This window comes from Pituophis catenifer, unplaced genomic scaffold, assembly GCF_029215685.1.
Source record: "Pituophis catenifer annectens isolate HBS135680 unplaced genomic scaffold, rPitCat1.0.hap2 SCAF_2, whole genome shotgun sequence".
Taxonomy (NCBI): Eukaryota; Metazoa; Chordata; class Lepidosauria; order Squamata; family Colubridae; genus Pituophis; species Pituophis catenifer.
Genome location: NW_027256882.1, coordinates 125627719 through 125680652, shown reverse-complemented (window position 1 = coordinate 125680652; position 52934 = coordinate 125627719). Strand labels below are relative to the sequence as shown.

The 52934-nt window shown below is 37.9% G+C and overlaps 1 protein-coding gene across 1 annotated transcript; it reads right to left on the bottom strand.

The window, feature by feature from the left end:
- Nucleotides 1-4410: 4410 nt before the first annotated feature.
- Nucleotides 4411-31764, bottom strand: LOC139312565 (cytochrome P450 2C5-like). The gene is made up of 9 exons (XM_070937466.1): nt 31588-31764; nt 24176-24338; nt 20848-20994; nt 14943-15100; nt 13722-13898; nt 12013-12148; nt 8668-8855; nt 5973-6114; nt 4411-4629 (listed from the first exon to the last, which is right to left on the bottom strand). The coding sequence occupies exons 1-9, from the start codon at nt 31762-31764 to the stop codon at nt 4442-4444; spliced, it is 1476 nt and encodes a 491-aa protein (XP_070793567.1). The 3' UTR covers nt 4411-4441.
- Nucleotides 31765-52934: the final 21170 nt, after the last annotated feature.

Below are 52934 nucleotides of genomic sequence, written 5' to 3'. Positions count from 1 at the left end.
TAATCTCTTATCACGACATGTAGGTAAGGCAAAACAGTTTCATTGGACATGTATTAAGAAATTATTGAGATACCTAAAATACACTAAACACATGAAGTTATTGTTAGAACCAACACATACTGATTATGCAGAATTATGTTGTTATGCAGATTCTGATTGGGCAAGTGATAAGAAATCACGTAAAAGTACTTCAGGTTATATGATGTTCTTAAATGGATGTCCTGTTTATTGGCAAGTACGTAAACAGAATTTTGTTTCTTGTTCATCTACTGAAGCTGAATATGCTTGTGTTTCAGATGCATGTAATTCTCTAACTTGGTTTGATGCTTTAGTCACAGATATCTGGACACACCCGATCCGACCGATCACCGTGATGGAAGACAATGAATCGGTGGTTTATATTTCTGAATCTCATTTCACAGGTTCTAGGTCCAGACACATTGACATTCGTTATCAAAACATAAAACATTTGGTGAAAAAAGGTTTTGTCAAAATGCAATATGTATCTACACATGATCAAATTGCTGATATGCTCAACAAACCACTTCCAGCAGCTCAACATGAGTATCTGCGCAAGAAGATGTGCCTTATTTGATGATGTACTGATATTCGCTCAACTGGCAAAGAAGGGGAATGTCACTGCGTTATTTTATTTGCCAGCTGAACTCATTATTTCTGGACTATCTGACTTTCCGTACCTTGCCAAGAATTGTTATCAAAAGCTACTACGCATGTCCATCCACCCACATTCCTTCTCACACTTTTTCCTTTGTTCTTTTTCCAGCAAGGTCCGGCTCAGATAGCCGGCAAGAATTAATTTCAAAAATGTAGCAATTAACTTTTCTTAGTTAGTGAGGTGTTTTATTTTCTTTATAACAAATAAATGAGTTTTATTAGAAACTTTTCCTCGCGTTTCTTTTCAGATTATTGCAACTTGGAATAAGCCACGATCCATCTCCTCTAAACCAGGGTAATTAGTCCCAGAGCCAAACATGGGATTAATAAATGCCCTGACAATTGTGATGTGTGGTTTTGATCAGTGTAGGATCCAACCATATTTTCCTGTTTCAGGGCATTTCTATAAAGGGTTTCAGCACTGCTCCAGAATCAACTCCTCATCTTGCCCATCAATGTCACCACATGATGTAACAGGTATGTGGTAAAGACCTAGGGAGATTTGGGGGGGACTGTTCCTAAGGAATAGTGAGATAAGAGAGGCCATAGCCTGCAGCTGCATAATGGGCAGGGAAAGAGACTCAGAGAGGACCTTCCCTAAATTCTCAGACTGTAGAAGAGATAGCAAGAGATTTCTACTATCAGACTTGCAAGACTGATGTCCGCCTTGTGTGCCTAGAGACAGAATATGACCAGATGAGCTGCTACTACTTTCCAGGCTACTTAAACAAAATCTTCACTTAAATGTTGTTTCCTTTTGGAAACAGGTCATAAGTCTCTTCCTTCACTGCTATCATAATTTACAAAGGTTGCTGAATTAATGCTTCTAAGTCGAGGACTGCCTGTAGTTTTTAAAAATAAAAATGAATGAAGTAACAATTTTTTTAAGCAAGGGAAATATAACTCCACTGACTTTTGGAGTGCAATTCTCAGCTTGGTAAGTCAAGCCTAGTGTAGCCCTTTTATTTTGGAAATGGGTGATGTGACATAAGGGGAACATTATTCTTTCAGGTGACATTTTCTTCTTCTGATTCTTTTCCTCTCTCCTGCTGAAGCAAAGGAAACAGCACCAACAACACCAGGGCAGGGATGATGATGATGATGATGATGATGATGATGATGATGATGATGATGATGATGAATCCAAGCACCTCATGCTCAAGCTGGCCCTTCACTTGCTTTTCCTTTCTTCTCTAGAAATCTGCTTGATAGTTCTGCTTCTTCTCTAGGATTTGGCCTGACGTTTTAACCTTCAAGAAACCAAGGTAATGCCAATCTCCTCTTTGATGCTGCCTGCTTCTCTAGGAGTCTGCTCAGGAATGAGGAGAGTGTTCACACAAATGGGTATGTAAAAGAAAGGAAGAGTGATGGAGGAGGAAGGGAGGGGAAAGGGGAGGAAGGAGAGGAAACAGCTGGAGATCAAAGAAAAAAAGGACAAGAGAGGAAAAGGAAGGGGGAAGGAGATGCTCCGTTACTCTTTTCTTCTTTGTCCCCTCCTGTTCCACTGTTCATTGCCTACCATCCAGGCGGAAGGTACACATGCTGTTGGGTGGGGGGGGGGGCAGGGGATGGGGATTGGCACCATGCAGCAGTAGCAGATGGACTTCTGGAAAAAGCACCTCCCAGCTATTTCTTTGTTCCTTTGCAAACCTATTTCAGAATCACATGTGTTAGAGCAGACAGAGAGCAGTAATGTAAGGAGCATGGGTGAGGGAGGCCTTGGGAGGACCAGCAGAGGCTGCGTAGAAGTATTTCTCCACTCAGGCACTGAAAATCCTCCCTGTCAAAGTCAAATTGGATTCACTTTCCAGGGAGTGTCTGTGTGTGTACGTGTGTACATGTGTTTGTGTGTGTGTACATGATGTTTTATGACAATTGGAGGTACTTTACAGGCCATAAAGCATTCTTTCCAAGGCTGTCATAACTTTGAACTGTTGTTAAACGATTGGTTGTATGTCAAGGACTATCTCTATTTTAACATGGCAACTAAAACAAATATTTCTACTTTTCTGATTTCATGGATTTCCGATATGTTTATTTTTTAAAATAATTCTTATTGAAGTATACAAATACAAAGATGAAAAACTAATGCAAACTAAGAATATAAAAAAGAAAAAATAAGAATTGCAAAGAAAAACAAATGCAAACAACTTCAGTAACTTATCACTTTCTTCAGTGTTACAATGAAAGATCTCTTCTTTCTATTCTCAGCTCTTATCAATAAACAAATGATAAAATAGCACTAATCAGGAAAAGCCATTAAGATTTACGAGAAATAATAACATATATATTTAACACAGTAACATCAGTTTCTATAAAAATAAACCAAAAAGTTCCTTCTTATATCTTGTTTGTTTTCTATAAACAAATCTTTAGAGCCTCATCATTTGGCCCAAGTAAAAAATAGTCCATTAAGAGCTACCAGGAAAAAAACATATATTTTAATCTTGCCAAATAAGTCCTGTTTCTTTCCTTCCATTTATTTTTAAGAAGCCTGATCTTTAATCCCTTCAAATAGTTGGTTTCTTATAATTTTCTCTCTCTCAGAAACTATTTCACACATTTATGACATTTTTTTTTTGTTAATCAAAGATTTAAAAAACTGCTCAAGTCACTCTTCTGATTTATTATTTTTTATGTCTCCTTTAACTATTACATCAGGCAATTTCATTCAATTTCAGTGTAACATCATTTTCCATATCATTCTTGTAGCCTGACATTTTTAAATCCATTTGCAGATCCTCTTTCAAATTAGCCACAGTCTCTATTTTATTACTAAAATCTGTTCCTTTTCCACAATTTATTTTGAATTCCATTTTTATAGCAACTCTTCTTAAGAGTAATTTATGAGGGAATTTCCCCCAAATATTCTTGAATTCTTCCACAAATAAAACCACTTCATTCTGTATTAATCGGTCACTTATAAATATAATCTTCAAGTCTCTCTCGTTCCCTCTAGCCAACCTTCTTATCTCTTATCATGTAGGGTATTTTTTTCCCTAATCAACAACATTTTCTCACAGGAAGATTTCTTACAGTTTGTTTCAAAGTCTTCATATATCTTTAAACAACACACAGGAAATATTCTTGTAATTAATTTCAAAAAGTTATTTGAAGTTTGTCAGAAGAATAATTTGGGGTTCCAACTCCAGCTGGAGTTGCACAAGAACAAATCAAAATGAAATCAAGACAGCTGTGAGGAAAGGAGGTTTATTTATTCCCCAAAGCAAAGAGGTTTGTCTATGGGGATAACTGCAGAGAAAATGGAGTACAGAGTGGTTGTTTTATAAGGGACTAGTCCACGGGCTTGAGGGTGTATGTGTATATACTGCTGGTTCTATTGTGTGACATCCAGCAATGTAGATTGAGTCTCTTGGTTGAACTGCGAGTGTTAAAATTATATTTACATTATGTTAATTGAATTTTGTATGTGTTTACAATTTGAAATAAAATTAATTAATTAATTTGTACCTTTGCTGTGAGTTTAAACAATATTGTTATTATCGCTTGCCAGCTTTTCCATGCAACATTTGCCACTTTGTTTCATTAATCAAATGTTTTATTTGTTGAAGACCTGGGTACGTGAACATATGATTCCCTATACAGTATTTCTAACACTGTTATATAAATTTATAAATTCTTCCCACAAGTATTTCAGGTCCCTTAATGCAAATACTTTTAGATACTTTTAGAACCTTACATCTAGCTTTAGAAATATAGATTTGGGCTGGTGAAAGTTGAAAAAATATTTATTTCTGTTGCTCATTTAAATTTTACGTTTGATGGCCCGTATGTAGCGATACTTCCCATTCTTCCTACTTTCCTTAAACAAAGCCTCTAAGTCTATCTCTTCAGGGTCCATTGTCAATTCAAAAGTGAAATGCTGGAGCAGAACGACAAAGAACAGGAAGATTTCCATATCTGCCAATGCCTCTCCTGGACATGCTCTCTTCCCTGTGCACACACACATACACACACAAAATGAAGAAGATAATTAATCAAAGAGAGAAGCAACTTAGAACTAAGGAGAAATTTCCTGACAGTTAGAACAATTAATAAGTGGAACAACTTGCCTGCAGAAGTTGTGAATGCTCCAACACTGGAAATTTTTTTTAAGTTAATTGTCAATTAATCAGTGACTCATTGATAAGGGCAATTATAGCGATCAATCAATTAATCAAATTAATATCCAAATCATTTATGCTACAGAAATATGAGGTATTATCTCAGAAAGAAAAAGACATAGTGAGAAAGACATAAACTTTTGTTGAATGTTGCAAAACCTATTCTGTTTTTTATTTTTATTTTTTAATTCAAGGGAAGATATCCAACTGAAGACAGCTCCACAAAATAAGGAGCCACTTAGTAGGTTGCTTCCTACAGCCCTCTCAAGGCAAGTTCTTTCTCCTTTCAGTTGCTCCTCACATTAAAAAAAATTATGTGGGAGGGGGGAATTTGGGAGACAAGGAAATTCAATGTATTGCCTCCAGCTGCAAATGGAGTCTTTCACAAGATGTTAAGTTCGTACTTCCCTTGCTAACCATTTTGTCTATTGTCTATTTACTCTTTCATAGAAGTTAGACACCTTCAAAGAGACAAGACTGCAAACGCCATTAAATTAAGAAGGAAATAAAAATGAAAATCCCAGAGAACAATTGGTAAATTTTTTTGCTTGATTTATGAAAGAGACTGCATTGAAGCAATTTGTATAGGATTTATATAGCAACAAGAATGATTAGAGGATCGTCTGAATGGATTACAGAGAAAGATTGTTTTGTATACTTAAAAAAAGGAGTAGAGTTTATTAGACCAGGGAAAAGTGTGATATGTGGTTATTTTGAATGACTCTCTTTGGATCTACTGATATCTATTTTAACTTTTTCATATTTTAAAAATATTGCAACATATTTTGAAATATTTGAATTTTAATATTTTCTCATTTTATTCTTTATACTTTTACTTTTTACTCTAACTAGTCTGTTAGCTTTTAAAAAAAACTTTGTAATTCTAAACTTCAATAATTTTATTATCTTAAAAAAAGCAATCACCACATCTCTTCTGGTTCTAAAAGACTGAACACTCTCCTTCATGTTTCAATCAGATTCTCTCAGTGATTTTGCCATTTTACCTAAGTGTTCTGGGGATGCTTGTGTTAAATCTGGGAACAGGTACAACTAGCGGCGAGGGCAGGCAGAAAGAACAACTCAGTGCGGTAACAGCTCAGAAACTGTTATAGGTAATTTTGGACAAACCCTGAAGACCCCAGAACACTAAATCAGCCATAACCCCTCTATTACCTGCAGAGAAAGGCAAATAGGCATCCTTCTTTTGGAATTTACCCTTCTCATTCAAGAAACGACCTGGGTCAAACTTCGTAGGATCTTCCCAGCAGAGAGGATCAAAATGTACTGAAATTCCTAATGTAAGAACAGTTGTGCCCTTTATGAAGACAAGAAGATATGGAGAGCAAAGATAAGTTTTTCCCTATAACAAAACAGACTATTCTTAATTCTTTTAAAAATGAGACTCCTTGGAAGGTATAAAAAGTAACATTGATGCAATTTACACATTTCTCCATGACTGGTGTTTGACCAAGTCACGTGATTAAAGTCCTTACCAAAATTATGTTATTTGAAATGTAGAGCATTTTAAAGTTATTTATTCAACAGCTTACTCCTTTTCTCCAACCAAAGAAAAGCCTTATTTTGAATTATTTTAGAAATTCCGCCTAGTTGTGTTAATATTGTATTGCCTTGGTACATTAGCATCATTTTTCTTTAGAGGCTTTAACACATGTCTATATGGTGTTCTTTATCCAGAATGAGGATAATTCCCAAACCAACACAGAAGACTTGGACAGAGACAATGGATGCCTACTTAATTCATTACAAGTAGTCCTTGACTTACAACAGTTTGTTTAGTGAGTGTTCAAAGTTACATTAGCACTGAAAAAAGAGAGTTATAAATGTTTTTCACATAACTGTTGCAGCATCCCCATGGTCACGTGATCAACATTCAGAGGCAATTGATTCATATTTATGACTGTTTCAGTGTTCCGGGGACATGTCATCACCTTTTGCGACTTTTTGACAAGCAAAGTCAATGGGAAAACCAGATTCACTTAACAAGCATGCCATTAACTAAACAATTATTTAATAATACAACAAACAGCAATTCACTTAATTTAATGATTAAGTGAATGATGATTTAATAATACCACAATAAGCAGTGATTCATTTAACATCTGTGGCAAGAAAGACCATAAAATGGGGAAAAATTCACTTAAAAATGTCTCCCTTAGCAACATAAATTATTGGGTTCAATTGTGATCATAGATCAAGGACAACCTGTCCAGTTGCTCACTGATAATGTCATATGTGTCCTTCACAATTCTCTGACAGACCTTCCGTTCAGTTTGTTTGTTTTTCTTGCAGGCATTTCATTACCAGATTAATATTATCTGTGCTCTAAAATGGGAAATGAAGTTGGCTTGTTGTTTACAGCCTTGTGTCGATTTGGGGAGATGGTTTTTTTTTTCCTTGACTGTTCCTGCTTATTTGAGTGTTGGCTGGAGGGTGTGTGATGATTTATAAATTAGGTTTATTACTATATGTCTGCTGATGACTCATTTTTCAGAATGCCAAACTTCTAGGAATTCTGTTCCATTCTGCCTCTGTCTTGATGTAAGAAATCACAGTTCCCCAGCTGAAATTCTGGTTCAACTTGTCTGTGCATTGTAACTTTTTAAAAATTTCATCATGTCACAGACAACTGAGAGATCCATTTTGCTTCTGCTGAAGTGAGCTATTGCTATTTCCTTAAATGGCTAGATTATAACTATATTTATCTAACAATATGGCATTTTATATAATCACAGTAAAAATGATAGCACACAACAGTTACAAATCATTGTGAAGATTGAAATGTTTTTTTAAAAATGTATGGATACCCAAACACATTTAATTAGAAATCAAAAAGAATCAACAAATCCCTGCAGCTTTCTTGGCAAGGTTTTTCAGAAGTGACTTGCCATTGCCTCTTTACTAGGGCTGAGAAAGTGTCCAGCCCAATGTCACCCAGCTAGCTCCATGTCCAAATTGGGACTAAAACTCACTGTCTTCTAGTTTCTAGCCGGCTGCCTTAACCACTAAACCAAACTGGCTCTGTTTTATGACTGATGAAAAACAAATGTAAATAAAAAAACATATTTGATACTCCTACTTTTCCACTATCAGGAAGGCAGAATTCTAGAATCCAAAGGAGGCAGGCTAAATTCATTAATACATCACTTTTACTTTTTGCATTCAGGGGAAAGATTTCCAAATTTATTGTTGGAATACATATTCATGTATTTTATGTAACAAGCACAGCCAACCAATAGATGGCAGTGTTTATATGTTTGCATCTATGATTATTCTCTGTCCTTTTATTCTGAGTAGAGTTTCCTTTTTCCTGCCTCTGTTAAGCAGAAAGGCCAGTGGTGGGATTCGGACAGTTCACATCACTTCGGGAGAATTGATTGTTAACTTTCTGAGCAGTTTGGCAAACTAGTTGTTGGAAGAAATCATTAGGGCAAAGAACTGGTTGTTAAATTACTTGAATCCCACCACTCAGAAAGGCCCATATGGTCTGTACACTTTGTTTTTTTCTATAGGATTCTATAAACAGAGTTTTCAACAATTAGGAATAAAAGTTGAACAAAGTGCTCATTTTCTTACTAAACATCCTCAGGTCAGTGATGCAAATAAAAAAGAATTAACTTAGCTAAGAACCGTAATAGAAATCAATGAAACTCAGCAGGATGGGAGATATGTAAGATTGTTGATGACATTTGCAAATTAATAAAATATTCTATAAAATCCAATAGCCTAAAATTCAAATGATGTTCACAAAATAAAAGCAACAATTATTGGAGAAGGTTTATCGTACTGCAATTACAGATAGATATCTACATGGAAGGTGGATCATAGACACTGATCTGATTTTTCATACCTGAGGGATGAAGTGTCCTTTGAAATTCACATCCTGGGTTGTCATACGTGGGAAGTTCTCAATGCTTTCTTGCGGAAAACGTAGGACCTCATGAACCAACGCATTGATATAGGACAGCTTCATTCTATCCTCTATGGAAGGACTACGGTTTGCCCCCACAATATCATCTATTTCTTCCTGGGCTTTTGCTGCAATAAATCATATTTTTAAAGCAGAAATATTAATTTAAAAATGATCCCAGACTTAAAATGCACTGATCTTTAGATATGGATAATCAAAAATGCACATTAGTTTCTTATTTCCCAATTTCACAGCTGTTTGAGCTCCAAGATGTTTGCTATGCTTTGCTCCCATCCTGGAATTGAGGAAAAAAGCAGATCAACATAAAATACACTGCCCCACCATGTGCCCTTAAAGGATAGCTAAACATGCCATTCTGTACCACTGCCCATTTAGCTTGAGTAAATCCACCACCAATTCCATGCAGAATGTGGTCCAAGGTGGTGGATGCTTTGAAGATTCAGTCATACCATCCAATCATTTCCCCACCCTGCTATCTTCTCTGCCTCCCTAGAGGACAGTTAGCCTATTGATCACTAGATGACAGCAAATTCTCCAACTCTGTAACTGCAAGATAGCGGTCATCCAGATTTTTAATCAAGATGCAGCTGCTGCATAAACATTCTTGGACCCAGAGTTCAAGAAAAGGACTTTGATGCACGAGAGTGATTGTTCTCTGCTACACCCAGAGAGATTCTTCAAAATTATTACTGAACTGTTGATTGACTAAAGGGCAGGAGCAAAGGGATATAGTTTGTTATTCATTTTGCTGCCGTCTACCATCATGTTGACTTGGTAGCCACAATGCTACCAAGGGGTAAGTTACTGAGTAGAGTAACTCAACACTCAGGAACTCACTACTGGAGTTTGAGGAACTATTTTAATGATTCCATCAAATTACAGCATATACATTAAAGGATAGGAGAAGTAAAATGGGCCTGTATTTTGAAGCTGTATCTGTAGCATCACATTGTGATGCACCACTCTTCAAATGAAGTTGCATGAGGAGAGAAACTGAGGAATCGGAGCTTCTCCAAGAGCAGTGATGACCACTAGGAAGGGAAATTTCTTCTGCTCAAGCTATAGAAACGCAACACCATCACCTTTTGTTACATTTTCTATTAAGTAGATAGGCTAGTTCAGAGGTCTCCAAACTTAGCAATTTTAAAACGTGTGGACTTCAACTGGCCCGAATATTTTGAGAGTTGAAGTCCACAAGTCTTAAAGTTGCCAAGTTTGGAGACCCTTGGCTAGTTGATTTCAGGACTTCCACTTTTCTCCAAAAGGATTATTGACTTATCAATCATTAGTAGATAGCAGAGAAATAGAGTTTTCCCCTCTTTTGGCTGCCATGTAGTGGTCTTGTGGATTTTTACAGTTGGATGAAACCACTGGTTATATCTCTTTCAGTTTACATTCCAGGATAGAATGCACTTTCCTAAGATAACATTCCAAGAGTAGAACTAAATAGTTAGGGCTTCCCAATGTTCTTTGACTATTAGGAAGAAATTTCCATACTCCATAGGTTAAAGAAAGACAAGAGCCTTTCCAATTATATGCATTAAGCTAGGAATGGAACCATGGTTGCACAGTGGTTAAAAGGCAGCAATGCAGGCAAACTCTGCTTACAGCCTGGAGTTCGATCCTGACAGGGCTCAAGGTTGCCTGAGGAACCCAGATTGTTAAAGGCAATATGCAAATAACACTTACATTGTAAACTGCCCAGATAGTGTTGTAAATGCTACTCCTATTGCTAATGGACTATGCAATTTCATAATTATGAAGGTGATTATTGAATGTTACATGCCAATATGATGCTAGCTGAGTAGACCTTTATCCTCAATTGTGTCACTTTAAGTTTCCTTTATGTACCATGTATTGACTCAATGGAAAGACATTTGGTTTTCATCATTTTCCTACTAGAGCCTCTTGGATCAGCTTAAGTCTATTTTAGCAATTAAGCTGTCAACAGGACATAGGTTCATTGTGAGAATGCTTAGGAGCACAAACAATATATAATCCCTAGAGGCCAAAGCGGCACTTTGCAAGTACAGGGAGGCTGAGGGTGACTGCAGCCAGATGGGGAAAAAGTATGTGGGTTGCTGGCAAGATATGGCATAGCTGTGCAGCTGCTGTGTGGGAGGAGGTAGCTGGTGAGGTACAAGCATGATGGGGTCAGGAGTGGCTTGTGCCAGCAGGGGAGAGTGAAATTTACTGGAGTAAATCCAACCTTTCAACCTTCCCTTTTAGTTTCCCCATTGACTTTGCTTGTGGAAAGCCAGCAGGGAAGATTGCAAATAGTGATCACATGACCAACGGACACTGCACTCTTGGAACTGCGAGTTGGTTGCCAAGTGCTCAGAACATGATCATATGGTCGCAGAGTTGCTGGTGATAGCCAGAGCTTTTAAGACTACTTGTATTACCACTTGTTCAATGGTGTAGTAACTTTGAATGGTTGCTGAATGAATGGTTGTTAAATGAGGACCACCTGTATTTAAAAATGACATGCATTTTCAAAGATAGTTAAAATCAATCACCTATGACCCATGACTCCTGTGGAATTGAAATTTGGCAAATTTTATAAATCATAGTATGAATTAAACATTATCATTAAACTGCTTTCTGATGTACTACAGAATGCCATAAAACATTTCTTTTGTTGATGTTTAACTGTGCCACTCAGTTTAATATGGGCTATGTTCAAGGCAGATACATTGCTGAAAGCACTGAGGAATCTGATAAGGATATATCTCTGAAAGGATGATGGGATGAGAAGGGAAGGGAAGGGAAGGGAAGGGAAGGGAAGGGAAGGGAAGGGAAGGGAAGGGAAGGGAAGGGAAGGGAGATTTCCAATGTCAAGCTTCCCACAAGGAAATTCAAAGGGGAAGGTGAGAGAAAGTTGGAAGTCACTCCATCTCCTATTGATTTTTCACCTGCCTCTGTTCATTGTATTTTTCTGTTTAGGCAAGAAAATAACTCTGAAACACTGACCAAGTGTGGCATGGGTTATTTAGTGTTTTTTTTTAAAAACATGATCTAGGGGACATGCAAATCACTATAAACAATGCTTAGACTACAGTAACATTTTTATTAGCTTCTTATGATTTGAAATCTCTTTAAAAGACGAATTGGAAAGATGTCATTAATATATTGGATTGTCACTAGAAATATCTGAAAACATCATGAAAAATGGTAGGAAAATGCCAACCTATAATTTTTCTTTATATCTCGGAATCCATATCTGAGAAAGAAAATATAAACAAAGATTATCACTTCATATACCTTGGATATTTGGGAACTTGGCTAGAAGGTTAAGACCATATGAGATCACACTGCTTGTGCTATCTGTCCCAGCAGTGAAAAGCTCAAACACAGACATGACCAAGTCTTCAGCAGAGAGAACAGAAGAATCTTCTTCCTGTAAGATAAGGCAAAAATAAAATAAAGAGGCAGCAATTTGTAATACATAGCTTCATCATCATGTTATGAAAATTCTACCTACTTCTTCTCATTTTATTTTTCTTTCAGATCAATTTATAGGGTAGGCAGGGAATAATCCAAGGTAGAATTTTCCATGTTCTCTATATTAATTTGAATATGAAGCTAATGTGTGGTTGGGTCAGATGGATCAATGTTTATATAAAAGAGAAACAGCTGAGATCCAAATGAAGTAGGCAGCTTCTTTTTCTGTCCTGTATCATCAAGTCTTCCCTAGAATCTTACCAGTTTTGTAGCTATTGTAACACAGAAATTTCCTCTTATCTCCTCTTCATGGAATAGAACATCCATTTCCATCTCACAAACTGAGCTTTTGAAATCTTGTTCTGAAGTATTACATTTCATTTATAAACTTTTGTTTACTGATGTCCCCTTTCATATTTCTTTTAAGTTCTAGTAAGAGCCACAAGGCTTTGCTCTACTTAATGTTCAACGGGCATTTGCTATCTCATGACTCAGCAGCATCCATCTTACTCTTTCACTGAATGTTTTGCTAGCTGCAATCTAGCAACCCGGCACAGTGTTGCACTTTTTCTGATACTACCAAGTATCCTAAAACATAAATAACAGATGGGTAATTTCCCTGTGTTGGAACAATAGCCTCCTTTGCCGGTAGAAGGGACCCAGGGGGTTTTCCAGGGACTGTCCAACAAGGACAGGGATATTTGTAACCTTCTCCTCCATTTTTAAGAATAGAAAAATGAGTAGGAGTCCTTTGATAGAAACATTCTCCTATTTCCACATTTTAAAAAGAACTCAATGCAAAAAGTTCCAGAATCATACTACTGATTTCATGGGTGTTATTTGGTGTATTTTGAGGTGGATTGGAGGATTACAGGATTTAAATAGGAGACTGCAATTCTCTGAGCAGTTCCACTCTTATTCTAATTTTGGCACAAAAGTAAACTAAACAAAAACTTGTATCCAAAATTGGCATTCTGTCACCTTGTACCCCTTGTAACTTTTTCAAAAGTTGCCACTGAATTTTAGTTTAAGTGCAAAAGATTGAATGGATGGGTAATTCTTTAATTATTTTTAAGGCAATTAAATCACATTCAATTTTTGTCCTGGCCCAAATCATTTTAGGGAGCACATCCAAAGGTCGTTATCTTCAGGTCTTTCAGCTCCCAAAAAGATAACTTTTCTCTGTTCTGCAGCTTTACCTACTACTACCAAGCTGGCTTTACTAATGCCTGACAGGATGCAGATGTGATCTGTGGTAAAGCTGCCTCCTTCAGTGCTGAAATTACAGAGCAGATCCACGCAACCATTTCTTAAGGAGGGAATTTGTTTGTTTATAATGGCCACTACTCCTAGAAGGCTTCATATAGCATTTGTGGCAGAGTTGGGAGACATCAGTTCTTTTGCTTTCTGCTGTTTCAATAGTACAACTTGCTCACCATCATGGGCACCTCAAGAAAATGGGGCACAAATGCATATTTTGTACTTGTGTGTGAACTATCCTTGCAAATAAAATATCCTTGCTATGGTACCTTTTCTAATTTAAGAAGGAAGCAATCAATAAAGTCTCTAGGATTGTCTGGATCCAGGGTCTTCTTGTGAGTGTCCACTTCATTTCTAATGAAGTCACAGATCTTGTTACAGTCAGAGAAAACTTTCTTATGAGGTCCAGGAAAGAAATTCATTATATTTGGTAAAGCGCTGTACACCTGAAACATGGTAATAGTAAAAGTTAACCATTGCCAGTTCATCTCTTGTGCTCTGCTTTAAGAACTACACAGAAAAACCCATTTCTCTATTAAGTGCCCTTTTATTTCTATTTGTTAAAAATAAACATTATGCAAGACCAGTTATTGATTTTTTTTGCAGTGCCTGCTGACTAAATGAATATAAAATATCTATGCTATGGACATTCAGCTTATCTAGTTATGTTTTTCTCTCTCTTTGTTTATATATCCTCAGTTGCTACTATGAGAAATAGTAGAATGAAAGTGGAGTACTTTTGGAAGACGTAAAAAGCAATTATTTATGAATGTCACTCTGAAATGGGTAGTAGAATAGTTGGCTCAGAAAAAGCAAGGCTTCATCAATGAAGAAATTATTAAGAAAATGTTGGACTGTGCTGAAATGAGTAGATTGACATTTGAAATAAGAGAACAGGAAGTTAAACAATATTTGATATGGGAGATATTCTATCAATGATTTGACAATAAAGTATGGAGATAAGATAGTATATATGAAATGAAATTTCAATGAAATGTTTAAATATCTATCTTCTGTTCGAGTAAAGAATAATTGTCGTATGATGAGATTTGGAAAATTGCAGGCACGAAATGATTTTAACCCATCGAGATGCTGTCTGTAATTGTTTGTAAGGATGATATTTTTATGTTGTTTTTTATTTTTATTTAAAATAAAACTTTTTTCAAAAAAAAAAAAAGAAAAGAAAAGAAAAAGCAAGGCTGAAGCATTATGACAATAATGCTTAGACTTATATACCACTTCACAGTGCTTTACAGCCCTCTCAGCATATTTCTCCCAAAAATCTGTGTCCTTGTTTTACTGATCTTGAAAGGATGGAAGGCTGAGTCAACCTTGAGCTGGTGAGAATCAAACTCTTGAGAGTAAGCAAAATTAACCTGCAATACTGCATTCTAACAATTGCACCAGCATTCCTCAATGTATTCAATAACTGGCAAGAATCGCTTATAAGAAGAAATCTCTGCTTGCAGAAGCACATACAGTCAACATACCGTTCCTAAAGGACTCACAAAGAATCCTGTGAATGCCTGTAAGATTTCCAATAGTTCAAGGTTTTTGGTTTCATAAAAGAATCGATTCCCAAAGACAACAGAGCACATAACATTAGAAACAGCAGATGCGATGTGTGGGACTATGTCAAAGGATTGACCTGTAATATCAAAAGGAAAGAAGAGATTATATGACCACATTTTCATTTCCAAATCTTTTTCTGTAATGACTTTATAATATTTTTTTAATACAGGTAATAAGTGGCCAGTTGCTAAGTGACTTTTCAATGTTACTACCTATCTGGAAAAAGGGAGTTATAACCTGATTCTGAAGGTCTGACAATCTCCCACACACCGCCGAATCATATTGCAGGGATTTGGGGGGGGGATCTAAATGAAGCCTCTGAATTGTTTCTGTTTAGAAAATTAGGCCAAAGCCTGCCCTGCCTGCAGCTTTGCTATCCCTCAGCAGCATGGGCGCTACACAGACCTCCAAATGTGGCAGCAATGGCTTGCCCCATTTTGCCTGACGTCACCACCCCCACCACTCTGCAATTGCTTCTGCATGGTGCCGCTGCTCCAAGTTGCTTTTAACACCCCCCACCCCACTGTGATCACTTCTGTGAGGCCAGATGGGATGGGGCGAATTGAGGCCAACAAGCTGCAGCTGCTGCCAGGCACTGCCGGCCCCTGAATGCTTGCCACCTCCTGTGTGTGCACCCAGGCATATCTGGCCCACAATGCGTTTAGATCTGGCCTGGTCTGGAATTGGCGAGGGGCCAGCCCCCGAACCCTTGCCATCTCCTGTGCATGGTGGGCCAAGGCCGAGGCCACCGGGGCTGGCCCCTTGCTAATTCCAGACCAGGCCAGATCTAAATGCATTGCAGGCCAGATCTGGTCTGCAGGCCTTGAATTTGACATGTTTGCCTTAGAGCTATATGCTTATTTGATTGATTGATTGATTGATTGATTGATTGATTGATTGATTGATTGAATTTGTATACCGCCCTACTCCCGAAGGACTCAGGGCGGTGAACAGCCAAAATAAAATACATATAATACAAATGTTAAAAAAACATTAAAATACAATTAAATAATTTGGCCCAGAAAATGAAATTTAAAACACCCCAAATTTATAAGACAAATTTAAAATTTAAAAAATTTAAAAAATTTTTTAAAACAGTTTAAAAGAGAGGTTATGCCAGGCCGGCCTGCTGGAACAGAAATGTTTTGAGGGCACGGCGGAAAACGCGCAGATCCGGGATCCTCCGTATCTCCGGGGGGAGCTCGTTCCAGATGGCAGGTGCCCCAACAGAGAAGGGTCTCCCCCTGGGGGCTGCCAGTCAACACTGTTTGACCAACGGCACTCTGAGAAGCCCCTCTCTATGGGAGCGTACTGGTCAGTGAGAGGCTACTGGTGGCAGAAGGAGGTCTCGTAGATACCCCAGTCCTAAGCCATGGAGCACTCTAAAGGTAGTAACCAAAACCTTGAAGCACACCCGGAAGACCACCAGGAGCCAGTGCAGCTCGCACAGGAGGGGGGTCACATGGGAGCACCACGTCGCTCCCATCACCACCCGCGCGGCCGCACTCTGCGCCAGTTGGAGCTTCCGAGTGCTCCTCAAGGGGAGCCCCATGTAGAGAGCATTGCAGTAGTCCAGGCGGGAAGTGACAAGGGCATGAGTGACCGTATTTAACGAGTTCCGATCCAGAAAGGGATGCAACTGGCGAATCAGGCGAACCTGATAAAATGCCCTCCCAGCCACAGCCGTCAAGTGCTCTTCTAAAGACAGCTGTGAGTCCAGGAGGACCCCCAAGTTGCGAGCCCTCTCTGTGGGGGCCAATGACTCGCCCCCAATAGTCAGTGATGGCACCAATTGACTATATCGGGATGTCGGAAACCACAACCACTCGGTCTTGGATGGGTTGAACCTGAGTCTGTTCCTCCCCATCCAGATCCGTACAGCCTCCAGGCATTGGGACATCACTTCAAGAGCATCATTGGGGTGGTCTGGGGTGGAGATGTACAGCTGAGTGTCATCAGCGTACTGGTGGTACTTCACTCCAAAACCACGGATGATCTCACCCAGCGGCTTCACATAAATGTTGAACAGAAGGGGCAAGAGGACCGACCCTTGTGGCACCCCACATACAAGGGGCCTCGGGGTCGATCTCTGCCCCCCGCCAACACAGACTGCAACCGGTCGGAGAGAAAGGAGGAGAACCATCGCAACACGGTTCCCCACCCCTAACTCTTCCAGCTGGTGCAGCATGATACCATGGTTGATGGTATCAAAAGCTGCTGAGAGGTCTAATAAGATCAGGACAGAGGAGCAACCCCTGTCCCGAGCCCTCCAGAGATCATCAACCAATGCGACCAATGCCGTTTCTGTGCTGAACCCAGGCCTGAAGCCCGACTAGAACAGATCCAGATAAGCCGATTCATCCAGGTACTGAGGGAGCTGTCGTGCTACCACACTGTCAACAACCTTCGCAACAAAGCGAAGATTGGAGACTGGACGGCAATTAGTCAATACTGCCGGGTCCAGGGAAGGCTTCTTGAGGAGAGGTCTCACTACCGCCTCTTTCAAGGTGGTGGGAAAGACACCCTCATTCAAGGAAGCATTTATAATCCCCTTGAGCCAGCCTCGTGTAACCTCCCAAGAGGCCAGCACCAACCAGGAGGGACTCGGGTCCAATAAACATGTGGCAGCGTTCAGTCTACTCAGTATCCTATTCGGGGGTCACAGAATCAAACTCTTCCCAGATAATATTCTCAAGATCTGCCCCAGTCCCTCCCCCTGAGACTACCCAGTCGGAGTCCAGATGTTCCCAAATCTGAGCGATTTTATCATACAGATACTGTACAAAGTCCCCGGCTCTATCCTCCAAGGGGTCCTCCTGCGCTTCCTGATGGAGCAAGAAGCGGGTCACCCTAAACAGGGCGGCCGGGCGGTTACCTGATGACGCAATAAGAGCAGAAAAATAGTTATATTTTGCCGCTTTTATCGCCACAAAGTAAGTCTTAATATGAGACCTTACCAGTGTTTGGTCAGATTCAGACCGGCTGGCCCTCCAACCGCTCTCCAGGCATCTTTTCCGGTGCTTCATCTCTCTCAGCTCCTTGGTGAACCAAGGAGCCAAACGAGATCGGCGCCGAGTCAGAGGCCACAAAGGCACAACCCAATCCAAAGCTCCAGCGGCCGCCCTATTCCAGGCAGCCACCAGGTCTTCGGTCGAGCCATGAGCCAGAGCCTCAGGAAACGGCCCAAGCTCCGTCTGGAACCGATCCAGGTCCATCAGGCACCTGGGGTGGAACTACCTCATCAGTTCCACCTCCCTGCGGCGGGGTATAGCGGTTCAAAGGTCAAGGCGAAGGAGGGAATGATCCAACCACAAGAAGGGTTCAGTCACTATATCCCCAGTATCGAGATCATTCAACCACTGACCAGAGACAAAAACCAAGTCCAGAGTGTTTCCCCCCACGTGAGTAGGGCCATGCACTAACTGGGTCAGGTCCATAGCTGTCATGGAAGCCATGAACTCCTGTGCTGCCTCAGACACTTCACTGATGGATGGCAGGTTAAAATCCCCCATGACTATAAGCCTTGGGGTATCAACCGCCACCCCGGCTATAATGTTGAGCAGTTTAGGCAGGGCCTCTGCCACGTGGCAGGGAGCCAGGTACGTGATCAACAAGCCCACCTGTACCCCATGACCCCACTTCACCAGGAGGGACTCACAACCGGCAAACTGAGGAACAGTGGCCTCCCTCGGACCAAGACCTTCTTTTATAACAACCACCACCACCCCGTCCCTACCCTGTGACCTCGGTTGATGAAATGCATGGAAACCAGGAGGGCATATTTCAACGAGGGGGACCCCCCCTCTTGGCCTAACCAGGTCTCCGTAATTCCTGCCAGATCCGCTCCCCCCTCCTGAACAAGATCACAAATGAGGGGGGCTTTATTTACTACAGATTCTATTCTATTCTATTCTATTCTATTCTATTCTATTCTATTCTATTCTATTCTATTCCATTCCATTCCATTCCATTGCATTCCATTCCATTCCATTCCATTCCATTCCATTCCATTCCATTCCATTCCATTCCATTCCATTCCATTCCATTCCATTCTTTTATTCTATTCTTCTATTCTATTGCAAGCCAACAGACTTTTATAGTCCCTAGAAACACCTCTTCCCAGCTTTGGCATTCAGTGTCAATTGGCTTTATAACAGACTTGACATCTGTGCAGGGTTATACATCCATGTTGATGATGGTGGAACTTTTCACCAAAATGGCACATTTTATTTCTTGCAAGGGTTTCCCGAAGGCAAGGAAGCATGCTCAGATATTTTGGATCATTTCTTTCATTATAGAGGAATGGAGTGGTGTCAGATTGCAGAAGTCAATTTACTTCCAGATTTTGGAGGATACTGTTCCAGCTTTTGTAGATACAATTCGGTTTGTCAGCCTGCCCATTCCACTGCTGCATATGGAGATGCTGAGAAAACTAACTAGATATTGCAACAATATTTGACATGTTATTGGACTTACAGCCAGGACTACTGGCCATCACTGCTGCCCCTCACAGAATTTACATATAATAATCCAGTACATAAGGCAGAGTATTAATTCAATAAAAAACAAAGTATTTGTTTCTGGACTTATAAATACCATATTTTTTGGAGTATAAGACGCACCTACCTTTTTTGGTTGTTGTTTTTTTAAAAAAGTTTTTTATATATATATTTTTAGATAAACACACATACAAACATACCAATGTATTTTCTTTGAACAGAGTATTTGGCTGGTTCACAAATTTAAACAGTGTTTAGTCACTTCAATTAAATTTACAATTTCTATATTTCCTTTTTGCCATATTTATTCCTCAACTATTTTTTTAAAAAAACCAATATTACCCTTCATTCTCATCTCTAATCTTAATCAAATTCAATTTTTCCCTTCTATTCTATATTATACCCCTTCCCATTGTCATCTATTTTTATATCCATCCTCATATTGGTTAATTATTTAATATTACAATTGTTTAATACAAATTCAACATTTTAATATAAATCAATTAGTTATATAACTATCTTTTTTGTATATTAATCAATATGAACATGAATATTCCAATTATTTCCATGCAATCCAATTTCTTACAAATCAATTAATTATATTTACCAATAATAATAAACCAAATAATTTCCCCCATATATTCCTCCAAACCACAACTTAACCATTTCTGTTTTCAACACAATATACAATTAATAGAATCTCAATTATTACAATTCCCTAGTTAAATAGAGCTTTTTTTCTTTTGTGTTTTAAAATCTTGAACTCTCTCTCTTTTGCCCTAAATTTCCCATTGTTTGCACCTACCTTTTTTGGTGAGGAAAAAGAAAAAGAAATCTCTCTCTGCCTCATTTTGTCACGTTGCAGCAAAGAGCCTGCTTTACTTTCAGTTTCGTTTTTTCAGCATAGCTAGGGGAAAAAGATCTGCTCCAGCACTCTGCAGCAAGGAGGAGAGCCCTGAGCAAAACAGCTGAGAGCAAAACAGCTGAGAGTCGGGAGGCTGAGCTAATCAACTTATGCTAATTAACCTACGCTGAAGCTGAAAAGGGCTGTTTTTTCTTGCTGTTTCTTGCAAGAAGGTAACTACTGCGAGGCACAGGCCGACGGATAGGGGCCAGTGGGTGGGCAGGGCTACATTTGGTGTATAAGACGCCCCTAAATTTTCACCCCCTTTTGGGGGGGTAAAAAGGTGTGTTACCATTTCACAGTATTGTTGTTGCAGGACAAATAGAGGCAGGAATATTATGTATACTACCTTGTGTTGTATGCCTAAAGATGGGATATAATTCTATAAATAAATAAAAATCTTCTGCAATGTAAGATCACCTTCAAAGGTTGTTAACTTCTTCACCAAATAGTGGGCTTCTTCCAACATCCGTTCAGCCATTGACTTCCGTCCCATTCCAAAGTTCCGTAATGTGGTGAGAGTAAAACGACGCATAACCTTCCATTTCTTGTATTCACTAATAAGCCCTGGAAGGATAAAAGTTGGCAATAACAGGTAACAGACACTAGAACATTTGTTTTAAAGAATAAAAAAGCAATTTATCTGATATTCACTCCCATCCAGAAAGCATCTACCCTGCTGAAATAAAATTTTATTTCTTCTTTCAAAAGCCATTGATACTTTGGCAAAAGGAAAAGAAATTCGATTTGATTATGGGCTTGAACTTTTCTTATTCAACTTTATACCAACATGCCCACCAACATACATAAACAAAAGCTATATTTGAAAAACAAAAGTGTTATTTTCTATTCCTTCAATATATCCTGAAATTTGACGTCCTCAATTTTGGAACTTGACAGCAATCTGATGAGAACTGAATTACTGGATAAAGTTTGAAAAGGCCTCCTGATTACAACACCTACCTGCAAGCTATTAATTTTAGAAGGCTTGGAATCCAAGTTGTAAGGCTATGCCCAGCTTTGAAAGAGTACTTCATTTCAATAAATTTTCTATCAATTCACCCCCTCAAAGTAGTTTTGCAGATCAGCATGATGAACATTTGAAGCAGCAAGTAGTATCTGATGGCTTCAAAGTGTATTATGAGTTTGATAGTTTCAGTATTGCACAATGTTGTACTTTTGCCAATGTAATATGTCCTAAAAATGGCAAAGGGCAAATCTTCCTCCCTCCCTCCCTTCCTTTTTAAAAAAGGAAACATAAACTAATGGTTGGAAATAAATTTTGTCAAAGCTTCTAGTTTAAAGTGACCAGATTTTAAGATTGGTAAAGAGGGACACCATTGTGGGCGTGGCTTATTTTGTGGGCGTGGCTAGCTGGTCATGTGACTGGGTGGCCGTGGCTACCTGGTCATGTGACCGGGTGGCCATGGCTATGTGTATAGGGACTACTCAGAGGGCTGAAAAAAGTCATTTCTGACAGGTCCTCGCACTTTTGACTGGTCCTCACACTTATGACCATCCTCACATTTATGCCCATGCAGCATTCTTAACAACCATGTCACTCATTTCACAACTGCTTCTCTTCACCATGGTGATAAGACTGGGCAAAAAATGTAAAATGTGAGGACAGTCGTAAGTTTGAGGACTGGACAAAAGTGCGAGGACCAATCAAAAATAACTTTTTCAGCCCTCTGAGTAGTCCATATGCACAAAAGGACTAACCAGAGGGCTGGAAAAAGTCATTTCTGACAGGTCCTCGCACTTTTGACTGGTCCTCACACTTATGACCATCCTCACATTTATGCCCATGCAGCATTCTTAACAACCATGTCACTCATTTCACAACTGCTTCTCTTCACCATGGTGATAAGATAGGGCAAAAAACGTAAAATGTGAAGACAGTCGCAAGTTCGAGGACTGGTCAAAAGTGCGAGGACCAGTCAAAAATAACTTTTTCAGCCCTCTGAGTAGTCCATATGCATAAAAGGATACAGCAATAGAGAGGGATGAAGGAAGGGAAGGGAAATTAGAGTAGGAGTGAGGGTAAGAGGGGGAGGAAGAGAGGAGAAGAAGGAGAAAGGAAGAGGAAGTAGGGATGAGAAGAAGAGGGGGGGGAGAGAAAGTAAGAAGGAAAGAAAAGAGAGAGGTGGTAGGTTTGAGGAGAAAGATTGCTGTACAATAAAAAAGATGAAAGGGAAGAAAGCCAACCCCAAACAAATATAAAGATATTAAGATAAAGAATGAATGGTTAAACTTTAAAGAATAAAAGAGAACAAATATGAATAAATAGCAGTAATTAGAAACACACATACAAACATACAATTTATTTTCTTTGAACAGAGTATTTGGCCGGTTCACAAATTTAAACAGTGTTTAGTCACTTCAATTAAATTTACAATTTCTATATTTCCTTTTTGCCATATTTATTCCTCATCTATTTTTAAAAAAAAACCAATATTACCCTTCATCCTCATCTCTAATCTTAATCAAATTCAATTTTTCCCTTCTATTCTATATTATACCCCTTCCCATTGTCATCTATTTTTATATCCATCCTCACATTGTTTAATTATGTAATTATGTAATACAGTTGTTTAATACAAATTCAACGTTTTAATATAAATCAATTAGTTATAAAACTATCTTTTTTGTATATTAATCAATATGAACATGAATATTCCAATTATTTCCATGCAATCCAATTTCTTACAAATCAATTAATTATATTTACCAATAATAATAAACCAAATAATTTCCCCCATATATTCCTCTGAACCACAACTTAACCATTTCTGCTTTCAACACAATATACAATTAATAGTATCTCAATTATTACAATTCCCTAGTTAAATACAGCTTTTTTTTCTTTTGTGTTTTAAAATCTTGAACTCTCCTCCTAAATTTCCCATTGTTTGCAGTTTTTCACCTACCTTTTTTGGGGAGGAAAAATAAAAATAAAAATAAAAATAAATCTCTCTCTGCCTCATTTTGTCACGTTGCACCAAAGATCCTGGTTTCGGTTTCGTTTCTGCAGTTTAGCTAGGGGAAAAAAAAACTGCTTCAGGAACTCTTTACACTGATTGCCTGTAGGGCGGCCCTTTGAAGCCCCGGGCAAGAGTTTAAACAGTTTTTTTCTCTTCTAGCCATCAGCTGGGGCTCAAGAGGCAGCGGGACTCAGGAGGCAGAATGAAAAATCGGGACTTTTTTGAAACGCCGCGGGACGTGGGACAAATTGCTAAAAATCGGGACTGTCCCACCAAAAGCGGGACGTCTGGTCACTTTATTCTAGTTGAAACTTGATGACTTAATGACTATGAAATTCTAAAGAAAAAATATATCTAGCATTATCTAATGTATTTTAAAGCATATCAGTAGATATTTCTGTTGGTTCTCACTGAAAGTTTTTCACTATTACGATTTGGATTTGGCCCTATTTAATTAGTTCACTTTTAAATTTGGCTTTAAAAAGGCCTGAGGAGTGACAGTTCTGAAATCTGTAGTTTCTAAGCAGATATTAAACACAGGTTTCAGTGCCCTGCTCTTTCTTGTTTTAATACTTTATCCTTTAATTGGCATTTTGACTAAACAGATTTTCAAGTTCCTCTAACAGATTTAGCTATTTCATTTTTTATTCCTAAAAAAAAAATATTGGCCACCATCACTTGCCTGAAAAAGTTAATGTTTTTTTCTTTCCTCTAGAAATGAAAACTACATCTGAAATCAAAGTGAAAATAATGTCTACACTCACCATTGCCCTTTGTTACTTGATGGAGGATAGGTACTGAAGGTCGTCCACCAAATTCTTCACTATGAGTTACCAAAGCACTTTTCACTGCCTCATATCCGCAAATCACAACGAGTGGCTTTGTTCCTATCCAGAGAGTAAAAACTGGACCATACTTCTTACTGAGCTGAGGACAAAATCCACCAAAGGTGTGAATCAGTAGAATTTGAGATCTCACTGTTAGATATCTGATTCAATTAATGGTTGACAGGATCTCTAAAATGTATTAAATTTTAAATAAAAAAGATAACTTACAGAAAACAGTATTTAAGAGAAAGGAAAGAAGTACAGAAAAAAGAACAAAGCCAAATGTGCAGGAAAAAAGAAAGAAGAAATAAATAGAAATTGATTTCCTTTTTTTTTTTCAACCATTATAAATTTGCATTAAACTCCTAATTTATGGTTGCAATGTAATTTTCATTTTTTTCAACCATCTATCATTTATAATCATCAAATCTACATATCATAATTTCATTTTTTTTGTTTCATGAAAAATATCTGAAAATTTAATTAGTGTTTTTTTCCTTTGATCAAGGCACTCAGTTTAGCCATCTCTCAAGCGCCATCATCTTTACCATCTATTATTCCATTGTGAGTAGTGTCAAATCTTTCCATTGTTGTGCATATAGAAGAATTATTGCACTTATATATAGAAATAAAAAACAGAGTTGGAAGGGAGCTTCTAGTCCAATCCTCTGCTCAGGCATGATATCCTATTCCATTTCAGACAAATGGTTGTCCAATCCCTTCTTAAAAGCTTCCAGCATTGGAGCAATCACAGGTTCTGGAGGCAAGTTGTTCCACTGATTAATTGTTTCAGCTGTCAAAAATTTTTGTCTTAGTTCTAGGTTATTTCTCTCCTTGATTAGTTTCCATCCATTGCTTCTTGTCCTGTCCTTAGGTGCTTTGGAGAATAGCTTGACCTCCTCTTCTTTGTGGCAAATTCTAAGATATTGGAATACTGCTATGATGTCACTGCTAGTCCTTCTTTTCATTAAACTAGACATACCCAATTTCAGCAACCACTTTTTATATGTTTTAGCCTCCAGTCCCTTAATCATCATTTGTTGCTCTGCTCTGCTCCCCCGGAAAGGCAGTAAAAAAAAATAATAAGTGCCAAGCTTGCATTGTGCCCCTTGGAAGTACACCAGGGGTGAAATCCAGCAGGTTCTGACAGGTTCTGGAGAACCGGTAGCGGAAATTTTGAGCAGTTTGGAGAACCGGTAGCAGAAATTTTGAGTAGTTCAGAAGACAGTGCCAGAATCATTAAAGCAGGGGGAAAGACCCCCTCCCCAGATAGAAAAAGAAACCACGAGGCAGGAAAAAATTCAAAAACAATACAAATAATTAAATCACAACAGTTTAAATCCTTTTAAAACTAAAACACAAAAGCTCATTTCCAGAGCTCACACCCCACACAAGCTCAAGTGTAAACACTTGAGATAAGCCGAACAACGAAGAAAGCAATTAGAGCTACAATGTAGCAAAGGAGCAAACACAGTAGCTGTTGCTTGTTAAACCAATTACCAGAACAAAAATCTTAAAACAAAGTCAAGAACCAGCAAAGGGGGAAAAAAGACTCCGGAGTTAGTAAATCTGGGCGTACTGCCAGGAACCTTTAGCTGTTAGATTTAATAAGGGTTAACTGAGAGGCAGTTTCTGTAAGCAGGGCAATAAAGATTAGGCTAGAAACAACAGCAGAATGCCTTCCTTACAGGATTAGCCATGTAAAGTGGGAAAAAAACAAAAGGAGATTTCTTCCAACAACCAGTTCTCCGAACTGCTTAGAAAGTTAACTACCGGTTCTAGCGAATAGGCTAGAAGCAGTTGAATCCCGCTTGGGTAATGAAATGTCTGTAAGCAAGGTTAGGGAGCACCAAGGACTCCACAGTTTAAACATGAACTATATCTATTCTCGTCTCTTGGGTTTCAGAGAACTGTTAGAACGGACAAGAAGCAGTATTACAGCAACAACTGTAAAGAAATTGGTGAAGGAAGTAGAAGTGGAAAAACAAAGATGGTCTTTCCAAAGATCTCTGAAAAAGATTCCAATCTCAAATTAGTATGCTAAAGAATGCTTAGATCAAAATGGATTTCTTCCAAATAGACAAATCAGGAATAATTTAAGAATAATAATGGACAATTTAGAATATTAGCCTTTGTTTTCTTGGATGCCCAAAAGGCATTTGACAACCTCAATTGGCAATTTATGATTCAACAAGTTTATGATATGAATTTTGGAACTAAATTTGAGAATATTATAATGGCAATATATTCGATACAAAAAGCAAAAATTATAATTAATGGAGAAAACACCGAAACTTTAAATATAGAGAAAGGAGTTTGACAAGGTTGTCCTCTATCTCCTCTGCTCTTCATACTGTCACTAGAAGTATTATTAGAACGAATTAGACAAAATTCAGAAATAAAAGGATTGAAAACCAGAAATGAAGAATATAAATTGCAAGCATTTGCAGATGATTTGGCTTTTATTATCGAAAACCCAATAGAGAAAGGACAAACATTAATTAAGGAATTAGAAAGATATGGAACGGTAGCAGGACTGAAAATTAATAGACAGAAAAAGAAAATTCTAATGAAAAATTTAACAGAACTACAAATAACAGAATTGGAAAGAACATTTGGACTCCAAACAACAAGAAAAATCAAATACTTAGATATATGGTTGACAGTGCACTGCAAATGGATAAAGGAGAATAACTATAACAAACTATTACACAAACAAAAAAAGATTTAGAACTATGGACTAACATGCAACTGTCACTTTTAGGAAGAATAATGTCTATATTACCAAAATTTCTATACTTGTTCCAGACCATCCCAGTTAAATTAGAAAAGACCTTTTTTTAATGACCTTAATAAAACAACAGCAAAAAAATTTTGGCAGGAGAAAAAAACCAGAATAAAAATGAAATTACTACAAGATCTGAAGAACAGAGGAGGATTTGGATTGCCAAACTAGGAATTATATTATAGTGCAGCAACATTAGTTTGGTTAAAAGATTGGATCAATTTGAAGAATAAAGAATACTAATATAGAAGGTCACAACATGTAGAGAGGATGGCTTGCCTTTCTGTGGGAAACAGGACCTACAAAACAATACTTCCACAGACACTTGACTAGAAATTTGCTAATAAATAATTGGATTAAAGTTAAAAAGAAACATTACATTAGGATTGCCAGGTCTGCTTCCAAAAAATAGCGGACAAGCGGGTGGGGGAGTGTTAAGTAGTAAAAAAAAAAAAAAATACAATTAAATTATATATTTTCTTACAAACATTTTAACACATATTAAAATAATCACTTCAAAACTTTACTTAAAATTCAAAACATCAAATATATTATAATAATATGTAAAATATTAAATTACATTTTACTTTGCTGTTGTGTGTATTTTTTATCTAACTGCGCAGCTTTGATCAATTCTTTGTGTTTAAGTAATAATTCTTTAATTTCAGTACAACATTGAGAAATATTAAAAAATATACAAAGTTCACTTCGAACTGATGGTACAAGCAGTCGGTTATGTTCGTCAGTCCACAAATTTCCCATGACGCTGAAAATTCGTTCAACGTTTGCATTTGATACCGGAATTGATGCACAATACTGGAACAGTACGTCCACTTATCAAGGGATGAATCGCCCTGCAGATGAACATAAACTTCTTCTAAGGCAGAAATTTCATCGAAGAGAGTGTTGGGTGGAAGTTCTTTTCGCCATGGTGATAATAACCAGATGTTCATCATTTCTTCTAAAGTTGGAGGATTATTGTGATCCATTAGATTGAAACAACTTAGCGTCTCATATACTGAATCGGTGAAATTATACCACTTTTCTAGGTACGCAATGGCTCTTTGATACACATTGATGGCTTCTTTCTTGAACTTTTGCACGGCATTCTCAGGCAAATGTTTTTTACGTAAGGCAAATAAAACTTTCATTCCAAAAAACTGCTCATCGTATTTTTTTTGCAAAGAATCACGCAGCTTACACATGATAATGTGAAGTTCACATGCAAGAATTTTCTTGCTTTCCAGCTTCAGTAGGTTGTCTTGCATTATTGACATGAAGAAGTGCGTGAAATATAAATACAATTCTGAAATTGTTGGTTCATCGTCCTTTGCGAGTTCATTTTCCTGATCCGAAATAAGGTTCCAGATAACCTTATGGCACTCATCAGATCCAAGAGAAATAAAATATGATTTTAGAGGTATCCAGTTTAAAAGAAGTCTTTCGACTGCTTTAAACAAACTTAACCAATGTGTTGGAACATGGCACAAAACTTCATGGAATTCTGACTCACAAAACTCAAAAAATGATTTCAACTCTTCTCGTTTCTTCACAGAATTCGAAAATTTGGCAAAAACCTTCAGCACTACATTTTCGATATCAAAAGATAACTGCTTTAATGCATTTTTTGCGCTGTTGTGTAAAATGTGATTATTGCAATGAGCAGCTACAATATTATCATTTTCCAGCAATAATTTTTGGTAAACAGATTTGTTCACTCCATAATTGACCGATGCATTATCTGCTGAGTAAGCTGAAACATTATTTATTTCCAATTCGTTATCACTAAGAACTCGACACAGCTGATTTTTTATTGATGTAGAATCTTCAAAAAAATCCTCATAAAAGTCTAAAATTTTCACACACAGTCCTTCTTCACAAGTAAAATATTGTGCAACAACAGGATACATTTTGCGATTTCCCTTGTTTGATGCGTCAGAGGAGAGAGAAAATGGAATTCCAGTTTTAAGATCATTGAGAACCAACTCAATAGAAAAAGGATACAAAACCTCATTGACAATAGCTGATGATTTGGTTCTTCCACAAGACATCTTTTTTACAATTTCTGAATCATCAAAAATTTGCTTCATTAACTTAATACCGCAATCTTGAGCCAGGAAAGAAATATGGTGTTTGATCCCATGGTAAATTTCAGCCATTTCAGCTACAGTCACTTTCTCACTGAAAGAGGAGTCTTTAACAATGAAAAATGAATTGATTCGCTTGTTGCTGGAAGCTATTTTCTCCTTATCTAAATGATTTTTTGTGCTTGCATGCTGTGTGATAGCTTTTATACCATTATATTCAATTGTGAACGATTTCTGACACAATTTACAGTAGGCCGTCGTATTTGTTCTGTCGGTTTTGTTGTTGGTAATCCATACAAAAGTAACTTCCCAGTCTTTGGTGTATTTGTACACTCCTCTCTTTCGTTTTAAAGAATTCGAAATCTCGCCGCTGTCACTCTCATCACTCGACGCCATTTTAGGTCAGTCGACACAAGCTACAATACATTTTAAAAATGTGAACTGTACATAATTTTGTAATATATTTTTATTTTAATCTCATCATTAATTTTTTCGGAGAATCGAGTTCAATGGATATTCGATCTTTGTCTCATTCTAACTTATGAAAAAAAAGACAAAACGTGATTCTCCTATCCTTATTCGCTTAGACTGTACAGCTTTAGATTATGTACCATTTCATCATAAAGCTTTTGAATAAAAAAATGTCCTCTATTTTGTGAAAAAAAATAGTGAACGTAATGTGAAAAAAGTGGACTGTCCGCTCAAATAGTGGATACCTGGCAACTCTACGACTACATAAAAATCCCACAATGGGATTTATTCACAATGGAAGCGATGAGCCACCCAAACAATTTAGATTTGAACAAAATGTTAAAATATAAAGACCTATTAGATAACCATGGAAAGTTAAAAACAATACAGGACCTCCAAAAACAAGGGCTACGAGTTGACCGGTGGGCTTATCTCCAATTACAAAACTGATATAAACAAGATATAAAAGATTATGGAATATATCTTAAACCACAACAATTAGATAAAATTTTATTAGGATCAGACAAAAAAAATATTACTAAAATTTCCAAATATCTTCTGGAAGTAGAACTGGAGGAAGAAGTAGTGAAAGGATGCATGATTGCATGGGGTCAAAATATTGGACACAACATAAAACTATCAGATTGGGAGAACATCTGAAACCATAAACTAACAAAATCAGCAGCATATAAAGAAAATGCATATAAAATGTTCTACAGATGGCACTTACCCCCTTAGAGATTAGCGAAAATGTATCCTAAAATGAACCCCATATGTTGGAAATGTAAAAAGAAAGAGGGAACATAAAAAGAGCATAAAATATCTAGTACTACACATATTAACTTCTGCCAGGATTGCCTATGCTCAATGTTGGAAACAGCAATGTACACCCGCAGAGAAACTGGTCATACAAAAGGTCATGAATTGCGCAGAAATGGACAAATTAACGTTGAGTCTAAAAGATAAAGAGGCATTGATATTTTACAATGTGTGGGAACAGTGGTATAACTGAATAGAACCGAGATAGATTAAAGATAGATAATTATTAAGTATAAGTAACAGATAAAATAAGAATGTAAATACGCACAATTTAATTTTTGTACATAATGCACGAATTATGGTCACAAGAAAAACACCACAAATAGCTGTTGTTGAGTGAAATATTTTTTTATGTTTTTAATGTAATAATAGCTTAATAAAGTGTATTAAAAAAAATAAAATTATATAGGTATACTTCTTCATTTATGACCAAATTTCATAGCTATTTTAAGTGAAATTTCTGAAGTCATAAGCTAATTACTGTGAACAGAACAATGAAAAACAGAACAAATATATTATGTATATAATACTGTGAACAGAACAATGAAAAACAGACCAAGTATATTATAACCACAGCATTTTGCTGATCCACCAAATCAATCACTTCATCAGAGGAAGATATAAGGTTTGTCTGGCATGATCTCTTTTTAAGAATCCTATGTTGGCTTCTAACTAATAACTGTGTTTGTTTCTAGATGCTCAAAAACCCTCCACTTGCTTATCTTTTCCAGGGTTTTTCTCAGGTATTGATGTCAAGTTGATTGGCCTATAATTTCCTGGATCCATTCCCCCCCCCCCACCTTTTTTTTTTTTTTTTTTTTTGTAGATTGGGACCACAATCTCTTTGTGGTCCTCTGGTAGTTCTTGTATGTTACAGGAGCTTTGAAAGGTTACATTCATCTGACAGCTCCTACAGAACCCTCTGATATAAACCATCTGGTGGAGTTTATTTGAATTCATTCAGAGTGGTTAGGCATTCTCTTACTATTTTCTTGCCTATTTTGATTTGTGTGTCTATTCTATCTTTCTCAGTGCTGCTTTTGAGAGGTTGGGCTATTTCTTCCTTCTGGGTAAAAACAGATGAATAGAAAGAATTTAACTCTCAAATTTTGGGTGACTGGTAATCACCCAAATACTTCTTAATCTCTCTCCCACTACGAAAGGAGTCATATCAAAAACTGTCTTACCTTTGTGTAGGTTTTCTGCAGAGGGAAAATATCTTTTTGCAGTACATTCCCCAGAAAGAACCATGGCCTGGGACCCGGAGGGAGCCTGACTCTTGCTTGCTGAAACCGGAAGGCCCAGAATATGAGCAGAAAGAGAACAAACAGTATTATTGTCCCAGGGACCAGATCCACCTGCATGTTTATTCTTCTGGCCTTGATGGAGCAGAAGGAATGAGACTTTGGGGTTGGAAAAAAGCTGCAAAGTCACATAAGAATGAAAAAAACAAAGAGAATGTGATTATTTTGCTAGTCTTCTCCCATCTACTCCCCAAATTGTCTTTCTTCTTTTCTTCTTCTATCAATTTTTTGGGAACATAAAATGCTGTCTTTAAGTATTTGTTCTATTGACATAAACAAACTTGGAACAACTGAAGGAGTACTCTAATGGCGTGCATCTAACAAATGTTACGTAATTAATCTGATTTTCTGAATTGAAATAAGTATATTCTGGTTGTGAGTAGATTTAGAATGTAAAATGTAGCTAGATGGTATTAGAGTAAGTATGAGGAAGATAGCATTGGAGAGTCACATTCTGAACAAATAGCTGCACTTTATAGATTCCCAAAATAAGAAAATTGTAGTGGCAATTTTGAGTGAGCCAACAAAAGGAAGAAATAGATGAATGGATGGGTCTGTTTTAATATACTTGGGAATGAGGTCACCGTCTGCTCTTATCATCTACAGCATGGGTATCCAAACTTCTGGCTTGCTGAGGTCACACTGACTGAAGAGGAATTGTCTTGTGCCACATGTAAAATATATCGTTAATGTTTATACTAATGTTGAACGTTTATGATTTTATGGAGCTGCATTACTTGCTATGAAAGACCATATGTGGCCCATGGGCTGTGATCTATGAAATCAGTTGGTCTATTATATCAGTCGGTCAAACAGTGGCGAAATAGGAACAGGAACAGCAGCCTGGCACTTTCCAAATATTTGGACTTTATTCTAAAACAGCATAATCAGCAACTAGAGATTGATAGAGTTGCAGCTGAAAAATTGATCGATAGTAAAAAAAACCTATATCCATATATGAAGGTTCAATTTGATTTATTACTCAAAGCCTATACATATGAATCTTCTCATCTAAAGGTCAGCACCTGATTAGATAAGGGTCAATTACAATCAGGGTGAATTGGATTTAGTTCATTTGTGGTTACATAATAATTCCAGACTGATCCCACTTTTCATCCTAGTTAATCTTCCCTTATAATTGTTTACCAACCCCTAGTTGGTAAACCTAGGTCTGCCTATTCCTAATTTACAAGAATTGGGCATATTTAGGCATTTAGCAATCTGCCAAAATGACAGCAATCCAATAAAGCAATCAAAGCAATAACATCTTTGCATTTAGCCTGATGTTCAACCTAAAGATGTGCATTCATGCCATCATTTACTAACTTTTGGCAAACAACAGTGAAACATACATTTGCATTTACAAGATAAGCAGTCTGAAATGTCAGTGACATTATTTATACCATTTGTGGAATGATCACAGAACACATACCTTTCAGCAAACTACTTGAGACTTGTCCTCCACAATATTAGTCCCAAATGTTTCCTTTTTACATGAAAATCTGGTTTTATACTGCTGCTCTCTCTGTCTAACCCCTTCCTCTTCCTCTTTGCCCCACCAAAGCTGCAGGGCTAGATCTGGATTTTCTTGTTACAGATATCAGAAATGGTGCAGGTTAGAACAGGTCACATTTTTAACTTATGTTTTTCCCCCTTCAAAATAAATTTAGTTATACCCTTCTGCCACTGTTAAAATGGTGCATCAGTTATCAGAACAAGTATTGTGACATTGTTGTCCATCCTGTTGACCTATGACTGTTGTGCAAGGTTTGCTACTAACCATATAGTGAAGTACGAGGATAAGGCCCACTAGTGGGCCTTGTTTGGGATGACAATGACATTGCTTACAGAGAGCAGGGATGTCAAACTCGCATCGTCACAGCAGCGTCATGTGACATATTGAGACTCCCCCCCCTTTGCTAAACTGAGCGTGGGTATAGCCAGCACGTAACACATCCAGCCCACCAGGGGCGGGTTCCAAATCCTGTCACTACTGGTTCACTCATGCGTGCGCATTTGCTTGCACACGGGGCACTTCTGTGCATGCCGCTACCGCTTTGCCCAATCCAGTGCAAACCAGTAGCAACCCATCATTGTGGCCCACTGTGGCCCACAGCCCTAATGTACAAGGATTGGTGAATTGGTGTAAAATGAACAGCTTGGAAAAATAAAAGAGATAATCATCAATTTCAGGAAAGACAGGCACAGCCATATACCTCTGTGTATTAATGATTCAACTGTGGAGGTGGTTAGTAGTATTAAGTTTCTGGGGCTGCAGCTAACAAGAAGGTTAGCTTGATCAGTTAACTGTGAAACTGTTGTGACTCCAACCCCCGAGCCCATCTTATTGGAGGGAGAAGATGCCGAAGGTGAAGGAGAGGAGTTGGCCAGGCCTCCCTCTCCAGGACCATCCTCTCTGGCAATGCCTCAGGTGTCTCCCGAGGGAGAAGAGATTGGCCAGGAGCCAGGTATCTCCAAACAGTCGCAGTCGGACAGTGATGGAGATAAGTCTTGGCTGGATCCACGCCAGCGTCGGAGAGACAAGCGCATGCAGCAGAAAAGGAGGCGTGCCAGAGATTAAGCTGAGTCACTGGACCACACCCCACAAGGGATAAAAGGGGGTGTGGTGGCCATTCAGGCTCTGTGACGGACAAAACTAAACAACTAGCGAGTTGCATTGTATCTCTGAAACTACGTTATCTGCCTGCCTTGGATTTAATACGGATTGGACTTGACAATTCTTTGACTTTGTGTATTTGTTTTGGTTTATCTGACGGAGGAGGAACACCTCCCTCTGTGAGTAAAGTTCCTGACAAGCAGCTACTGGGTTGCTGCCAATCCTGTTATAGAAGGAATTTATTGTCTGCAAGTTTTATTTAACCCCTGGCTGACTGTTTGTGTGCGTGTGTGAGACGGGGACAGAACAGAAACACTGGTGAAGCAGGCACAACAATACCTGCATTTTCTGAGTTGCATTAGAAGAGCACATTTCCCTTGCCTTTACCGCTTTCCATAGAGGGATGATTAAAAGCATCCTGTCGGGCTTTACAGCCCAATCTAAGCAGTTTACAGAGTCAGCATATTGCCTCCAACAATCTGGGTCCTCATTTTACCAACCTCAGAAGGTTGGAAGGCTGAGTCAACCTTAGGGGCTCTACACATCATGACTGGTTTTCCTTGTTACCTTCTGGAAAGAGGTTTCTTGGTATCTGAAGCAGAACTAGATACTATAATATTTAGATAGCTTTATTGATTAGCCTATAGTCCATATCAAAGCACAAAGTTCAAACACGTATCACCAATAAAATCCTATAAAAATAATTTTAAATAAGAGTAGTGTAAAATATAATAGTTATGGGATAAGATACAATATAATTTAATACATAAATATATAAAATAGAATAGAATAAAATGACATAAAATTATATTTCTGTGTCATGCTTACAATCTACCCCAATCAGTCCCATGTATGCAGATCTCAATCGAACCATTTTGTTTAAGTACTGTGCTGTGTTAAATGTTATTTTCAGGTTCTGGCTATACATAAAGTAAGCTGTTTTGATATGGAGATCCCAATGGGTCATTCATTTGGTATATAGACCAAGGTACCTGCCTCTCACCCCATTATACAATCAACAATCAAATAGGATGTGAGCCAGGTCTTCTACCTCTGCTGATCCACAAATGCAGAGACGCTCATTGTAGGGTATAGAATGGAATCTCCCATATCTGACCATTATGTCAAGCTGTTAGAATCTCGCTCGTGTAAATATCTCCCTAAGATGTTTTGGCAGTTGTAACTTCAAATAGCTGTCTACTTGAAAAGTATGTTTTTATTTGCTCAGTCATTTCAAGTTACCCATCTTACTAAGGATAGCTATATCATTTTGTGCTACCAGATCCGTGATGGCGAACCTATGGCACACATGCCACAGGTGGCACATGGAGCCATATCGTTGGGCATGTGAGCTTAGCTCTGGCATGCATCTGCGTACCAGCCAGCTGAATTTCGGGCCTTCTGGGCCCACCAGAAGTCAGGAAACAGGCTGTTTATGGCCTCCAGAGGCCTTCCGGGTGGGTGGAGAAGGCCTAGGGAGGGCAAAAATAGCCTGGGGGGAGGGAAAAATGGGCCTTCCGTTCCCACCGTAAGTCAGAAAACAGCTGGCCTGTTTTCTGTTTCCGGCCTCTGGAGGGCCTCGGGGGGGAGGCCATTTTTGCCCTCCCCAGGCTCCTAGAAAACCTCTGGAGCCTGGGGAGGATGAAAAATGAGCCTAACGGGCCCATGAGCCAAAAGCAGGGGGAGGAGTGGGAGGCAGTCATGCACACGTGTGCCCACACCCATAATTCTATGCGCCCTGCCCGGCGCATGCGCACTCCCCCCTCTTTTGGCACGCGATGACATGTGGGCCTAGTAGGCCCATTTTTCACCCTCCCCAGCTCCAGAGGCTTTCTAGGAGCCTGGGGAGGGCGAAAACAGCCTTCCCTACCCCCCAAGGCCTCCGGAGGCCAGAAACGGCCCATTTCCTGACTTCCAGTAGGCCAGAAGGCCCCTTTTTTCCCTCTCCCCAGGCTGTGTTTGCCCTCCCCAGGCTCTTAGAAAGGCTCTGGAGCCTGGGGAGAGTGAAAAACAGGCCTTCCCTACCCATCCGGAAGCCCTCTGGAGGCCAGAAACAGCCTATTTCCTGACTTCCAGTGGGCCCAGAAGGCCTGAAAATCAGGTGGCTGGCACGTGCATGCATGCTGGAGCTGAGCTCACATTCCCAGAGATATGGCTCCATGTGCCACACATGCCATAGGTTCACCATCACCTAGGGCAAAACCAAATTCTAGGATGATCTGAAACCATTCTGTAGAAAGTTTCAGTTATCTGTTATCTGAAGTTTATGGTTCCAAACCATTCTGTTTCAGTGTTAAAATTTCTGCAAAACTCCAGGTTTCATTTTTGCTTGTTGTTCCAGAATTCCAAATTAATTCTGTGGTTAATAGATCACTCTTCAATTCACAGACTTTTAGTTATGCCATTTGGGATAAACATCCTTTGAATGGTATGGGAATATGAATGGATTTCCAGAAAAATTGCAGATTACAGGAACCAGGAGCACTATTCAGGTGACCCCGAGGACACAGATAAAACTCCAAATGCTTCTTTTTTTTTTTTTTTGAATGTTTTAAAATGTATTTTTAAAACATAAAACATAAAACACATCTTTTTAGAGCAAAGATTTGGTCCGGTATAAAATAAGTATAAATTCCAAATTTCATCCATTAACATCTTAAAGAAGAAAAAAAAGAAGAAAAAAAAGAAAAGAAATCTAAACCCAATTTTTATCATTCAATCTAACATTTTGTTCTAGCATTTAACATTCTACTATATATCACCCTAAATCTTAAATTCCAAATCTAAACAGCTTTTTATAATATTAATTTATCATTTTACCATCAGTATTTCATATTTTATTTTATTTTATTTTTATTTTTATTTTATATGCCACCCTTCTCCGGAGACTCAGGGCGGCTTACAATGCGTTAAGCAATAGCCTTCATACTTTTGTATATTTTATACAAAGTCAGCTTATTGCCCCCACAAACCGGGTCCTCATTTTACCCACCTTAGAAAGGATGGAAGGCTGAGTCGACCTTGAACCTGGTGAGAATTGAACTCGCAGTAATTGCAGGCAGCTGGATGTTAAATGCTGCCTTAGTAGGAGGCATTAGCCTCCTACGCCACTCAGGCTCCTTACTTATATTTTCCTTACTTCAAAGACCCAAATCAAATCAATATTTCTTCAAAATCACATCTAAATACCAACATAAAATATTTTACTCCTCTCTTAAAAACATTTCAATATCCATTCACTTTAAAGTTTATTCCACCTTTCCACCTATAATTTATTATACCCAAAATATTTTATTTTTGCTAGTTAAAGCTTCTTCTCCATTACAACTAATTCTAGTGTTTAAGTGGTTCATAACTTATATATATATTCCCTAGCAATATTTTCCTCCACTTCTATCAATTTGGCTTTAACTATTCTTCAAAAATATCTCCTTCACTCCTCCTAGGTTTATTTTTGGCTGGATTACATCTTAGTTAGCTGGTTTCCAGGGATGCTTTCCTCCACTCCTAAACTCATTTGTTGGCTGGATCACAGTTTGATTTTAACTGTTCTCCAACATTTTCTCCTCCACTCCTCCTAGTTTTATTTTTGGCTGGATAATGGCTTAGTCAGCCGTTTTCCAGGGATGCTTCCCTCCGCTCCTAACCTATATTTGGCTGGTTCACAGTTTAGCTTTAACTGCTCCCCAGCATTGTCTCCTCCACTCCTCCTAAGTTTATTTTTGGCTGGTTCACAGCTTAGTTAGCTGTTTTCCAGGGATGCTTTCCTCCACTCCTAACCTTATATTTGACTGATTCACAATTTAACTTTAATCATCTAGTCACCAAAATCATACTTCTCTTCATTCCTAGTTTTCATTTAATTAACTGATTCATAGCATTTTGTTTTAGCATACCTATTTAAAATAATAATGCATTTTAATGTATATCTTCTCTCCTACTCTCTCCTGAACTATTAATTTTCTTTAAATTTCTCCCCTTTCCTATTTATTTCTTATTTTTCTATGAAAAACAATATTTTAAATCATTTTGAAAACCAATTTACCATAATTATAAAATCTATAAACAAGTCTTATTAGTGTTCGAAAATTCATTTCCATTCTCTTATTTACTATGAAAAAACAACATTTTAATCCACTTTAAAATCAATTTTCTGCAACCATGAAAGCTCTTATGAATATTTAAAAAATTCTTTCATAGTCTTCACATTTTTTGTAGTTTTTCTATAATAACTTTTCTCGCTTTAAAAATAATCATAAAATCTATAGACAATTCTTGTTACTATTCAAAGCTTCATTCACATTTTCTTATTTTCTATAAAAACAATATTTTAAACCCTTTTAAGAAAGCAATTTTCTATAATCGTTAAGTCTATCAACAATTCTTATTAGTAATCAAAAATTCATTCATAATCTTCATGTTTCTTATAGTTTTTCTATAATCACATTTTCCCCACTTTGAAAATCACTTCTCTCATTAATAATAATGAAAAGTAAAAAAGGAAAGAGAAAGGGAGAAGAAAAAAAAGATAAAAGTAAGACAAAAGATATCAAAAAAGTAAAATTCAGAAAAAGGAAGAGGAAAAAAAGAGAGGAATAAAATAAAAAAATAATAGGGAAAAAGGAAAAAATAGAAAAGAGAGAAAAAGAGGAAGGAGGAAATCTCACATTATTTAGACATTAATTACATAAAGAGCATTTACATCCATTTTAATCAGACTGTAGTATTTTTTTCTTGTCTTGCTACCCAATATATTCCAGTTTTTTCCTTTCTCCAATCTGTCCATCTTTTTTTTTCTTTTTTCCTTTCAATTCCAATATCAGTAAGGTTGTAAAGACTAAAAGATTTAGTTCTTTGTATTCCATATATGGTGTCATCATGTCTTCTTCCGTTGCTACGCCCTTCCCTTTGTTGCCACACCATTAATCAGCAATTTTAATTGTTCCAATTAATTCCTTCTTTCCAACTGTCCATAAGTAGTCCAGAGACAGATTAAGTACATCTAAAATCAGGCCTCCTTAGTGTTTCTTCAAAATAATCCAATTGGGGAAGCAAGAGTCAGAATTTCTTCTTTGAATAGCAAGCAATCCACAATTTGCACTTTCACTTCTTCTTAACAGGCAACCATTTTAGCTTCCTCCGCTTGTTATTTCTCATAGCTTAAAAAAAGCATTCTGTTTATTTCCTCTTCACCTTCTCCCTCCTCAGAAATAATCCATTCTCATTAAAAACCAGGAAAATATCAAATTTTAAATCCATCCATAGAAACATTAATTCCACTTTTATTGCCACGTCTGTTTAATCAGTTTAAATTGTTCCGTCTTATTTCTTCTTTCTTTCTTTCTATAGTACCACCAATAAACAAATTAGAAATCCCCAAAGTTGGACCTCCTTAGTTGTTTTCAAAATAGACCAGCTTAGGTAACAAGATACATTGTGTCTGAGTTAAACCGAAAGCAATCCACAAGTTTAAACTTTCACTTCTCCACAACATGACTCCATTTTAGCCAATATGTAATTCTCCGCTTGGCTTTTCTGGTTGCTTCAAAAAGTTTCTGCTTATCGCTTCCTCCCTCTTTGTCTCTCCAAAGGTAATCCATTCCAATATCAAAAGGTTTCAAAATTTTATAACTTCCAAATGACAGTCATTCCACAACAATCAGTAATAAAGGTAGTTCATAAATGGGTCTCTTCCTCCTCCAAGTAGCTTATCTAAATCTTCTTGCCCCCACAGTCTGTGCCGCTATTTAAGGCTAGGGGCTCTCTTGTCAAAATCAATTATTTAAGCCCTGTTCCCACCTGGGTTAAATTACTCACTTACCCGGCTTCCAAACATTTTGCTCTATTTCTTCACTTCTTCCTCCTGCGCATCGCTTTTCCCAGTTGTCACAGCCTCGAGGCAGCTGCCATGGCTGCCACTCAGCCGGCGCCAATGCAGAGGGCAATCCTCCGGCCCTGAGGAACCTGCCGGTTCCTCTTGGCTGACCAAGGGGTCCCTCTCTTACCCCCTGTCCCTCCAGGACAGGGTAGGTCTGTAGACCTGCCGACGGCGGCTTGGCAGAGGCGGTTTCGCAGGGCTCCTTAGAGCCCCACTATTTCCTCCATCTGGGTCGCCGCGACGCCAACCGGAAGTCCTCAACTCCAACTCCAACCAGGAGCACTATTCAGGTGACCCTAAGGACACAGATAAAACTCCAAATGCTTCAATGACCCTCAAAAAGGATGCATATTACCAGCTGTCTGCAAGGAATAGAAATCCTTCCATTCTCCACCATCCAGTCAGAGCTGAAGAAGCTTCTTGGATGAGAAGCAAAACATCTTCAAAGACAAAACAAGAAAATCCAATTGCCTCCTGAAAATGTACCTTATAGGGATAACCATGACCTGGATGACTGAGAATAGCTACAGAGTTCCTCAATTCACAGAAAGTTGACACAATTGAAATAAAAGGCACAAAACCTCTTGATCTGTAACAGAGCAGCACAGGATGCTAAGAAACACAGAGGCTAGTCATGGTGAAGGATTATTGGGAGCTTTTTCTTTAAAAGGGAAAAATTGTTTAAAATACAATTTTTTAAAAATGGTTGAACCATGGAGTAAGGATAAGAAAAGCTTTGAGAACGGCTTTCCTTCAGATTTGTCATTTCTAAAAGTATCTTTGCTTGCATGTTGATAACATTCTTAAATAGAAAAACATTGTTAAATATTGTTGCCAAATAACAATGCATAGTTGTCACATTTTATTAGTTTTCTGTAGAAGCTAAGATTAACAGGTTATCTATCTTGCATCAGCTCCATAAAAATAGTTTCTAAGTGCTTTGAGCTACAATCTTTTCTAGGAACATTTACAGCTACAATCTTTTCTAGGAACATTTCCTTACTATTGGAAATGTTATTCATGTTCCATGCAGGGGTGAAATCCAGCAGGTTTTGACAGATTCTGCAGAAATTTTCAGCAGTTTGGAGAACGGTAACGGAAATTTTGAGCAGTTTGGAGAACCTGCAAATACCACCTCTGGCTGGCCCAGAATGGTGTGGGAATGGAGATTTTGCAATATCCCTCCCCCAGGAGTGGGGAGGAAATGGGGATTTTGCAGTATCCTTCCCCTGGAGTGGGGTGCAAATGGAGATTTTGCAGTATCCTTCCCTTGCCACGCCCACAGAACTGGTAGTAAAAAAAAATTGGATTTCACCACAGGTTCCACAGTTCAAATAAGAATCTATGTACAAAATACATCCATAGTAGACTGCTTGATTTGCATTTAATTACAAATAGACAACAACAGCATATGCTAGATTTTTTACTATTGTGTATGTTTCATAGATGAATTCTAGTGGAAAAAAACTATAATCACTAATCGCTAGGAAATTTATTCTTTGAGCCACAGAAGAAACCTCAGTTGCACAATCATTCATATAAACACATGAGACGCACGTGTCTTTCCTTAGTGCAACTAGTGAATAAGGCAAAGAAGAAATCTAGGGAATCTAGGGAATAATCTATTTATTATACTGTTTTGTCCACTGAAGTTGTACTTGGCTTTTTCCTCATCCACACTATCAATACTGGCAGTGATGGGATTCAAGCCAGAGAACAACCGGTTCTCTGCCCTAATGATTTATTCCAATAACCAGTTTGCCAAACTGCTCAGAAAGTTAATAACCGGTTTTCCTGAAGTGGTGCGAACTGGCTGAATCCCACCACTGAATACTGGACTCAATAGGTTTGTTTAGTAGTCATGTACATCAATTTTGAAGATCAACATTTTAAATCAAATCAAAAAGCCAAAGGTTTCCAAAATGTGTGGCAAAGAATTTTGGGATTAGTATGTAGCAAATTACATGTGTAAATGTTCAAGGGATGAAATAAAGTTTGCCAATGTTTAACTCTGGTCACATTTGAATATACCAGATACACATTGGAGGCAGCTAGTTTAATCCTGATAGATTTATAGTCAGAGAAATATGTTAGTGTTAAAAGTGGTATTTCTTGTATCATTTTAAAGCATTGTCATGGTAAAACTGCAAAAGAGAGGTCATTTACATGAGTAACCCTTAGCTGCATGACTTGCTTTTCAACATGATCTGCTTTTATCTGCTCATCAGTCCTCTTCTCAAATATTGTACCTGTAAAGATTATAGATAATCTATTGAAAAACAGCCCACACTGACCAACTGCTTCATTACTAGAACCAATCTTTCTTTCTCTATCATCTTCCCTTTTTTTCCTGTTAATCTCCCACAAGATTGTGAGTTGTGTAAGAACATTATTCAAATAAGAACAAACACATTGAAGCATTCCAGAATACTGGAAAAAGAAAACGCCACCTTTATAACATCTTCCAACCAAATGGATACCATGAAACTTTATCAAACAGTGCCTGACCATTCAAAACATTATACCACAAGCTATGAAAAGGTTAACACTGCCATATATCAAAAACGTCTGAAACAGATATAATTTAAACTATTTTACTTAAATTGGTGTGTTAAAGATCTGAGTAAAGTTTTCTTCGAGCTCAGCTTACTCAAGAAATCATAACACGAGGTTGTTGGGGTTTTTTAGCAGTTGCCACCACAGCCAGAAAATAAGATAAGAACCCAAAAATCAGGGACAGTGATAGAGATAGGGATAAAGGTAAATATAAATTCAATTTTTTCCCAATATTTCAATTATAGTAAAGCAAAATTCCAATAGTAACCCTGAATATATACCTATCTTCTTGGACCTGCAGTCACCATAGTCACAATTCTGTGGATCCAATGTCTTCTGGTGGAATTCCACTTTCTCACACAGGTTTTCAGAATTAGCTGAAATCTTGCTATGTTGCTGAGGAAAGAATTACATTATTTTGGAGAAAGAACTCTATACCATCAATGACAACTATATTATAGAGCCTTTAAAGAAAAAACAGGTATGTATATATCGCACATGCTCACACACACATGCACATACACATCCTTAATGGTTCCACCTTAATGGTATCCGTAATGGTTCCACATATGGTAATCGCCATATGTGGGAGCAGGAAGAAAATCCACAGTTGATTACTGAATAATATCATGCAACCTCCTGAAGTTCTTACAGAAGATGGAAGTAGACTCATGATTGGAAAGCGATCACGATCCAGTAACCCTTACTCTTACATTACACAACAAAATTTTAAGGGTTGGCTCAATCTTCCTACTCAGGTTAGAGAGCCAAAATTCTCAGGTAAAAATTAAATGGATGTTAGCTCCAGAAACCAAAAAACTACGTACATCTCATCTAAGAAGTTTGAAGGATCATACTTCAAACTTACTAGAGGGGTTTGAAACCTTAATTACAAATTTGAAATCAGTTCTTGCTAACAGAACCCTGGCTGACTCCAAAAAGCTGGCTTTAATGGTTTGATAGAGATTGCATACAACTGAAAAGAATATATAACAAGGAGTACAGAAAAAGTAAAAATGCCCCTTCTGAGGATCATACTCACTACTTAATTATTTAATTATTATTATTATTATTAAAGCAGTTGAAGGCACAATATGAGACCCTAAGAAAAGAAAAGAAAAGAAAAGAAAAGAAAAGAGAAGAGAAGAGAAGAGAAGAGAAGAGAAGAGAAAAGAAAAGAAAAGAAAAGAAAAGAAAAGAAAAGAAAAGAAAAGAAAAGAAAAGAAAAGAAAAGAAAAGAACAACTCTGAAGAAGTCTTGGCATAGATTAACTGCATCAGTCAAGACAAAAAATACATCCCTTTTTTGGTAAATCACCAGGATTGGGAAAATCCCCCCTCTCCCCAACTACCAATTCATGCCTGGGAAGAATATTTTGGAGAGCTATATACAGACCCTGACTATGTAACTAAGGAGAGCCAAATTAGTTTGGACCAAACTCCTTACTGGCCCTCTGTCACACCAGAAGAGATATCCCGGTTGATCAGATCCTTCAAGGCCAATAAGGCACCAGGTGCTGATGATGTCCTGCCAGAAATAATTAAAAAGAATACCAGTTGGTGGGCACCTCTATTAGCATCTCTTTTTACATTTATAGATAAAATGGGCCGCATGCCAAGAGATTGGGGATTAGCAATTATACCAATTTACAAAAAGGGTAATAGAAATGACCCAGGCAATTATAGACCCATTAGTCTTCTGAGTGTTATTAGTAAATTGTATGCCAACCACCTAAATTATAAACTTCAGGATTGGATAATCTCAGGGGGGATAATCAAAGATGAACAAGCTGAATTTAGAGAAGGAAGATCAACAGTGGATCATATCTTGGTACTTCACCATCTGGTTCAAAAATACACATATTAAAAAAAATCCTCTCCTTTTGTGGCCTTCCTTGATTTTAAGCAGGCCTTTGACTCAACATCCATAAACACTCTCTGGGAGAAATTAAAACTCTATTGATAAACGTCTCCTTTTCCTTATACAAAAATTGTATGCTAAATCCACCTTGAAAGTGAGTCCCACCTTGAGGGACTTTAACTGGCCCAGTAACGGTACAAAAAGGGGTACGGCAGGGTTGTATTCTGTCCCCCTCTGTTTTAAATTTCTATATCAACCCCCTGATCAATCTTTTATAGAATTCTGATCTACATCTTTTTAACTTAGCACAACATAAAATCACGATACTCCTATATGCCAACGATGCTGCTATTATCTCACATAGGACTGATAGAGCAATTAATGCAACACTAGGATGCTGTAGACAGAATAAATTGATCCTTGATTTTGAAAATTGAAAATTTTAGTTTTTGCTAAAAGACCTATTCAATACACCTGAAGGACATAATTTAGAACAGTTTAGGACATTTAAATACCTCGGGGTGGTTTTCCATTCACGAGGTACAGGAAGGCACACCTGGATTATACATTGCAATCAGCCCATAGGTCCTCAAATGCCATTAAACGTTTCTTTTACACAGGTGGAGGTCAGTTAGTACCTGCTGCCTTAAAACTTTTCGAGGCCAAAACATTGGCACAAATTCTTTATGGGGCACAAACAGGAATCTTTGCAAAGAAAGACCCGCTAGAAGTCATACAAACAAAATTCCTGCAAGCCATTTTAGCTGCACCCAAAGGAACTTCAAACGCCCAGTTAAGAATTGAGACAGGTATGCCTCAAATTCAAGCACAGCCTGGAAGCTAATGATTATCTATTGGCTGAAATAATTTCTTTCCAGAGGGACTGACCCTGTTAGTGTTGACTGATATCTTCCCCTCCCCTGGCAACAGGCGATAGACCACAAGCTGGTCTCTTATGGGCTCTCCCTGGTGTTCTTAATATCATTAGGTTTTGACCAAGCTAAGCAAGTAGTTATTAATAGAATAAAAGACATGGAGTTCCACTTAGAAGTAAATAGGATGCCTCTCCACAGTAGGGACAGATTTAAACAGGATGTGTGGGAACCAGCATGATATTTAAAGGACCTAATCTTCCTGAAACATAGAATAGCATTCTTCAGAGCCAGATTTAGCATCCTCCCCTCAGCACTCCTCCAGGGCAGGTATACCAATATACCCCAATAGCTGAATGAGTATGTATATGTGGTAAAGGAGAAGTCAAAGATATCACACATGTTTTATTATACTGTGAGTTACACAGAGTTTATAGGTCAATGTATATTCTCCCCTTATTAGAGCGGTTACCAGGGAAGGTAGACAATTTTTATGTAGGCTATCTCCTCCGGTACTCAAACCCGACTACCACACGTACAGTGGCAAAATTCTGTGCTGCTGCAATGACCATAAGGAAAAATTCAGTTACAGAATTATAGATGTCAACTTGCACCAATTAGATATCTCTTCCAATTTTTAGAGAAATTATATTTACACACATTCTTATCTGCTCTCCAATCATGTAATCAAGGGCATGATCCAAACTGTTTGAGACCATGTATTTTATTACCATGGATGTTATTATCCACTATTATTAGTAGTACTATCTTTTAACACTATGATAAACAGTGATGATTCTTGTCTATTGCTGGTCTATGACCGTAATAAAGTTCTATTCTATTCTTTCTGGCTTATGTGGTGAGAGATGGGAGTGTCTGCTGGACAATGATTTGTTTTGTTTCACTGTAACACAATCAGAGAGTAGGGGTGACAATTATGTTTTGACTGCATGTTCTTCTTCCCTTTTTCATTTCCTAATTTTAACTTGAACATTTGTGATCTTTTTTAGAATCTGCAGCTGGAAGTGTCCTGTCTGATTAAATAGTATTTTTCTATAGTTGTTTCCTATTCTATAGTCTATTTGGTTCAAATATTTGTATCTGGTAATGTCATGTGGAAGTCTGCGTTTACATTGCCTGATGAAGGTGTGGGCGATAAATGAAGTCTTGTTTTGGCACAATTTTATTAACTTACCTCCTGAATGATTGCCTTACCCCGTTCAAGAGTCTCAGTGATTCCTCCATTACTCCAACTTTGGCATTCCTATCACCCTTAGTGGTGTGTGAAGCTAGTTGTTTGCATTGCTGGGATAGTTAGAAATACATAAACATAAATTTATTTATTTATTTATTTGTTCCTATTTCTATACCGCCCTTCTCCAAATAGGACTCAGGGCGGTGAACAAGCCAAAGTAAAAAACAGAACATACAAAATTTAAAAACAGTTTAAAATAATTAAATATTTTGGCCGTAAATTAAAACAACCCAATTTAAAATCAATTTAAAATTTAACTCAAGCCAGCCCAGCTAGTTGAAATAAATGGGTTTTCAGGGCCCGACGAAACAGAGTTTCTTTGCAAGTGATCAGCAGAAAGAAGGTGAGGAGGGCAAACAGAAAAACAAGAGCACAATAAATATGTCCCCTATGTATAAAACTTCAATGAACTGAGAAAAGGAAACAAATTGCTATTGTCTGTATGTATTCAAGAAGTATTTTCAAGAAATTTTGGAATGTTTACTCCTCTAATTCATCCTAATCAATCAATCAATTAATCAATTAGATTAATTAATCAATCTAATTAATGCAATCCTGGGTTGCAGAATCAAGATCACGGGAAGGCCTAGTACCACTTTATAAAGCCTTAGTAGACCACATTTATAACTGAGAATAATGAACCTATGGAATGGCTTGCCTTCAGAAGTTGTGGGTGCTCCATCACTGGATGCTTTTAAGAAGAGATTGGACAGCTGCTTGTCTGGAATAGTATATAGTCTCCTGCTTGAGCAGAAGGTTGGACTAGAAGATCTCCAAGGTCCCTTCCAATTCTGTTATTCTGTTTCTGTTTCTAGTTAGCAAGTCTTTTTCTGACCTTCATATGTAACTTTCTAACTTACTTTTACAAATTTGGTTATATATGGACCCATTCTTTCCAAACATCCCAATGGGATGGTGTGTTATGGAGATACAGTCATAGAAATGTCCTTCTTGGGGAAGCATGAGAGGCAAGTGAGGAAATGGGTTTTGTGATGTGGGGATACAAATTCTACCACTTATATACTCATGCTGCATTATTTCGTCATCATTGTGGTTTGAAAACAGACATATTTTCATGTCATATGAACCATTTGTTAGGTCAGAGAGTCTAGTCTGCTGGTGAATGACATCATTTTTCTGCCAGGATCATAATGCCATTGTACTATTATTGTATTGTTATTATCTATTATGACTTTGAAGAAGGAGTTACTCCTCTATTCATCACCAAAGATCTTGCAATGCAGAACTACTAAGTCAAAATCATGGTAGAGAGATAGAAATGTAATATGTGTATTGTTGGGAACCACTTTTATTTTTTTCTTTACATATTTATATGTTGATGTGTATGAGTGCATAAGGGGCAACAGATTAAAATTGCATATAAGTGCTCATGTGCACCAGATATCATTGGACCCAAAACAGTTAGTTACCTCTGTCCTATTTGCTTGAGCAAACTCTCTTGAGATGGTCAGTTGTGTAATGCTAATTAACAGCGCCCAAAGAAATATTCCTGTTGAGCAGGTATCCTTTTTCCTCATTCATTTAGCATTACACAACTGACCATCTCAAGAGAGTTTGCTCAAGCAAATAGGACAGAGGTAACTAACTGTTACCTCTGCATTATTAAATGCAGAGGTAAATGCATTATTGTTTGTTTCAGTGGACCTGTAATCTTAAACCTCTCTAGAGCTATGTCAGGCATCTCCAATCTGTTCTCAGAACTGTACCTGAAGCCCTTATAACTAATCTAGTTGATTCTTGATCATGCGAGGGCAATCTGATCCAATTTCATTTCTGGTCCATTCATTACTGAGTAAAAAAAGAACTTTAATGTTTGTTGATATTGTTGCTACTATATATGGAATTTTAAGAAGAGCTAAAAGATCATAGGAAGAGAAAAGATGTCATGGAATTCCATGTTGGGATTTTAAAATTCCCCCAAAATAAGACCTAACGGGAATAAAAAATAATCACATGATTTTCCAGGATGCCCATAATATAAGCCCTAGCACAAAAATAAGCCTCAGTTAAGATTGTCAGCCAGATGGATGCATTTAGTATCGTATTTCACTGAAAATAAGACCTAACTGGAAAATAAGCCCTAATGCATCTTTTGGAGCAAAGATTAGTATAAGACCTGGTTTTATTTTTGGGGAAATACTGTATTTTTTTTGTCTGTTTTTTTTAATTAAGATGGGATAACAGTTACATGAAGGACTGGTTTATCTTTAAGGATAAAATTTGTCAAATTACTTTGAAATCAGGGGAAAAGATTTCTCAAGCTACATTGTAGCAGATAAGGGCATCTTCCTGTGAAAGAACAAAAAACAAAGATGAGCAAAGAACATTAGAAGTGTACACCAAGAGTATATATTCCCAGGAATGTTACCCAAGGTGGGAAGATCATCCCAGACATCCAGCTAAAGGAAACAGGCACCTATATTGGGCAGCAGCAATATAGGAAGGTGCTGGAGGCAGATGATTGCTTTAGTGACAAAGGACAAAGATGTGCAAGGGAAGGAAATGGTAAACTACACCTGCATAGGAGAAAGCCACATGCATAAAGTATAAACAATTGGCAATTGGCAATATAATGTCAGATGACGATCCTCTCATGCTACTGAGGAAGAGATGAGGCTCTTTTAGATTACTAATATTGTTTATGATGCGACTAGTTTAAAACATTCAGGATGTCAAGTTGCTGAAGTTGCCATACAGCACAGGTGTCAAACTTGCCGCGTCACATTGATGTCCCATGACCTATCATGTTTTTGTCTTTGCAGAGCTGGGGTGGGTGTGGCCTGTGCGTGATGTATCCAGCCTGTGGGCCACCAGTTTGACACCCCTGCCATACAGGAAAAGAAAATTTGGGAAAAAAATTCTTAATACTACTTATTTTTAAATGAAATTTGGAACCTCCATTGTGTGTTTATGAGACTGTTACAAGTGACTTGAAACAAAAATTTCTAGTGAAGATGTGCATGAGTCCCCAATAAAATTGACTCTTATAGGAAAAAAATGACTGTTTTAGAATAAATCAATTACGGACTTAATAAGAATTAATAAATTACGGACATCTTTCAAAGTACTCACCTGAAATAGCAAAGAACTACAATACTTAATATTACCTTTCATAGGCGTTATTAAGAGATATATCTTTCTGCAAGAGGTTCCCCAGAATAGGCCATGGAGTAGGTCCAGGGGGCAGCTGCCCTTTTTTCTTGTACATTTGGAAAGATGAGAAAAAGGGTGAAAGATAAACAGAGAAGAAGCAGAACTCCTGTCCATGTCAGCTCCATTCCTCTCTGAGTTCTTTTCTTCTTTAAAAATCCCATAAATTGTTTAAATGTTTAAAGATTGAAAGAAGAAGGCCAATTGGATCCCCAATCACATCTCAATTCCACATTTCCTCTAACCTTGACATACCTCCTTGTTTACATTCTGTTCAAGTTATTTTTTCACCTCAATGAATATAGGAGAGTTACTTATCAACCAGGGGTGGGTTCTAAAATTTTTTTACTACCGGTTCTATGGACGTGGCTTATTTTGTAGGTGTGGCTTGATGGTCATGTGACAATTATTTAGGATTTACCAGAGGCACTGGTCTACCAGGCTTTTAACTGCTTGCAGAGCTGTACCAATCTACTCATTTATTTTTTGTAGGCACTGGTCTACCCCTTTATTTTTGCAGGTACTGATCTACTCATGTATTTTTGCAGGCACCGGCCTACTCATTTGTTTTCTTTTAACACTGATCAGCTGTAGGGCGGCCCTTTGAAGTCCCGCGGCAAGAGTTTAAAGAGTTTTTTTCCCTCTAGCCATCAGCTGGGACTCAGGAGGCAGCAATAGATTGGGGGTGGGGCCAAATAAAAGGTAAGAATAACACGGGGGGTGGGTGGGTGGGGGCACGGGGGGTAGGGGGCGGTGGGGCGGTGGGGGCAGAACCGGTTCGGTGACATCATATCGTCACCGCTACCGGCTTGGGAGAACTGGGCCGAACCAGGAGGAACCTACCACTGTTATCAACATAACTATCTTTGGACTGCGGACACAAATAAGTTACAGTTTCTGTACATTTTAGAGAAAAATATAGAGTGCATGTAGGTTGAGTTTAAAATGTGGACATTTTAGAAATTTCCTGCCAGTGAGAACAGTGGCATGGCTTGCCTCTAGAAGTTGAGGAGGCTCCATCACTGGAGGTAAGAAGAAATTGGACAGCCATTTGTCCGGAAATGTATGAAGTGTCCTGCTTGAGCAGGGGGTTGATCTAGAAGTAGGATCTCCAAGGTCCTATTTCCTACTCTATTATTCTGTATTCTGCAAATATGCTCTTTTAGTCATCTAAATTAAGGATAATATAGTCACTTGTGAAAATTGGCAGCTTCAAAGGGGATATGCAGTTTTATTACAGTATTTGGAGATTGAGTTTGCACTTTATGATCTTTTATTAATTAAGCTAACATAAGAAGAAAAGATGTACAATTGCACTATGAATATATCACATAATTAAATAATGCATGTCTGGAATAATGACGTGACAGGATTCATATTTTAAGAAAAAAGTTACATATGGTATATTATTGAAGAAGGCTGATTGTAAGATGCCTATCAAATATATAAGGGAATTTGTATATTAAAGCAGTATGAATGTTATTGGGTAACATGTATTAGACTGGTGAGCACATCAGCGATTGTGGGCATGCTTCCCAAATGCCTGCTGGGATTGGCACTCCTATTAACTAAAGATGGCCATAGGAAGATCCACTAGTTACAAAGCCCTAATTTATTCAACTGCTACCTGCCATCCATTCTAGCTCTTCAGTATGCACCAAGTGTTTCCTATTTCTCCTACTTACATTTATTCCTTTCCTGAGCAGGCACAACTCCAAATCACCAAACCTATTATGTTTATTATTCTTATGTGAGGACCAGTTTGTTTTACCAGCCTCCTCTTTTGTTTTAATTAACTTTTTAAAGCTGGCAACAATCCAAGGGGGCAGGTAACCTTTTGGATGTCAGAGGACATGACCACTTGCTCCCTGGCAGAACTTCATTACAAAGGCAAGGGGCCTGCTATAGAATGACTGATACTGATTACTATTTGATACATTCCCTCTAACACACAAGTGAAGCATGCTGGACATTCTATATGCCTTTATAATATATTTATACAAGCTCATGCTTGTATAAACTATGTATTTCTTTTTAATGGATTAAAGTTCATATGAGTGGGGCACACATGTAATAGTACCTATGTGCATAACTTTCATTTTGAAAGTTGAGATGGTGTGAAGAATGGTTGAATACAAAATCCCATTGCATTAAGACTTATACATTAGGAAGTGCAGGCCAGTCAACCTTTACTCTCTGCAGAGAAAAAGGCTTTACTGACAATTGCTCATGCCTCTGCTAGTACTTTCCTGCATTGTACATGGAACTGGCTGTGAAGGCTCTTTGGAAACGGCAGTTGATGCAAAATCCAACAATTCACTTCTTAGCAGGTGAGAATTGCAACCTGGATGTTACACTGAAGCTGCAGGCTCTACACTGGCTGCCAATAGGCCCCAGAATAATGATTGTTTTAACCAGAAAGAGCCCCAGGTGGTGTGGAGAACCATCTGCTTCAAATAGAACCTATGCTTTCAGTTTGACATGTCCACATGGGGATGTTGAAAGTTCATCTTTGCGAAAGAATCAGTGCAAGAGGTGAGTTATCAGTACTTCCCTATGGCAGCTCCTACCCTTTGGAAAAGAAAAAGAAGAAGAGAATCAGCAACAAATGCGGTTGAGTTCATTGTTGGGAAACTTGAAAGGAAAGGTTGGGGGTAGATCATAACGGAGAAAAATCTATGTGATCACTAGAAGTAAAAAATGACATGGTACATAATCAGTCAATTTTATTTTTATTATGTTTTATGCCTTGCACCACCAGAAATCTGATGGGAGTGTTGTTATAAAAATTAAGGACATAAAGAATTACTAGGATTATCTGTAAAGCATTCTATTGCTTACTGATGGAATAAATCTATCATCTAATGCTGCAGACACATTATATTTATACCTACTTACCATAGAAGAACTCCTTTTGCATTCAGTGTATGATTTTTCTAGAATGTGTCCTGTTCCAGACCACATGCATACACCCCAAGAGTTTAAGGTTTTATTTAAACACCTCCAGCCCCTAATATCTGA

What these genes read in the sequence shown, in the direction of transcription:
- LOC139312565 (XM_070937466.1), bottom strand. Translation starts at nt 31,764, where the DNA reads ATGCAGGTGGATCTGGTCCCTGGGACAATAATACTGTTTGTTCTCTTT. An exon ending in GAAGTTAACAACCTTTGAAG is followed by an intron (nt 15,101 to 20,847) that starts GTGATCTTACAT and finishes TTGATATTACAG; the next exon opens with GTCAATCCTTTGACATAGTC. An exon ending in TTGTGAGTCCTTTAGGAACG is followed by an intron (nt 13,899 to 14,942) that starts GTATGTTGACTG and finishes ACCATGTTTCAG; the next exon opens with GTGTACAGCGCTTTACCAAA.